Raw genomic sequence first — 72,089 nt, 5'->3', positions numbered from 1 at the left:
AGGCCAATGTCTCTTCAAACGGATGTTGCAGTTCAAAATCATAGCAGCCCTGGGGTCTGGCAGGGCTCCTCCTGCAGTTATTTCCAAGACATTTGATTGAACTGGGCCCATTTCCTCCCTAGCCTGGCGCTGAGACTGCCCAATGACAATGGACTGGGGTCTGATGCAAAAGAGGGAGCCCCTGAAGACCAAGAGAGACCCAGGAGTGGAGGAGAGGACGCTTTGGACGCCTTCTCTCTGGGCCTCAGTTTCCTCATCTGTAAACAAAGAATAATAGGACCCATCGCAGAGACTTGCTTTTGTTACCGCATTAAGTTGTATGGACCCTGCCAGGCCAAGGCTTTCTGCCTCAGGGCGGGACGGTTCTTTTTTTTTTCTGTTCGGGTTCCAGTAGGCGAATAACAAAACTGAAGCTGAGAGCAACTTGGCACAAGCAGTATTCAGTGGCCAAAGACTGGAGAAGCGGGAGCTAAGTTCAAGATCTTCTCGCCTACATCGGGAGAGGGATTTAATTTTAAAGACTAAAGGCAAAGGGAGGAGGGGTGAGGCTAATGATGGGAAGGCATATGCATTAGTCTACGGGGGAAGGGGCAGGGCTTTTTGGGGAGTGGGGTGCCACCTCCTTTTCATCCTCTTTTTGGTCCTTAATGTGTGGTCAGGGCCACTGGTAGGTATGTCATTTAATATGCTAATGTAATAAAATCAGTGTATAATGAGACTCAAGTTCTGCTGGAGGTCAGATGCGTCACCATCTTGATCCCAGCTGGTTCCATGTGGGTTTTTTGTTTGTTTGTTTCTCTGTTTGTTTGTAGTTTCCTTTCTTACCTCTGGACCCTTTAAGATTTATGTTCACTCTTGGTAAAGGGGCGGTGGGGGGGGGAGGTTGATGGGTTTTGCGCAGTGTGGGGGGGAGGTTGATGGGTTTTGCGCAGTGGGGGGGGAGGTTGACGGGTTTTGCGCAGTGGAGGGGGGAGGTTGACGGGTTTTGCGCAGTGTGGGGGGAGGTTGACGGGTTTTGCGCAGTGGGGGAGAGGTTGACGGGTTTTGCGCAGTGTGGGGGGAGGTTGACGGGTTTTGCGCAGTGGGGGGGGGCAGGTTGACGGGTTTTGCGCAGTGGGGGGGGGAGGTTGACGGGTTTTGCGCAAAGACCTGGAGCAGCTGTGGCACCACTTTGAAGATGAAATGAGTTAATACAATAGAGTGCTCAGAAAGGGCAGGCACTCACCAGGGGCTTGATAAGTGCTATTATTATTGCTGTTGCTGCTGTTGTTGTTTTGCTGTAGTTGTCGCCAACTTTTCTATTTCCTCTCCTTGCTATTAATGCTCTCAAGCCTGTGGAGGGTGGTCAGTGGCCTTCATCTGAGCAGGTCCAGCCCTGGAAGGCCAGGTCAGGTGGGGAGGATCCTATAGACTCAGCCCTCTCTGGACCTCTAATGACAACACCACATAGCCTCCAAATCCCTCCGAGCCCAGAACAGAAGCCAGAACCTGTGCGCCCTTGAAGCACATCCCAGAACTCAGCACTCGGGGTGTGTCTGCAGCACCAGGGACCGTCCATCCTCAGGGCGGCAGAGCCAGGGGAGCCCAGGAAACGAGGCCCTTGATGTTGGAGGAGACAGGAGATGAGCTGAATTTACACTTGTGCGTTTCTAAATTTCTGACGGCAAATTCTGTTTTGATGTATGCACCGGTGCTCTTAGCATCAGATTTAGCTCTCCTACCTAACCCAGGACATTGGTGATTTACCAATCGGAAAATGGATGGGTTTGCATGCTGAGACAGTCTTACAGCCTCTTCAATAAATTCTTCATCAGTGGCTCTAAGCTCTTAGCCACTTCCCTTGCATTTGGCTGCTCTGTGAATTATAGGTGAGTAAATCATATTTTATAGAGCTCCATTCCTGCGGATACAGTCTGCTCATTTGTCTCTCTGGAAAATACGGGCTTGTGCATTTTGTGAAAATTAGCAGAGGAGTGTGTCATCTCCTTGGCAGGTCAGACTTTCTTGCTGGAATTCCTCCTTCCCCAGGATGCTGGTGCCTCCCCCCACCCAGCCCCTGCCCCATCACTCTGCATCTTGTCCCCTTGAGGCTCCTTCCAGATGGCCTTCCTCTTGCAATAGGTTGCCCTCCTAGCTCCAGCAGAAGCCTGCTTTGCAGCATTTCCTGGGAAGTGAATCCTAGCTTGAAGGGACTTTGCCTTCTGCCTTTGAGATCAGCTGGCTCAGTGGGTAGCCACCTGGGTGCAGAGAGAACTCCCTCTCCTAAATATCTCCCAAGACCCGAACTTCCCAATACACACGAAGGGTAACTCACGCAGGATGTATCAGCTTCCAAGTAGAGGGCAAGAGCCATGCAATCTAGGTACCCCCTGTTCACTGCCTCTGCAAGCTTCCAATAAATAAAGTGCTTTCCCCCCAAGATTTGAAGGCTCCTGTGATTCATCTCCTCAGGCTTGCCAAACAAGATGGGGTGGGGGTGGGTGGCAATGTGGGGAGCCAGGGTCACCAACCTGGCAGGGTGAGATGGGGGTTGCATCTAGAAGTGCCGTTATGGCTACCTCTGCATATAATCACTTCGACCGCTCTTTATTCTGTCTTCTGCCAGAAGTAGTTGTTTAAAGAGTCTCACGTAGGTGCAGTCACTCTAAATGCTGCATTGCTGTAAACAGCTCTGGAATCCTCTGAAAGCCTTAACCTTTCCCTAGACACCAAAATTGCTGTACAGGGAAATGCGTTTGTACTGCACTTAATAACTATAAAGTGTATTGATACGCATTCTCATGTGAGGTAGACAGGGAAGGAACTACTTTTTTTTTTTCCTCATTTCTTCAATGAATTTGTGTTACTTTAATTACTCTCACCCCCTGTGTAATGTACAGATCTCAAGTGCACAGTTAGATGACTTTGGACAAATGCATACAATAGTGTATCCCATACTCCTATCAAGTTCGGGAACACTCATCTCACCCCAGAAAGTCGCCCCAGAAAGCCAGGCAAATGCTCATCTCCCCACCCACAGGAAGCAACATGTATCACTGTAGATTGGTTTTGGCTGTTCCAGAGCTTAATAAAAATGGAATCATACAGGATGTACCGTTTCGTGCCTGGCTTCTTTTGTTCAGGATCATGTTTTTGAGATTCACGCTTGTTGTTAGGTGTATTAGTTCTTTTTATTGCTGAGTTGTATTCTTTCCTATGGAGATTCTATAATCTGTTTACCCCTTAGATGGCTATTTCTAGTTCTTGGCTATCATGAATAAGCTGTTATAAACATTCTGTGCAGGTGTTTTTTGGTGCACATATGGTTTTTGTTTCTCTTGGTATAATACCAAGGAACGGAATGCTGGGTTATAAGAGAGACAGAGGTTTAATTTTCATAAGAAACGGCCAAAGAGCTTTCCAAAGCAACTTCATCATTTTACGCTTCCACTGCTTTCGAATGAAAATTCTCATTGCTCTACATTCTCATCATATTCTCTCAATATTTGGTGTTGTCAGACTTTTAAAATTACGCCCATTTATAGTGGGTAAGTAGTGCCATCTCACTGTGGTTTAATTTTGCATTTCTCTGATTACTAATGATGTTGAACAGTTTTTCATGTGATTATTGACCATTTGTATGTCTTTGTTAAGTATCTGTCCGAATCTGGTTTTTAAAAAAGTCTGAGTTTTTTAAAAATATTGAGTCATAAAAGATTTTTAGTAGATACTATATATGGTTCATTGTCAGATATATGTGTTGAGAATATTTTCTCCAATCTATGGTACTTTTTTAGGACAAGTATTTGATTTTGATGTAATTCAATTTTAAAATATCTTTGCTTATTCCCGTGGTCATGATGGTAATCTTCCATGTTTTAGTCTAGAAGTTTTATAGCTTTAGTATTTATACTTGGATCTGCAATCAACTTTGAATTAATTTTTATAAATGTTGTGGGGTAGGGATCAAGGTTCATTTGTGTTTCCTGCATGAATATCCAATTTAGCTCCATTTACTGAAAAAAAGGTCTTTCCCCATTGAGTTGCTTTGGTTCTTTTGTTAAAAAATAAGTTGACCATATGTGTATCTGTCTATTCTTTTGTTGTTGTTGTTGTTTTTAGGCCGCACCGTGCGGCATGCAGGATCTTAGTTCCCCCGACCAGGTATCGAACCTGTGCCCCCTGCATTGAGAGTCCAGAGTCTTAACTACTGGACTTCCAGGGAAGTCCCTGTATCTGTCTATTCTGTTTCATTGATCTATTTGTTGATTTGTATGTAGATATCATACCATTATGATTCTGTAGCTTTATAGTATGTCATGAAATCAGGCAATATGCATCCTCCAACTTGTTCTTTCTAAAAATGGTTTTGGCTATTCTAGGTCCTTTATATTTCCACATAAATTATAGAATAATTTTCTCTTATATTTTCTAGAATAATATCTTATTGATTTCTACAATAAAAGCTCTGCTGGATTAGGGAGAATTGATATCTCAGTAATTTTGAGTCTTCCCACCCATGAGCCTGTTATTTCATTCTGTTTATTTAGGTCTACTCTGTCTCAGTAATGTTTGAAGATTTTAGTGTATAGGTCTTGTGCATCTTTTGTTAAGTTTATGTTGAAGTATTTTTATTTCAACAACTATTGTTAATGAAATTGTTTTTCTTAAATTTCGTTTTCAATTGTTTAATGTTAATATATAAAAATAGATTTTTATATACTGGCCTTTTATCCTGTGACCTCACTATTGATTTATTCTGGTAGCTTTTCTGAAGATTCCTTTGTATTTTCTATGTACATACTCCTGCTGTCTGCGAAATGAAGACAGTTTAAGTTCCTCCTTTTCAATTTGTATGTCTTTTTTTTTTTTTTCTGGCTTTATTCCATTAGCTAAGAGATCTCATTCAATACAAGGCTGAATAGAAAAGCAGAGAGCAGATTTCTGTTGTTTTTTTTTTTTTTTTTTTTTTACCTGTTTCCAATCTTAGGAGAAGTGTTCAATCTTTCACCAGTAAGTCTGAGGTTAAGCAGAGGTTTTCCACAGATGCCTTGTATCAGGCTAAGGAAGTCCCCTTCTATTCCTAGTTTGCTGAAAGTTTTCTTTTTTCTTTTTTTTCCACCATGAATGGATGTTGAATATTGTCAAATGTTTTTTCTGCAATTATTTAATGAGTGTAGGATTTTTCTTTTATGCTGCTAACATGGTGAATTACATTCTTGATTACGCTAAATTATCATTGAATTTCTATGATAAACCCCACTTGGTCATGAGGTCTTATCATTTTCTATTTGCTAATGTTTTTGTAAAGATCTTGGTCTCTCTGTTCACATGGAATATTTGACTGATATTTTTCTTTTATGTAGCACATTTTTCAGGCTTCAGTAGCCACATAAGTTGAGTCAGGAAGTGTTTACTTCTTTATTTTCTGAAAAAGTTTGTGTAATCTTGGTATTATTGCATTCTTAGATGCTTGATATAATTCATCAGTGAAATCACACGAGCATGAACGTTTCTTTGAGGGGAAGTTTTTAGCTACAAGTTCAATTTCTTTAGCAAATAAGGGAAAATTCAGATCTTCTATTTCTTCTTATTTCTGTTTAATATTTGTATCTTTCAAGGTCTTTCATATAAGAAGTTAAATTTATTGGTATAAAATTTCTATAATTTTTTTTTTTTTTTTTGCGTTACACGGGCCTCTCACTGTTGCGGCCTCTCCCGTTGCGGAGCACAGGCTCTGGACGCACAGGCCCAGTGGCCATGGCTCACGGGCCCAGCCGCTCCGCAGCATGTGGGACCCTCCCGGACCGGGGCACGAACCCGTGTCCCCTGCGTCGGCAGGCGGACTCTCAACCACTGTGCCACCAGGGAAGCCCCCATAATATTCTTTTATTATTATTTTACTGGCTGTGAGGTTTGTAGTGATGACTCTTCTTATATTCATGGGATTGACAATTTCCTTCTCTCTCATTAGTATAGCAATGGAGTCAGCAATTTTATTAATATTTTTAGAAAATCAACTAATTGATTTCCTCTATTTGTTTTCGCTTTCATTATTTTTGTTTCTTATCTTCCTTATCTTTTTCTTTCTACTTTCTTTCTGTTTAATTTGCTCTTCTCCCTAATGCCTTAAGGTGGTATATTATATCATTGGTCTTAAATCTTTCTTCTTTTGTCACATAATCACTTCATGCTGTATATTAGTATCTCTCTCTAAGAACTTCTTTGGTTGCATTCCACAAATTTTAATATGTAGTATTTTTATTGTCATTCATTTAAAATATTTCTAATTTCCCTTGTGATTTCTTCTTTGGCTCATAGAATATTTAGAAATATGTAGCTTCATTTCTAAATATTTGGAGATTTCTAAATTTATTGTTACTGATTTCTAATTTAATTCTATTGTGGTCAGAGAAGATGCTCCTTATGATTTCATTATTTTATCATCTATCTTGGTAAATGTCCCATGTATTCTTTAAATGAATGTGTATGGTGTTGGGTATTGTGTCTTTTAAATACCAGTTAAGTTGGTTGATATCCTTTTGCCTACTATTTCTATTACACGTCTAACTATGATCATGGATTTTTCTATTCCTTTCTTTTTTTCTGAATGTATTTTGAAGCTCTCTTACTAACAACACATACATTGTCAGGTCTTCTTGATGAATTGACCCTTTTATTATTATGAAATATATATTCCTCATTATCTCTGGTAATATTCCTTAAAGCCTATCTGGACATTTTAATATAGCTACTTAAACTTTCTTATAGTTAGTGTTTCCCTGGTATATCTTTCCCTTTCTTTTGCTTTTAACTTCTCTGTATCTTTATTGTTAAAGTGTTTGTCTTATAAACAGCCTATAGTTGAATTTTGTATTTTTATCCTGTCTGACAAGCTCTGCTTTTTAATTGAAATGTTTAGCCAGCTCTGCTATTTGCTTTCTATTTGTCCCATCTGTTCTTTGGTCGTTTGCTCTCCTTTATTCCTTTCTTTTGAATTAATTGAATAATTTTTAGTATTCCAATATAACTGCTCTATTGATTTTGAGTTTTGTAGTGGTTGCTCTAGAGATTAAAATATGTATTCTTAAGTTATTATTTTTAGATGAAATTATACCACGTCGTGTAAAATACAAAAATCCTACAATAATATTCCATTTATTTCCATTCCATCCTTATGCTATTTTTAACTACATCTTAATTCCAGATACATTGGGTTGGCCAAAATGTTTGTTGGGGTTTTTCTGTAACGTAACCCCAACGAACTTTTTGGCCAACCCAGTATTATAGGCCCTATAATATATTCTTAATATTTTTGTTTTAAAGAGTCAATTGTCTTTAAAGAAATTAAGAAACAAAAAAGTTTACCATTACTTCTCTCTTTGTTCCTTTGTGTAGATTTTGTGATTCCATCTGATTTTATTTACCTTCACCAGATGGACCTCCTTTAATATTTCTGGTAATGCAGTATATTGATGAATTCTTTCAGTCTTTATTTAGTTTGAAAATGTTATAGTTTCACTTTATAAAAAGCATATATTAACAGAAAATAGAATTCTAAGTTGATAGGTTTTTTTCATCAGCATTTTAGAGATAGCATTCTATTTCCCATTATCCTTATTGTTCTCTATCAATGTATCTTTTATATCTTCCTGGTTAAAAAATTTTCTACCATTGGTGTTTAGAAATTTTACTTACCCCAAAATGTAGTCTTCTTTTTGTTTATAATACTCAGGATTTGTTTACCTTGTTGGATTTGAACTTGGGTTGATATATTTCATCAAATTTGGAAAATTTTCCACCATTATATTTTCAGTATTTTTTTGCTCTAATATCTCTTGCCTCTCTTTCTGAGATTACAGTTACCCATGTGTTAGAAATGTGTGTCAGTTTCTTTTCTGAACATCCCATCTGTTTACTTATGTCCACATTTTTCTTATAAATCCTTGAACAAATATGCTACAGTTGTTTTAAATTGCTTGTCTGCTAATCCCGTTACTTGTGTCATCTATGTGTCTGTTTCTATGGACTGTTTTTCTCCTGGTATTAGGTCATGTTTCCTGCTTAGGTCATTTTTCCGGCTTTATTTGTCTAGTGATTTTTGAGTGTATGCTGTACATTGTGAATGTGATATTGTTGAGGGCCTGAATTATATTTCCTTCCTTTAAAGAAGGTTGCATATTTTTTTGGCTGACAGTTAATTTACTGACAGTGCAGCTTGATTTTAGGTTTTGGTATGATGGGCAAAGAGTAGATAGGATAAGAAAGAGTAGCCCTTAATAATTTAGGACATAGCTTTTCTGGGGTCTTAACTGAATGCTTAGGGTGTTCAGTGAAGTTTCTCCCCTTTGGAAACTTGGACCTCCAACATTTCCCAGCACTGTGCCATCTCTGGAGTCTCCGTTCAGTTCCCAGCTCCCAGTAGTTGTTCTCTGCCAGGTCTTTCAGTCTCACCTGTGCATGTGTAGCTTAGCATTTGTCCATAGACTTAAGAGGTCCTTTATGCAGATTTCTGGTACTTTTTTTCCTGCACAGCTTCCTCTTCTTTGGTATTCTGCCTCTAAAATTCCAGCTGCCTCACCAAGAACAGACTCTAATCTTTTTCCTCCACCCAACGAGAACACTGCTGTCTATTTCAGTTCCACTTCCACACCATGACTTAGAAAGTGTTCCCAGGCAGAAAGCTGGCAAAAATGTGAAGTTATTCCATGTGTTCTTCTTCTCACAGGGTCATAACCCTGCATTGTTTGTTGTGGCTGAAAACATTTATTTAAAAAATCTTTCCAGTTTCATAGTTGCTTATGGTGGAAGATAAATCCAATACCCAATATTGTGTTAAGGCCTGGACCGGAAGCCTCCACGAGCCCCCATTTTACAGATGGGAGTGTGGAGGCTTATAAACTCTATATGTTTTTGCCCCATTAAGGTTGCTCAGGCTATGAGTGTCAGAATCCTGAGCAGAGCCCTGATTTCTATGTCTACTTTCAGATCTCTCTGTATCACACCTCACCTTGTGTGAGAACATGGCAGTTCAGGCCATGGGAGCCTCCTGTTCTCACCCCTGGTGTGTTCTGTATTAGTGCTTCAATCTTTTGGAGACTCTGGATAGCAAAGTGTGCCAGGTGGGCTTTGGGTCTGGCAGGCCTGTGGCGGAATCAGAATCTTCACTTACCAAGGGGTTGACTTTAAACAAGTTTCTTCACATACGTACCTTCATTTCCTTATCTGTTAAAAGAGGATAAAAATACTCACCTTGCGAGAGATTTATGACGATCAAATGTTTAGAGCTCAGCATTGTGCCTGGCGAAGACACATGCTCCGTAAAGGTGAGCCAGGCCCACTCAGACTCTGTGGACTGGGGTTGATCACTAACAAATGCTGCTCTGTCTCTTTCCATGCACATGGCAAGCCCGAGTTGTTTTGTTTATTCAAGCATTTTGAGGCAAAAGCGCTTGGCAAGTCCCAGGTGTTACTAATATCTCTGAATCACTATGGAGTTCTATAAATACCTTTCCTAGATGTTATTGTTTCCCCTTATCTCACTAAAATGTAAGTCAGCAGTGAAGTTATGAATTACCAGCTCCCTTATTCTCTGCTCTGTAATTAAGGAAGTGCTAGGTGAGAGCCCTCGCTGAGGAAAGGGGGGTGGGTTAGTGCAAGCAGGCAGCGTGAATGCAGGAGGCTGCCTGCAACTTAGGCGCTACCTGGAGAGAGAGCGCTGGGGAAACCACTCGACTCAGAGTAGCGGAGCTTGGTACCCAAAGGCTGAAGGGTATACTCAGTCTCAGTCCACGAGCATTCTCCTTGTTGGGCATTAGCCTTGTAAAACCCAGTTTCCCAGCCTGGCAAGCACTTTGTTTTAGGCCTTAGCATTTCATCAGCATCTCTTTTTGTTTACGCATGCCTACCAGAATCAAACAACCCATTTCAGTTGTACCCCGTGTTCTTTATTTTAAGTTGGAGAAGGAATATCTTCAGTGGAATTTGATCTTTTACAAAAGTCTAATTTCTTAGGACCCAGGGCAGGCAATCTTGTAAAGCTACTCTGCCTCTGATCCCATGGATTTTGAAAGACCTTAAAACATGAAAAATGCTCTTAGGAAGGGGCAAAAACACATAATTTCTGGGGGGAAAAAACATTGCATTTGTTTTCTTTGACCAACAAGATTACTTCTCCCTTAATTACTCCCAGTTCTTAGAAAGAGAGAGAAGTATAACCAGTCAGAATGGCATCATCAAAAAGCCCACAAATAATAAATGCTGGAGAGGGTGCGGAGAAAAGGGAACCCTCCTACACCATTGGTGGGAGTGTGAATTGGTGCAGCCACTATGGAGAACAGTATGCGGGTTCCTTAAAAAACTACAAATAGAGCTACCATATGATCCAGCCATCCCACTCCTGGGCATATATCCAAAAAAGATGAAAACTCTAATTCAAAAAGATACATGTACCCCAGTGTTCATAGCAGCACTATTTACAATATAGCCAAGACATAGAAACAAACTAAATGTCCAATGACAGATGAATGGATGAAGAAGATGTGGTACATATGTACAATGGAATATTACTCAGCCATAAAGAAAGAATGAAATAATGCCATTTGCAGCAACATGGATGGACCTAGAGATGATCATACTAGGTGAAGTGAGTGACACAAAGACAAATAACCTGTGATATCACTTATATGTGGAATCTAAAATTAATACAAACGAACTTATTTAGAAAACAGAAATAGACTCACAGACATAGAAAACAAACTCATGGTTACCAAAGGGGAAGGGGTGCCAGCTCCAGAATATGCCTTCATAGGGCCTGTGCATAGGAGTTACCTGACTCATCCCATCCTTGACGCTAGTGAGGACCCTTTCTTTACGTGGGAACAGGGTTGTGTTCCAACTTTCGGGAGATTGTCTGAATAAGAAAATAACGCAAAAGGCATGAGCTGGGAACTTCCAAAATGGCAGAGCGAGGAGCTCAGTGGGTCCTCTTCCCAACAAAACCACGTTTAACTGGAGAAAATGGAAAAACAGCAACAGGTATCCAAAAGTGTCTGCAAACCTCCATAAGGACATACAGAAAATGAAAAGGTATTAATTCAAGAAATCCATGAATAGTGGGTCCACTGTTCATGGATTTCTTGAACAGTGGGTGCTTCTTCCTACACCCAGCCTCATCATGCCTCGGGGCCTTCGATTCCAGGGTTCAGACCCTGAACCTCAGCTCCCACGAGTATGATCACACCCTGGACCTTCTGCTCATCTGGAGCTACTCCTCTGTTACCACCGCCACTGAGCCTTCCTCCTACCAGCCCCACTGAACCTGTCCATCTTGCCACCTTTATCCCTCCTCAACACTGTTAAAGCAAGCACCTTAGAAGAGGAAGCCCTGAGAGGCTGAGGTCCACCTTACAAATCTGGGTTCTGCTTCCCTGGTCAGACATTGCTGCTCACCCACTGCTTCATCCTAGTGTCCACTTGGCCCCTGACCTCAGGCTTGGCCACCCCTCCCCCTTGAATAAGACCACAGATTCCACCTTTTGGCTTGACTGTGATTGGCCTCTCTGTAGAGTTTTTGCATTTACCCCCAGGCTCCATTTTTCCCCACATCCCACTGCTTAACCAGACCCCCCTACTTGGCCCCAGTTCAGCCCTGTGAGTCTGTACAGCTGGCCTCTCTCCACGGCGGGATCAGGCAAATTCTACTCTTTTGTGTCCTGAGACCTTGATCCCCCGACCCCCCCATCTATCAGCGCCCTTAGCGGGTCCTCATTACCTCCCACACCATCCCTAATTATCTTGCTTCCCTGTCCCTTCCAGCTGCCGCTCCACCCTTGACACTTCCTCCCTAACAAGAGATACCTCCCCACTTAACGCAGGGGGAAGTGCGTAGCTGCCTCATGATGTGTATTGTGAGAGTGGGGATGCGTGTGTGTCAGAGACTTCTGAGCAGGTCAAAGCATCGTTGTGGAAGGAAGAAGAAGCCCCGCGATGCTCATTTCCGGCAGAAGTTCCATTTCCAGGCCAGGGGCTGAAGAGATGCTACCCTTTCACAGTCCCTGCCACAGGAAGGGGAGCATAGAAGCCTGGAGCTTAAACTCAGCCTAAGACCTTGAAAGCTTCACAAGAGGAATAGAGACCATGGAACCTGGCGAGCAGGGGAGAGGTAGGCTCAGAGGCCAGCAATGTGGCATCTCGTGGACCATGATTTCTCTTGGTGGACGGATGGGCTCCTGCTGTCAGCATCTTTGGGAAGTGTGCACGGGCTCCTCTGTTAGCACTGCTCACTACAGGTTTCAGGATTGTTTTCAGGTCAGGTGAGGTACGGATTGGAGGAGAGGGCCGTTCCATTTTCTTGTGCTGAACCTCAGGTCTTCCCGGCACCCGGAGACAGGAGGCTCTGGGAGCATCAGGGAACGTTATTGTCATCCCTGAGGCTGGTGTTCCCGTGCAGGGCAGCAGCAGGGCTCACCCAAGCGGCTGGAGAGATGTAAACTCACCCGAAGGGCAGGAGAATCCAAGAGGAAGAGGTGGCTGCCGTCGTGGGATGGGCTTCATCATTTGTTTTCTCCAGCCTCACTTTACTCCTTCCATGTTGAACCCTTCCATCCACACACCCATGTAGCCACACACACACACACACACACACACACACACGCCACTCACACACGCCGTCCTCAGGGCCCTGCTCCAGTTGTCACCCTCCTCTGGCACCTCCAGACTTTCCCACCCCTCAGCTCCGTTGCCTCCCCGCTACAATATAGTCCAGCCTCCCCCATCCAGGGACAACCGCCTGTCAGTATTTTCTTTCCAATGGACCATTGGCCATCCCTCTCCTTCCCTCATCAACACATGTCCTGTAAGAGCTGTCTTCTCTCCTCGTCCTCAACCACGGCAGCCTGAACTTTGACCCTCAGCAAAATCACGCCCAACTCCGAGCTCCCGGATCCAGGGCTCTCTCCTGGGTTTCTGTCATTTCCACATCCTCGGCAGCATTTGACTGACCGCTTCTTGCAGCTCCAGACACCTCCCCCTGGTTCTCTGTTTCCTAACTGCCTTTTCCTTGTCCTCCACCTGGTCTGCACAGGACGCTCCCCTCCTGACATCCCATAAAGGCCTCTCACCTCTCTTTACAACCTTGACCAGAGAGCTTCCTCCCTCTTGCAGCTTGAAGTCCAATCAGAATCTCCCTTCTCACAAGCAGCTGAGCTCCAGACACCAGATTCCTAACAGCCCTCTGCACACTTCTTCCTGGAGGTTGGGAACCATTCAGGCACCTTCAGCTCAACTTGTTCAAATGGAACTTTTCTGTATGACCCTCCCTTGAAACGATGAGGCAGAGAAGAAGGAACCCCACACCCTCCTCTCTCGCATCTCCAAAACCAGTGTGCCGTGTGGGGCTATAGGTGCATCGAGTGACAACGTCACCCATACCGTTTTCTAAGCACAGGTGAGCCACGGTGCAGACCAGCCAAAATGAGACCAAAATTCTGACTGTAACTTTTATGGAAAACAATTGACCATGGTGAAAGGCTTTCAAACTAGTCTATTCTCTAGGTAATTACACGTTATGTTACTGCTAAATGTTGTCCCAATCATAAAAACAATGCACTGGTTGGGTGAAATGTTGTCTCTGTTGTATGCCAGCCCCGTTGTACAGCCCTCTTCTCCTCCTCCACAAGCATCAGCAACTTGGCCATCCAAAACCTTCTGGCACCCTTGCCTCTCCGTCCGATTCTGTTTCTGTGCAGCACCTGGGAGCACCCAGTTATTCCACTTTTTACTTTACTGTCCAGGGTGTCAGTCACAGACAGATTACAGGCGAGCCTTCAGCATGGGCGACATTTCTGTTCCGCATCCTCACGGCGAAAGGCATGATTTGACTTTTGCTCTAGTTTTCTTATTGATGTCAGTGCGGGAAGGAGCATAGAAATATATCCATGTTATAAGTCACAGTGCTTCCAGCAAAACACCACTGCAACAACAAAGGAAATTCATTTTCTCACCCTGCTCATTGGCGCCTGATTTGTTTACTCATGGAGAGACAAGCACACAGCAGAAAGTGAACGCCTGCAAGCCTGCAAAAGGATTTAAATGGCGTGTATGTTCCCATTAAAATTCAGTCTTAATGTCACAGCAGGAAGGCAAAATCATAGAAGTAAATGATGTTGTTTAGAGATAATAGAGCTGCTGTGGGATGAAAGAAGGATGGACCAGGAAGGGGGAGAAGGAGGGCTTGGGGAGGCGAGAGAAAGATGCTGGAGGGGATGGGGGTTAGTGGACAGATGAGACCTGTGATGCTTACCCAGGCAAGCTTAGCCCCTCTGTGCTGTGTGAGTGCATTCCTGAAAGCCTTACCTTTTCTTTCAGAGAATTGTAAACCTTATGACTATGAAGAGAGAATTGAAAATTGGGGCAGAGATGAATTCTCTAGATCTGCAGCCCCCTTGAGGTTCTCACAGGATTTCCTAGTGACTCTCTTTCCTGTTCTCTGATACCGTTGTAATGAAAAAAAATGTTTCCTAACCCTCTAGAACACCTTTCCTTATGTATTTCATCTGTGAGTGGATGCGGAGGTGCCTCCGGTACCTTCAAGTATGTGAACGAGTCCAATGTTGGACGCACAGCTGGCTGACCTGCTGGAGGGGTGCCCAGGGCTCGTGTCAGGGTGGAATCGAAGGTGGTTTGTCCAATTCATAAACTGCTAGGTGTCGACACCACAGTCAGTGCTCCTCTGGAGGCTCTGAAATGAGGGAGCATCATTTAAGTCAAAAGAGTAAGAAAGAGGTAGTGGTCAGCCACGTTGCCACGGGTGGCCAGGGGAGGAGGGAAGCCGCGTGGTCAGACGGTCCTGGAGGCTGAGCTGTTCTGTCACCTTGATTCCGGCATCGACTGGTCCTGAGTTCAGTTCCCAGCTCCACCAATGACTGGTTAGCACCTCCCCAGGCCTCTCTCCCCCAGTCTAGGGAATGAGAGTGACAAGGGACACATCTTGTGAGAGCGTTGATAGGACTTTAAAGTGTTGTGTGTATAAAGTGCTTATCTCAGCGTGCCTGATGATGGACACGTGCTCAGAACAGCGGTGGCTGTTTCCGTGGTCTTTCTGGTCTCCAGTAGATGCCACTGCTCCTTAGTCTCTGCTTCTTTTCCTTTGCGCATCTTTCCCTCCGTGAGTGGCTCCGCTTTGCTCACCCCGGAGGTGGACACCCGACTAGCCTGGCCAATCAGCACATCCTCCCACTTCGACACAGACATAGGTCAGGTGGGCTCGGGACCCTCAGGGGCCAACGAGAGCCTTCTTCAGCCATGCCCCTGTCTCTGGACTTATTCTCTGCAGGGTGATGGTCATCTCTGCCTTCCCTCTAGAGAGAGTCGGTCTGACGGGGGACAGTCAGAGCTGAGAGATGGAGAGAGAGGATCCACAAGGCCCACGGGGTCCCGCCGAGCCAGCTGGAACAGCCAGCCACTGAAACTTCCCCAGCAGGAGCCAATAGACCCTCCTTTCAGCTTGAGCTACTTTAAGTTGGATTCCTCTCTCTCAATGCTAAAAAGCCCTGGCTACTGCATCCTGTCCTCCTATGTAGGGCGAAGAATGTAAGCGTGCCCACCTGCACCATGGTGGTTGTCAATCCTGGTTATGCACCAGGATCACCTGTAGGGCTCTGGAAGCAATGCAGAGTCTAAGTCCCAGCCCTGGAGATCCTGATCCGACTGGAGGGCGTCTGGGCATCCTTCTGTCTTAGTAAAGAAAGAAAGAGAAACCAGGCACCTCAAGGAAAATCCAGGGCATCTCAGTTCCTGTGGGGAGAAGGAGGCTGGGCTGTCAACTGAAGTTAGGATACGGGAATCAAAATAGAAAACCCAAAAGTTTTCTTGTAAAGAAGTCAGAGGAGGGCCATCCCGTCGTCGTCTTTGTTTTACCTGGTGACACTCGGGCTCTTTTTGATAAGAATCGTGATCTTCCATTTGATGCGAACAGAGATCTAATTATAGCATCTTAAAAGTAAGAAACCATTTCTACCAACCCTTAATTGAGGGTCATGCTGAGTCTTAGCAGTGGTTACTTTCTCCCACTGGTGTCACCAAATGTCATTTGTGTGCGGGCACTTCCTGTTCGCAAGCCCCTCCCCCAGCCCCTGGAAGAGACCTGCCAACCCTTGCTGAGCCGGTGTGTGTTGTCGTTCTCCATCCGGTGGGGATTCTCCCCACCGCCTCCCCTCTCCTCTCCAAAGGGCACTGGTACTCCTGACAGCATCTTTGTTCAGCCAAACCCTTCTCATGTTTGAAGGAGAAAACAGGAAAGTCTTCTTTGCTGTCATCCTGTCAGATGAGGAAGGAGCAAGGATTTTGTTTCAGTTCAGGCCTGATTTGATTAGCCAGTGCTTGGAATGAATATCTTAAGGTTCGTTTTCCTTAAAACCAGCCCCAGCCATCCAGCACGTGGGACTCAGCTTCTAAGCTGAAACCCGGGGTCCACTGTTATCATTCTACACCCAGTTCCAGTGTGTGTGGTTTTTCCCCCTGCACCAAGTAATTCTCTGACACCAACTGGGTGTTGTACAATTCTACTCAGTTCTGACACTATGTACCAGAAGATGACGTCAGATCCTATAGATCAGGGGTCCCCAACCCCCAGGTCGCAGACTGGTAGCGGTCCTCGGCCTGTTAGGAACCGGGCCGCACAGCAGGAGGTGAGCGGCGGACAAGTGAGCAAAGCTTCTTCTGTATTTACAGCCGCTCCCCATCTCTCGCATTCCCCATCCCGCCAACCCATCCATGGAAAAATTGTCTTCCACGAAACCGGTCGCTGGTGCCAAAAAGTTTGGGGACCGCTGCTGTAGATGAAGAGCTCAGTCCTACAAGACCACCCCCCAACCCCTTCAGATGCCAGTTGCAAATCCAGGTCGTCACCTGTGCTTCTGACTATAGATTGGAGGTTCCAACCACCCCCTCCTTGGGTTCAATTAATTTGCTGGAGCTGCTCACAGAGCTCAGAGAAACATTTTACTAACCAGGTTACTGGCGTGATATAAAGGGTACAACTTCTACCTGGAACAGACAGAGGGAAGCATTTATGCACAGGGCAAGGTTTGGGGAAGAGACTCTCCAGTGCCTTCCTCTCCCCAAATCTCCATGTGTTCACCAAGCCAGAAGCTCTCCACACCCCGACCTTTTGGGTTTTTCTGGAGGCTTCCTTACAGAGACTTGATTGATTCAATCATTGGCCATTGGTGACTGAACTCCAGCCCTTCCCCAGAGGTAGGGAGTTGGGACTGAAACTTCCAACCCTCTAACTACATGGTTGGTTCCAGTGACAACCAGCTTCTCTCCTTGGGTGCTTCCAAAAGTCACCTCATTAACATAACAAAAGACACCTTTAGCACTTAGGAAATTTCCAGGGTTTTAGGAGCTCTGTGCTAGGAAGGGGACAAAGACCAAATGTATATAATCACCATGTCACAGGGGTCTCGCCCTCACCCCTTCAGCCGTATCCAATCCTATGGTCAGCACCTTCTTGCTCCAAACTCCCAGATTCCTCCACGATTGTGAACTCATGAGTGTAATTTCTAGTCACTGGCTTCAAGGGGAAGTTTCTCAAAATGAGGTCCAGGGACTGTCCACACCCAATCCCTGGAGATGCTTGGTTTGAAAAAAAAAGAAGAAAAAGCCAGATCTGTATTCCTAGACCTCTCCCAGAGCAGTGGAATCAGACCCTCTGTGGAGCAGGGGCTGGGAATCTGCATTCTCTGCAGCCCCCAAGGCATTCCAAGGTGCAAAGTTTGAGCATCTCCGTGGTAGCGGGGCCCCTGCCGCTCCTCCTTTCTCCTCTCCTGTGTTAAATACTGGAAATCAGACAGCTGGGCCCTGAGCCGGGCACCGGGAGGAAGCCGGGACCACTGCTGGTCTCCTGGGTGAGTGTCATGTGTTAGGAGACCAGGGCTGAAAGGCAAGAGGGGAAAATGGTTCTTCCACTGGACTTGACATTTTAGAAAACCCTGTTTCAAACACCATGAATTTCGAGGCCTGAAAATAGTGATTATTTTTGCCCTCATTACCTTCTTTCCCTATTTAAAGTGGAATCATTGTCAAAAGAAAACTGCAGCTCTGCACACCCGTGCCATAGCCTCACACAATAGACGCTAAAAATAGGGCTCTGCCTCCGAGCTCGGCGAAACTCTGCAAAATGAAATATATATACACAGGCGTATTACCGGAGGCCCGTCCTGTCTTGTCTACTGACATCCATTTTGCCTTCTCTGTCCCCAAAATAGCTTCTCCTTCTTGTCCGGATGACCTCCTTTTCCTGATGTGCACTGGCCAGCGGGCAGTACGGGCCTGGACTGGCCCCCTTGGCCACTCTTCTTGGGTTTTCTATTTGGATTCCTGATCTAGTTAACTGGGGACAGAGCCCATCCATCTGGAACCTTCTTGGCAAACATCAGCCTTGCCCACAGCTGTGATGACACCATCCCATCCTGCCCACCCTCACAAGAGCCCGGGAGGTGAAAAGCGCTTGGAGATTGGCTTGAACTTGGGCCTGGCCGGTGGCTGCCCAGGGTCAGAGCAGGAGCCAGGTGCTGAGAGGAGGGTGGAAGGGAGTGGGCCGCACAGCGGAGCACCCGGAAAGGCGGATTACTACCTGGGAGCCCCAGATCAAGCCGGTGTCTGGAGAGCGGGAATTTCACTCGGGCAGACATATTGCTGCCTTGGCGTTCCGGCAGATCCTAACACCCGAAATAGCACGACTTCTTTTCGATTCCTCCTGGCATCTGCCCACAGCACCCACACCCAGGAGATGGGGGGTGGGGTCTGTTTGGACCCACTGCAGTGAGCTAGAACCACTTCACTCGCTTGGGCAATGAATGCGGTGCAGCCCAGGGCAGGGCTTTCACGGAATGCGTTCGTTCTCTCAGGCTTTTCCTTCTGTGACTGGGGCCCTGCTGTCGGTGTCCCGTGTGCTGTCACACACACCCTGGTGGGGCTCTCCATCCCCCACTAATGTGAACCCGTCCCCATCAGCTCCACAGCTCCTGACCCGGCGTCTAGAAGCTGACGTGTCCCTCTCCCGCTCCCGGGCCAGGGGTCCCGTCACCTCCGCAGCCTCCCCTGCATCTGGACCGGGTTTTCTTTTTTTTTTTTTTTTAACATCTTTATTGGGGTATAATTGCTTTACAATGGTGTGTTAGTTTCTGCTTTATAACAAAGTGAATCAGTTACACATATACATATGTTCCCATATCTCTTCCCTCTTGCGTCTCCCTCCCTCCCACCCCTCCAGGCGGTCACAAAGCACCGAGCCGATATCCCTGTGCCATGCGGCTGCTTCCCACTAGCTATCTACCTTACGTTTGTTTTCTTGTCTCTGCAGTACCACCCTAAGCGGCTCTCGTTTGCTCTGTGAAGCGGGCTGAGCAGCCCAGGGCTGACTCCCCTGCGGTGTCTTATTCTGCTGAGAAGCCGAGGTCAGTCATGTTAACCTCAGACTTTTCCAGTATCACCTTCTCTGGGCCCCTCTGGGTGCGCTGTCTCTTGGGCACCAACAGCTGTGTTCCAGAAAAGTGACGTGTGAGAGGGATTTTCTAAATCTGACCTTGTGCTGAAAGCAAATAATGATCTTAATAGTTGCAGAAGTTCCGTTGTCGGGCCTAATTCTCTTAAGCTGCAGCTCACCTGCAAATTTTTAGTGGCTTTCCAGAGACCCGCACAGTCACATATACGCGGATTCTCTCAGTTACCCCTGCTGTATGGGAAGCCACTCAGATCTACTGGCTGAAAGTAACCATTTTATTATTTCTCGTGACTCAGTGGGTTGACTGGGGCTCCGCTGGAAGTTTCCTCTGCTCGTCTTGCGTGGGGCCTCTCATGGGCTTGCAGTCAGATGGCTGGGACGTCCAGTGTGCCTCTGCTCTGGTGCTTTGCCGGGCCGGCTGGAAGGCTGTGGCCTCTCGTTTAACTCACGTGGTCTTTCCACGTTCCTGGCTTGAGTGTCTTCACAGCATGGCGGCTGGTTCCCCACTTTGCAAGCCTCTGCTTTCATCCCTCTTGCTGACGACCCTTTGCCCAAAGCAAGTCACATGGCCAAGCCCAGGGACGTCGTGGACAGTCCCAGCGGGCAGCGATCCCTTGGAGCCAGAAATGTAAACCGTCCACCCCACCAGTTATTCCACTGAGGCAGCCCCCTCAGGGATAACCAACTCTGACATACATGCAACACCATAAGCAAATCGTGGTGTCCGCTTTTCACAGAGAGGAAACGAACAAATAGAGAGCCATTCAGTGTAGAAGGAGGAGCTGACCAGCTCTCCCTAACAGGCAAATTCTCATTAACGCCAAAGGAAATTGGAGCACTTTTTTGGTCTGTTTCTTTTGGTCATTTTGGTTTTCCTAACTTTTTAAATTACACTTTAATAAAAAAAAATGCACAGACATCATGGTTCATTGTTTATAATTCTTCCAGTCACTGGATTTCATTGATAGTAACTACATCACCTCTAGCCCACAATCTTCCCTCACACTTCCTTCCCCTGAGAAACAAGACCACCACGTCGGCTGGCGAATCCCCCGCTTCTCCTGCACATATGTCTCCCCTCAGAGGGATGTGTCTGTCATCAGATGCCGGTCTTGCCCTCTGTGTCCCCAAGACAGAAAACATCTAGTTGTTCCACACGTGCCCTGCCTCGGCCATGAGTATCCGTGATGTCTAGAAACCAGCACTTTAAACACTTAAATCAGGAGGAGGATTTGTTTTGTTTCGTTTTGTTTTGAAGAGACGTGATCCACTGTTTTGGAGACCAGCAGATAATAAGTTTGAACTTCAAAATCTCAGAAAGTAGATTCAAGGGACATTACTTTGAATGATAGTAACAGACAAGAATTCAAGACATGGAGTGTAACATGAAGTAGCAACCGGTTTGCAAGGCAGAAATAGACACAGATGTAGAGAACAAATGTATGGACACCAAGGGGGGAAAGCAGGGGGGTTGGTGGTGGGATGAATTGGGAGATTGGGATTGACATATATACACTGATATGTGTAAAATAGATAACTAATAAGAACCTGCTGTATAGCATGGGAAACTCCACTTCGCTGTACAGTAGAAACTAACACAACATTGTAAAACAACCATAACCCGATTAAAAAGCAAAAAACAAAAACACGAAATAGCACAAGAGCAAGATGGAGCTGAAGAAGTAATTTTTTTAAAAACTTTTTCCTAAGGAAAATTTGAAATATTTATATAAGTAGCCAGAATAGCGTGATGAACTGTCAGGTGCTCGTGATCCAGCTTCAATAATTACCAGTTTGTAGCCAATCTTTGTTCACCTTCACCTCCACCTGCTGTCTCCAGTCAGGGAAGTTTGAGGCACATCCCAGACATCACATCATTACATCTGTAACTAGTTCAGTGAATCTCAAAATAATTATGCTGAGGGAAGGGAGCTAGACAAAAAGAATATATACTTTATGATTCTATTTATTTAAGATTCTAGAATGTACAAACAAATTTATATTGACAGAAATTAGATCGGTTATTGGGGACAGGAATGGAGAGAAAAGAGGGGGATGATTACAAAAGAACCTCAGAAACTTCTGGGGGTGACGGATGTGCTCATTATCTTGTTTGTGGTGATGGTTTCACAGGTGGCTACCTACGTCACAACTCGCCAAATTTCACATTTTAAATATGTGCTGTTTATTGTACATTAATTGTACCTTCATAAATCTATCTTATCACATTAGGGTTGAAGGTTGGGTTTAAAAATAAGCAGAGTTTAAAAATTGAGTTAGATGTTTAAAATCATTTGTTTTCTTCTTTCTATTTTTATTAACATAAATATTTAAGGATATACATTTTCCTTTGAGGCTTGCTTCAGCTATAACTCACAGGTTCTGTTGTATAGTTTTTTAAAAATTGTCATTGACCTAAAAGATGTTTAGGAGAGAGTTGTTTATCTTTTTTAAAATTTCAGGTAGAAGAATCTCTTCTATTGCTCTATTTTGTAATCGATGTCTAGGGTGAGCAGATGATCAGAGGATTTTGCCCAGTGCTGTTCCTACTTTTGGGAATTAGCTAAGATTTTCAGTATGGCCTATTATGTTACCAGTTTTCACTGACCCTTGAAGAGAAGATAAATTCTCCATTTTCAGGAGATAGATTCTGACATGTATCAGTCAGATCAACTTTCTTAATTTTTACTTATTTTTGCTACCTGATATAAATTCTGACATGAATTAATAGAATTGAAAAGTTTCCCGCCACAGCGTGTTTCTGTTCCTCCTTACCTCTCTTCTAACTTCTGCCTCATGGATATTGCTGCTACGTGAGTTTACACGTAGATCTTCATTAACTCCTCTGTCTCCATTGTGTGACGTACCCCTTAGTGTCCTCCGCCCCATATAATGATTTTTATCATGAGTTTCCCTTTCTTTGAAGGCAGTCTGACAACACGTGCTTTCTTTTGGTTTGTGCTTGCCCAGTACACCGTGTCCATCCTCTTCATTTTGAAACGTTATGTTCACTGTTTTAGATATGTTGTGTTTAAACAGCATAGAATTGGATTGTGCTTTATGACGTAAGCCCATTTATATGAGTTAATCCCATTTATGTCTGTTGATGTGATAGATGAGGTTGGTTATCTTTTTGGCTGCGTTGGGTCTTCATTGCTGTGCGCAGACTTTCTTCAGTCGCGGCGAGCTGGGGCTACTCTTTGTTGCGGTGCGCAGGCTTCTCATTGCGGTGCCTTCTCTAGCTGCGGAGCACAGGCTCCAGGAGCGTGGGCTTCAGTAGTTGCAGCATGCAGGCTCAGTAGTTATGGCTCGCAGGCTCTAGAGCACAGGATCAGTAGTTGTGGCGCACGGGCTTAGTTGCTCTGCAGCATGTGGAATCTTCCCGGACCAGGGCTCGAACCCGTGTCCCCTGCATTGGCAGGCGGATTCTTAACCACTGCGCCACCAGGGAAGTCTTGTGATAGATGAGTTTTATCGTATATCTGTCATATTATTTTGTTCCCTGAATATATTGTTTTAAAATATTTCCATATAAGGTCTATTTGTTTCCTGAGGGGTAGGGGGTCAGGGTGAGGAAAAAGAGAGGAGAAGGGGGTGGAGGAGAAAAGGCCTCAAAAGAAGAGAAGTTCTGGTATTTAGAAAGATTTGTAATGTCGTTCTATTGATTATCTTTATAATCACATCATCATATAACCCCCTCGGACATTTGCTTTTTAAACAGTATTGAGAAATGATAAAATTAGTATGTACTTTCTTCCCTTTCTCTTGCCATTCCTCCACTTCCTGACTTTACTCAATAACATTATCTATCAGTTTTTACTTTGGACTCTGTGGGATAGGGAGGGTGGGAGGGAGACGCAAGAGGGAGGAGATATGGGGATATATGTACATGTGTAGCTGACTCACTTTGTTATACAGCAGAAACTAACACAACATTGTAAAGCAATTATACTCCAATAAAGATGTTAAAAAAATTTATGTGTCTACTATTTGATTCTTTAGTTTTAAATTCTCTCCTTTGTCTCCCTAGTTTTGTAGGTATGGCAGTTATCAACTTCCTGTCATCTTTACTCGTTTCCCACCCCAGTTTTTATGATTTGTACTATTTCTGCATTGTCAGAGCACATAACCTTTACATTCTGTGTTGTTACTCTAATCGTCACATTACATTTGCTCTTGGATCTAAATTCAATATAATCAATGCTTACAGTGAGACTTCAGGCTAAAGTTTCTGTAGTTGACTCTCAGTGGGCCGAAGTTCATTTTCTGGTCTTTTCCTCAAGAAGGGCTCATGGGAACCATGTTTTCTGAGTTCTTGAATGTTCAAGTGGTTTGCTCTAGCCTTTAGAATTGTCTAACAGCTTGGATGATATAAACTTTTTGGTTTACACTTTCCTTAAATATCTTCTAAATGTTGCTCTATTCCCTTCTAATGTGAAATGCTGTTTTTGTGAGGTCTGAGTTCCACCTGATGTTTTCACTCCTTGTAAGCGACTTGATTTTTTATGCTTTACTGCCCAAAAGATACCTTCTTTAAGTCCAGTAACTTGAGTAGGCATGTCTTATGGGGTAACTGTCCTGAATCAGGTTTCCCTAGTAAGTGTTGTGAACATTCAATAAGTAGATTCAAGTCTTGTTTTATTTTAGGAAATGTTTTGAGTTATATTTAAAAATATTTGTTACATTGCATTGCTTTGATCTCTTCAGGGACTCCAGTTTTGCATATGTTGGTTTTCCTTAGACTTCCTGCCATCATTGTCATTTTCTCTCTAATCCTTTTAAACTCCTTAACTCTGTTTCATTTAGTTTGCATTTCACATTTCTGTCCTTTATGTCCCTTACAGTGTTTTCTGCAGTGACTCTGCTCCCTTTTTCTCCTTCCAGTTTTGTCTTCATCTGTGTGACGGCTTTATTTTTTTCTGCTTCTTTTCTGAGTCTTCTAGCCCTACTTTATCACCTCGCATTGCCTTGTCATCTTTTGAGTTCCTGCTTTTGTGCTTTGTGGTTTTCCTTCAGAGAGAAAATTGTTTTGTTAAGGTTTTTTTTTTGTTCTGTTTTGCTTCTAATTCATGGTGGAATGTTTGATCGTAATTTTCTGTCTTCCGGGGTGTATTTTTCTGGTGCGTGTTCTTCTGTTGACATGATTTGCTGCTCTTTGTGTCTTATGTTTTATCAAAAGTATTCTGTTTCCTTTTTCATTACATATAGAGCATATGGGTTGAACCTCCCTAAATACAGCTTGTTTTGCAAGAAGTTCTAACCAGAGGTGGGGCAAGAACAGCTTTCTAGAATTCTTAAACCCAAAGGATCTCTCTTTCTCTGTTTCCACAGAGGTGGACTGCTTTCTGAAAATATTGTGTGACTCTCTGTAGGGTTCTGCCTCTTCAGCTTCTCTGAATCAAACCTGGTCCACAAGGGCTCCTGCTGCCCGTCTTAGGACTTCCAGGTCCTTCACCAGCCAGCGCAAACAAGGGAAGATGAGCACCCCACCTTCAGGAAGTGTAGCTGTGCTCGCACTTTCTAAGCCCCACTGCCACGAGCCCCTAGACACTCCTGCACCTCTTCCTGTGAGGTTTCTGCTCTTGGCAGCCCTTACACATGTTGTAGAGGCTACAGATCGTATCCATCTCTAAATTTCAGTGCAAATTAAACTCCTTGAAGCTGCGTATGATTTCCACGAGGAGGAGTAAGCACCACCACCGTGCTCATTTCCAAATCTGATAATTTGGGGGAGTCAACGCTAAGCTTCCACGCTGTCCTTCTCGAGGCATTTAGCCAGGTGCTGCTTGAGGCATGATGGGGGTCCAGGCTTCCTCCATCACTCTCCTTCCCCATCGCTGACTCTGGTAGCCCTGTTCCAGCAGGTAATGTGGTAATGTACATTAGTGAGAAGGACGGTCAGTGGGGACAACCAGAAGTGGTGGGAGCTTTAGCAAAGTGGAGAACACACGTGTCATCCAAAAGCCATCCATATCAGCTGAGGGGAAACATGCACACACACACACAGAACACACACACACAGAACACACAGAACACATCGGCAGGCCCCTGGTGTGCCACCTGGTCTGGACTGTCTCTAGGGTCCTGCTCTGCTCTCCTGCATTAAGAATCCTCACCATGACCGCATACTGTCTTGGTGGCTTCTCTGCCCCGCACCAACCCCAAGGCCATCCTTCATGCTTACTTTCTCTGGTCACAATGAGTTTGTGAAGACACCTTGTTTTTTCCACCTACCCTACCACCCTACCTTTTGCCCTGCTCCAGTCCCATCTCATTCCCTTTAACAGGTACCTTCCTATCACGCAAGGCCTTAACCCAAGCAGCTCTGTGCAGGCTGGAGTTGTCCTGGGTGCACACACCACCCCAGGGGCTCTGGTTGATTCCAGAGTTAGACTGTGGCCACCCCGACCTTCCAGTGCCCAGGCCCACATGTGGAGTGAGGAGACATTGGCGTGGGCCAGCCCTGTGCAGAGAGAGAAGGCTGGGTGAGCTTCCAGAAGGGGACAGGGATGCTAACATGACAGAGCGGCCTGGGTGGGCCCGAAGGAGAGCTGAGGACAGGCCCGGGAGAGGAGGCCGGTGCCCCTGCATGTCATCTGGGGCCCTGCACGGGGATTTCCAGGCTGCTGTGAAGCTCCAACAGCTCTGGAACAAAGTTGGAATGTTGTTGGAGAACAGCCTTGTCAGGACTAGGGGCCAAGTGTTCTTGGACACTTACCAGCAATAAACAGACTGCCATGAAATAGATCAAGAATGCTTTCCAATTAGGACAGTTGTGTGGGTTTAAAAAAATTTTTTTTTCCTGAAGTTAAGAAAGGGAACAAAATGCAAAAATCTGTTCTTTTCTTCCAAAACTCTTTAAGTAGCAAATAAGCAAGGTGTCAGGACTGGGAAAACCTTCTGTCTAGGCTCCGAGTAAATGAACTTGCCTTTTGATAAAGAGCTTGAGTTAAAATTAAACAGATACATATGCATTACTTGCAATAGAATGATCCTGCATGTGGCGCCTTAAAAAGAAATCTGAACATTTTTCTGAGTAGGGCAAGCACAGAGACTCAGACAACAGTCCCTCCTCCAGAAATCCATAAACAGCCCTCTCCATCCACAGCAGAGGAAGTTTCTGAGAGTGCCCACCAAATGTCCTCCTGATCTTAACCAGATGGCCCAGGCCTTTCCCTGGGCGCTTCCAGACAAAGCCACTTCGGCTGCTCCTAGAGACAAAGCCGACCTCCAAGACAAAGTCAAGTATCTAGGACTGCTGTGCCTACCCCAGGTCCACCCCCATCCCTGGCGGTGTCTTCAAAGTCTGCAGAAACGTCTCCAGTCCTTATACCAATTACCTGTGTTGGGCCCATTTTAATGTAAATTTGAATCCAGTTTCAAATTCCAATTTAGATCCTGTGTTCTCAAGACACAGAATGGTGCCAGGCTCATGGTTCACGCTCAGCATACATCTAGAGATGATAGAGGATGTCGTTATACTTCACGTAGTAGATTCAGGAGAACTATGGAAACTTTGAAAGCATTTCTAACACACATTGCTTGGCTGTGGGAGATGGGTAAAGTAAAGACAATGAACCATCATTTAGGCCAGTAGCTCTCATTGCTTTTTGGTCTTAGGAGTCGTTGATACCGCTAAAAGTTATTAGCAGAAACTAACACACCATTGTAAAGCAATTATACTCCAGTAAAGATGTTAAAAAAAAAAAAAAGGTTATTGAGGACTCCAAAGAGCTTTCGCTTATAAGGGTTACATATATTGCTAATACAGAAAATAAAACTAAGAAGACTCTAAACTAGTCTTAGTTTATTTAAAAACGATAATGATAAACTCATTGCATATTAACAGAACATTTTTCCTTAGGAGAAATAAAACCAAAAATAGTGGGAAAAGTGGCATTGTTTTACATTTATCAAAAACAAAAAAGAGGGCTTCCCTGGTGGCGCAGTGGTTGAGAGTCCGCCTGCCGATGCAGGGGACACGGGTTCGTGCCTTGGTCCGGGAAGATCCCACATGCCGCGGAGCGGCTGGGCCTGTGAGCCATGGCCGCTGAGCCTGCGCGTCCGGAGTCTGTACCCTGCAAAGGGAGAGGCCACAACAGTGAGAGGCCCACGTACCGCAAAAAAAAAAAAAGAATGAAACTCATGCCTTGCTGTTGCGTCCTGTCTTCTAACTTCCTTTCCTTTCCTCTTTCCAACCGTAGTTGACTCTGAAAACCTGATATCAGGGAGATCAGCTTTCTCAACATGGCCACAGGTATTGCCCAGCAGAAGACCATCAACAACCTTAGGGAGGGCTCTTGGGGCGCTTGGGTGACACCCCAGCCCTTCACTCTGTAGAAGAAAGGGCCCTGTCAGGTTGACTCAAGGGATACTGGCAGATACTAGAAACAGTCTGAGCAACGCAGACTCAGGAGGATAAATCACTTTTGCAGTGAACCCCTCACCGAGGGCAAGCTGTCTAGAAGTACGGTGGCAGGAGGTTGTCCACCTCTGACCCCTGGATGAGTCACAGGGAGCGGACCACCCCGTGCATTTTTCTTTCACACACTTGCCTGTGTCATGACCCCCGCATTATTATTCATTGCTTGTCTAAGTAGACAGACCACTTGAACCTCACTGTAGGGTCTGGACTGACTGGGCCCAGGGAAGGGAGGTGTCCTGTAGCATCACACACAGAGGTGAGGAAGAAACCAAGCGCCCCAGGGCCACTGGTGCAGAGCACAACTTCTTTGTCCCTGAGCAGTGCCATGGAACTGGATTTTCCCCCCGAAACCGCAATGCAGTCAGGCCCCAAAGATAAGACCATCTGCTTGACACATGGACCCCCAGTTCCATATTGTGTGCCTTCTGCCCTTCAGGGGCCCCACCCTGTCCCCAACCCCCTCCCTCCACCTGGCAGCTTCGCCCTTTAGCATCTGGGTCTTTTGGTTTTTTTGTGTTTTTTTGCGGTACGCGGGCCTCTCACTGTTGTGGCCTCTCCCGTTGCGGAGCACAGGCTCCGGACGCGCAGGCTCAGCGGCCATGGCTCACGGGCCCAGCCGCTCCGTGGCATGTGGGATCTTCCCAGACCGGGGCACGAACCCGTGTCCCCTGCATCGGCAGGCAGATTCTCAACCACTGCGCCACCAGGGAAGCCCGCATCTGGCATTTTTGCCAGTAGAAACGCCCACCAGGTGTCACAGGCACTGGCTATCTTCTCCTACTGGTCCCCCTTCTCAGAAGCACAGTTTGGCTCATTTATACTTTTCCTCTGTGTGCCTCGTGATGACTCCGCGCTCCCCTGACACCATGCTCATCCCTTCCTTGCTACTCGTGCAGGAGTGGCCCATGGGATGGATCTCAACTAAAACCTCTGGTCAACCGTGTGAAAGTCTTCAAACATAGGGAGGTGCTTCCCGACTAGCTGTGGGAAAGCCAGAGGCCCTTTTTCAACTGCCCGAGCCTCTCCAAACATCGGTGCAGCTCCCTAGGAAGCAACATTAACTCTTGTTCCTGGAGTACCGCGTGGGAGCTGGGTGGGATGCTGGGAGATGATAGAAAATATATATTTGTCTCTGCCCCCGGTTCCTGGCACAGAGCTCCTAAAACTCTTGTAATTTCCTAAGTGATAAAAACACTAGCATCTTTTGTTCTAATGAGGCAACTCTGAGTGGGCTCCTAGAAGGGGGCTGGTCCTGGAAAGACCAAGGCATGATTAGAAGCTTGGAGTTTTCAGCCCCACCCCATCCACCAGAGAGGGGGTGGAAATGGAGTTAATGATGATCATGCCCGCGTGAGGAAGCCTCCATACAATCCCAACAGTAGGGGGTTCAGAGAGCTTCCAGGTTGGCAAATACATCCACACTGGGAGGGTGATACACCCCCATTTTCCCCCAGACCTCGCCCTGTGTATCTCTTCATCTGGCTGGTCACCTGTATCCTTTATCATATCCTTTAATAGACTGGTAAACATAAGTAGACGTTTCCCTGAGTTCTGTGAGCCACTCTAGCAAATTATTTGAACCTGAGGAGGAGGTCATGGGACTCTCCGATTTGTAGCCAAATTGGACAGAAACTGTGAGGAACCTGGAGGGCTGTGACTTGCATCTGAAGTGGGTGGGAACAGTCTCGGGGGCGCTGAGCCCATACCTATGGGATCTGACATTCTCTCCAGGTATTGTGTCAGAACTAAGTTAAATTGTAGGACACCCAGTTGCTGTCACAGAGGATTGTTCAATGTGGGGAAACCCTGCCACCCGCTGCTCTCAGAAGTGTCGTGAGTGTCCTGTGTGAGCAGTAAAGGAGACTCACCGAAAGAGAAACACAGAAGGACGTGGAAAACTGGGATATGCACTACAGAGGAGACTTTTTCCTTTCTAGATGCATTTGTGATTTGCGTGATGTGTCCATTTCAGAGAGATCTGCCAGGAATGTTCAGGGGACTTGATTAATTTTGACCAAGTTTGGTATTTGCTTTAAGTTCCATTAAATCTACCACCTCGAAATGTAATTTTCTTAATTAGGAATCTGCAAAAGGGTTTTTTTGAATGGGTTTTAGTGCATTTCCAGGATGTTAATAAGGCAAGAGCTCCGAGTGACAGCAGCTGCGGGCTCTTTGTGACGCAGTTATTATTTCCATAGTTAAAACCCCACTCGTTGTTGTCATAGGGAGACCATTCAAACCTTGCTGTGAAGGGGACACAGGGTACCACACAGTCCTCCAAGACAGAGCTTCTAAACTTTTATAACGCAGGCCCCTTCTTGTGAATGTACAAATCTCACCCTGTTCCCACCCCACCCTCAAATCCTGAAAGGTCCCCAGCTGAAAATCACTATACATTTGCTACTTCCTTCACCCAAAACACTTCTCCTGAGCTTTCCTTTGGGTTGTTTACACTGCAAGGACTAATAGCTTTTAAAACCTACTTTGTAATAATAAATGTTTCTGTAATGTTGACTAGGCTTTTTTCACACCAGCATACATGGCTCCTTCCATGTCCCTGACTGGGATGAAATCTGCGGGTGGACACCCTCCTCCTAGACAATCTCTGCTCTAAGAAACAACTTCCTGAGAGCAGAGAGTTAGGGCTTTTCGTGTTGGTTTTGCAGATGTTTAAGCCTGGACCACCACCGCTTTCTGCAGGGACGCAGGAGGGTAAGGGAACATCGGGGCTTGACGTGGGGAAGTAGCCGTTGACAACACCATCGAATTTCCTGGAACAGTTGACTTGGGAAAATCATCAGCAAATTAGATACGTTAGAATGGGGGCGAGTTACCCAGGGCCGCTGGACCACTCCAGCCCACCCCACTTCTCCGCGCTGCCTGGGTGTTAGTTTCAGAATGAAAGGTTAGAAACATGCTCAGATATTGTGTCATCAGCAACCTTTTCGTTGTCAATGTTCTCATCCGTATTTGCAGGGATCAGCTGTTGCCGCATCACCAACTACCTCAACACTCAGTGGCTTAAAGAAATACTGACTTACTGTTACTCACAGCTGAGCAGTCCATACCTTTTATTTACTGATGCTTTGATGTCTGGGGCCTACTCGCTGACCCAGCAGGGACTGCCCCCCCCAGGTTGGCTAATTCCTAGAGACAGTAGGTGACTCACCTGCACGTGTACCTTTCACATGCAAACCAGCCAATCCAGAGCCCACATCCTAACCACCACCTTTATGGGGCTCCCACACTCTGGGCCACTGTCCTCTGCCCTAACCACCACGGGGCCAGGTACCAGACAACTAGGGACAGCCCTAATGCCCCAGAGCCTGCTGAAATTACTGGAACTAGCAAATCCTAAGCTGGATTACCCCGCCTCGATCATTCCTTCCATGGAAACCACAGTACAGCCTCTTGCTCACGTCCCCCCAACTCCTGACTGACCCTGGTGCTTTCCCATGTGACCCCACCATAGTGTGGTGGGCCCCCTTCTCTTGGGATCTGTAAGTGTAACAAACTTTCTTTTCAATGGCAGTCATCTCCCGCTCTGTTTGCCTCACCATACCTGAACCATAGTACAACCTATATTTTAAATCTACAGTTTACAAGTCAGTGAGGCAGCCCTTCTGGACCCAGTAGAGCACCTGCAGTCAGCCATGGGTCCAGCAGACAGCTCTGCCGGTCTTGACCACACTGCCATGTTTGTTTGGGGATTAGCTGCCTTCTGGCTGTAAACTTCTAGAATGTCCATGGCTGGGCCAGCTGGGCTCTCCCTCCTAAGGTCTCCCTCCCTCCAGCAGGCCAGCCTGGGCCTGGTCACGGGGCAGTGGCAGGGAGTCAAGGGAGTAGACCGGGCAGGACCTCTTCCAGCCTCAGCTTGGAATGGGCACACAGCACTTTCCCTGCATCCTGTTGGCCAAAGCAATCACAAAGCAGCCTAGATTCCAGGGGGAAAGAAATAGACTCTACCATTTGATGAAGGGGCAGCAGTGTCACATTGAAAATGGCCTGGACACGGTGGAGACATTTGCCAATCACTCCACCACCACGTTCCTCTGCTCAAAAGAACAAAATCTCTAAATACAATTTTCCCTTGTGGACTCAAATAAAGCTATTGACATTTTAAATTAAAAAAGAAAAAAGGAGGAGGCGGCCTGTGTGTGAACAGCTCTTCACTGTTCCATTAGAACTAGAAATCGTCTCAGTGGGTGGAATCACATAAACATGAATGATTGGGACAAAATGTGGGAACCACTTGGAACACTTGTTAAAAATGCAGGTTCCTGGCCTCAAAACATCTAATTCAGTAAAACTCAGGATGAGGTCGAGGAGTCTGTATGCTAACACACACTTCAGGGAACTCAAGGCAGCTGATCCTAAATACATTTGAAAAATGCTGGTGCCAAAACGTGTGTGTGTGTGTGTGTGTGTGTGTGTGTGTGTGTGTGTGTGTGTGATAATATCTCCATTTTACAAAAAGGAGACTAAAGGCTCTAAGGCCTAGACCTATTTAGTGACCTGTCCAGGTTCACTTAGAAGATTAACTGCAGAGCTGGGATTAGTACCCAAGTCTCTTGGCCCTTGACCTGTGACGTGTGGTTTGAAGGATGCAGAGAGCCCTCATTCCCCTTAAAAGCATTTCCTCTTAGGTCTCGCCACAGTGCCTGAGGGTCTCCCATCAGCTCTCCCTGGGCTCCTTTTCAGTGTGAGCAGGGTTATACCCACCCATTTCCAGACCTTGCAGGGGGTCTAAATGACTCGGGCACTGGGAAGGTGGGGTAACAGGGACGGCAGACATGTTAAAACCTGCTGCCCTAAAAGTCTCACACCTTAGCTTAAACTGATGCCTTGTATTAGTTGCTAGCTACCAGCTTAGTCCTGGGGGAGCCTTTTTCATCCCTTGAAAGCAAGCAGTGAAAAGAGAGCAGGAGGGAGAAAGGAGGAGGAAGGAGGACATTTCTCTGATTGGTCCTCTCTCTACACAAGTGATCCTTGTACTCCCATGATGACGGGGCCAGCGCTGTGCCCATTTTACAGATGGAGAAACAAGGATGCACAGAAGCCTACCCATGCTTCCAGATAGAGACTGGACCCCGCCTCTCCTGCCCGCCTCCTGGAAAATGACGATTTGACAAATAGAAATCCCCAAAAGGCTTCGATTTGGTGTTGTTCCTCAGGACCCTGGAAGAGGTATTGATGGGTTTCTCTGGAAAGAAAGTGAGGAATCAGCTCAGTTTTAAGATGAACTAGGTCTTCAAGCTTGATGTGGAAAATGACACCCAGGACACACCCCCAGCTGGGAATTTGTGATAATACAGTTCTACCCCGACTGCCCTTAGACGTAGCGCAATGTTGTCAGGAAGACAAAAATGCAGCCCTGCGCCCAGTCTGCTCAGAACTGTAAGCAACAGTGTCTGATCACTCCTCCGACTGTTGAAGGAAAACAGTCTTCATCAATTTGGCACTGGCCTCCTCTCTGAGTTGTTCCCCTGGGGCTCTGTGGCCACTTCAGACGGTGTATTAGTCAGGTTCTCAAAGAGGGTATCTGTGGATGTTACATTATTACCTCTCAATAGATAGATAGATAGATACATAGGTAGGTAGATAGACAGGTGGATACGTAGGTAGATAGACGGATACATAGGTAGACAGATGGATACATAGGTAGATAGATGGATACATGGGTAGATAGATGGATGCATGGGTAGATAGATAGATAGAGAGAGAGAGAGAGAGAGATTTATCTTAAGAAATTGGCTCATGCCACTGTGGGGCTGACAAGTCCAAAATCTGCAGGGCAGGCTGGCTGGAGACCAAGGGAAGAGCTGACGTCGCAGTTCAAGCCTGAAGAGCATCAGCTGGCAGAATTCCTTGTCCCCCAGGTACCTCAATATTTTTTCTATTAAGACCTTCAACTGATCGGATGAGGTCCACGCCCATTATGGAGGGTAATGTGGTTTACTCACAGTCTCCCGATATGAATGTGAACCTCATCTAGAAATACCTTCACAGCCACGTCTAGACTGGTGTTTGTCCAAGACCTGGGTCCCATAGCCTAGCCAGGTTGACACATGAAATTAGCTCACAGCTGGACGGGGAGTATCGAGATGAGGGTGGGGATCTGTGCTGAGAAACAGGCTTAATGCTGAGCTGGATGTGATGGGAGGAAAACAGCACAGCGGTGCAGCCCCGGCACCTGCACCTCGGCGGACAGGGTCAAGAGCTGGTGTGGCCTCCCACGCAGCGAGCTGATTCCTTCCGACTGTGTTTTGAGCACACTGGAATCTTGCCGCCGGGATGAGATGGCCTGGCTCCCTTACCCCTCCGCCTCCTTGTCTGTGCTGGACACCCCGTCCTCCCAAAGGTACCCCCAGCACACAGGCGGGAGCACACACACAAACCAGCTCCCAGAGGGACCCACGGAGGGCCTCGGAGTGACAAAAGCCCTGGATTGCTCTGCATGGCGGCTCCTTGATGGTTGTGCATTCGGCCAACCTGGTCCCTTGGAGCCGCGGTCCTAGGAGTGCGACAGAAGAGCTGGGGCAAGTCCAAAGGGGATGCTTTCAAGCAGCGTGAAACCCAGAGAAATGTCAGAGCGTCGGACACAGTAGGAAAGCGCCTCTTTGTTCTCTCTAATGAGCTTCTGCCTCAAAGATGGGAGTGGGTGGGGACACCGTTGGGGGAGGTATAGGGGTTGGGCGGGGCTGCCAGCGACTCAGGGGAGGTGGAGGGACGGGGCAGGGGGAGGGGGGAAGAGCTGGAGAGGAGAAGCGGGGGAGGGCGATGACCCTCCGCAGCAGAGAGTTCCGGCTCTGGTCTCTATACAAGACAGAGTGAGCTGGAGACACGTCCGTCACCCGGAGCCCCGCGGGCTCAGGGCTTAACTGGGGCCGCGCTGGATGTCATTACCCGGCTATTCCTGGTGACAGTCGGATATGCTTAGCCTCAGTTATCTGAATAACTTACTTGAATATCTCTAACCGGAGGTAAAATTTGATTGGAAAAGTAGAGAAATGTAAAGACCTGGGGAGGGAATTCCGGAAGCAGGGCTGGCCTGAGGCAAAATCGGAGCTTGGCGCTTTGTGTCTTTCCCTGGACCCCTGTCTGCAGGTGACCTTCCCACTCTGTGCCCCGTCCCCACTCCTCAAGGACCTCCGTGCACCGGGGTCGCTCACCTGTGACTCCACTTGACCTGCACCAGGGTCACCTGCAAGGTGGTAATGATGCTAACAGTCACTGTGCTCTGACCATGTGCCCCTAACAATATAGCATCTCATTGAGGAATTAAAAGTCCCATTTTACAGGTCTGTGACACACATGCTAGTGATTCAGACCTCCCTCCACCTCAGAAGTCCATGTCAGGGCCCCTCTGCAGTTCCCCTCGTGCTGTTTCTGATAAAATACTGAGCTGTCAAAGCCCAGAAGACCTCAGTGCTCACCCGGTTGACCCCCTTCATTGTACACGAGAGGAAGCTGAGGCCCAGGGAAGTTGAGGGACCTCTGTAAGGCTGCACAGCTGGTTGGCGGCACGGTCAGGACTAGAACGCAGGCGACCGGACTCCTAGGGTTGCCAAGATTCCTGTTTGTGGAGAAGAGCTGATAGACTCATTCACACCGTGATGTTCAGTGATGTTCGTGACTGAGAACAGCTTAATCCCGCCACCCTGCATTTTAATCCCATTCTCTGCACTTTTACTGAGAAAGGAAACTGTCAAACACTGGCCAAGTAGGGCCTAAGAGGCTGGGTTAGAGGAGGTTAAAGTTAGGGGCCGAGGAAACACATTTCGGCTCCTCGGATCGTAACACATGGGCATCGGCTCTGATGCTTACTTAGTGGGCTAGAGCTGCAGAATAATTTACCCACCATCCTGCCTTAGGGTCTGGCTGGAGTGACTGATAAACTCTTAGAAGCTTTGACATGGGAGGGAACTCGGAGACTGTCCGATTGTGGAGTGGCAAACAGAGCACCCGACCCGTGGACGGCATACCAATCAATCCCAGATCCCCGGTGAGAAGGGGCTGAGAAGGGGCTGGTTCTGAATCCCTTTCACCCAAGAGCTCTAGCAGTTAATGACAGTAGATTCAGGCATTGTAATCAAACTGTGACTTGTGGACCAGCAGCCGTGGCATCACCCCAGAGCTGGTTAGCAATACAGAATCTCGACCTCGCTTCATATCTACCGAATCAGAATCTACCTTTCACAAGCTTCTGGGGGGTCTACATGCACAGTGAGTGTTCAGAAACACTGGGTTGGGATTCCTGCTCTGCTGAAACACAGAGAATATTCTTAGAGTGATGGCACAAATGCACTTTAGAAGTGGTAGCGCAGGGAATGGGAGGGTCAGGAGACTGAAGCCAACCCAGCTGGGGTAACCCATGTCCCTAAGTAGCTGTGTGACCTGGAGGAAGGGGAGGAGGAGGAAAAAAATAGATCTAAAAAAGAGACAAAGGCACCTGAGCTATTTGGGGATCTTGCCTGATCCCGTACCTGACGTCTCCCCACGCTGCCCGCCTCTTCGAGAGATCGTCACTGGGTCTCCCCAGGGCTGGAACCCAGCACCACTATCATCCCACCAGGATGAATTCCCCCTAATGTTTTGGTAAAATACAACTGGCCTCTTGGAATCCCCAGGCAAACCAGCCATGGCTCAGTTTGACAGAAGGTTACTTTACCTGACACAGGAGTGAGGTTCTTAAACCAATATTTGAAAAGTGGCCTCGTACTCTTGTTGAATTCATAGCATAATTTATTGGGAAGATCACAGGAAAAATGAGACCTATAAGAATGGACACCCCAAATGCATGCTTGCAAAGCTATCTCCCAAGGAGCCTGTTAAACTCAAAACATTTAACAAATAAACCAGCCAATCAGAATGGATTCCTGGCCATAAATTCTTGGGACTGGGAAGGCAGCCCTCCAGGCTGGGTTTCTATCAGCCCTGCTTAGGGCCCTGAGGTGTGCCTGACATGCTAGTTTCTTGACCACTGGTTCTCCCTTCCTCTGCGAGTCTGTTGATTAAACGTAGCAAAACCAGGATTTTCAGGACCCCTGAAAGTAAAATGACCAAGAATTCTGAGCTGACATGTGTGGTTACAGGGTAGACAAGCACCCATCTCCGGGACCGTATCCTCTCCCCGGCAGTCTAGGGAGTGGGCTGTTCCCATGGTAACTGGATGGTTTATGAGACATTAATTCAATCTTGTTCTTACTATCAGTGCCAGTAGAGTTGTTTTTTCCTTTGCCAGGCCTCTGAGTCCTGGAGAAATGTGATGCCCTGGCCAAAGGAGAGAAGGATCCAGCCTTTGATTTCTAAGTCTTACGGGGCTCTTTATCTGAAAAGGGAAAGTTTCTGATGAATGAGTGACACAGGGCAGAAGGTATGGCTCAATCTTGGGGGGTGGGATTAATAAACAGTTTGGTGAGGGGGGCGGTCCGCATGTGCTGGAGACCTGAGCCCCAAATATTCAGAGCGCCCATAGGGAAGAATGGCTTCTTGGAGGGCCGAGGGAGCCTGGACTCTAGGGTCTTTTTACCAAAGCGTGGTCCATGAACAGCAATGACCATCACCTGAGGACTCATCAGAAATGCAGAATCTGGGGCCCCTACCAGACCCATTGGATCAAATCTTGTTTAGCTAGATGGCCATGTGTCTCATGTACACATTAGAGGGTGAGAACTTCTGTAGGTCCCACTGTTGGGGCCTTGGCAGTGATGCCAAGACAAACTCAGAGCAAAGGAAGAAAATGGGGCTGCATCATCAGAATGCTCCCCACTGGCCTTGGACAGGATACCTTAGAGCAGCAGTCAGAAGCCATCCTCCAGTTTCCCGGGCTGTGAAAGCACTAGTGTCTCCTTACCACCAAAGTGGAGGGGTCCTCCAAGACATGACTGAGATGGAATTTCCCATCAACCCTAAAGGTGATTTAGTGAATTTACACAATGTAAAGACACCTGATGTGCCATCCACCTGGGTGCTGTGGAGTCAGTTTAAAGCCTTTACATGGTTAAATGGATTTCCCGACGAGTTGTGTGCGTGAAATACCTCTTCCCGACTATCAACACATTCAATAGGTTTTCATTCTTTTTGTTGAAAATTCACCAAGATACGTGTAAGTAGTTTTGCCGCATAACAATCTCAAGATCTTCGTGGCTTAAAATAAATGTTCCTTTCGTTGCTCAGGGGCCTCAGGCTCCCTGGCTCTGCTGGGATCAGCTGGGCTTGACCCTGAGCCACAGGTGGAGTTCAGGTCTACTCCATGTGTCTCCACATGGCCACAGCCATCCAAGGCATGTTCTTTTTATTGCAGATGGCAGAAACCAGGCATCCAAGCAAAACCATAACGCATCTGCTAGCATCACACTTGTTCACATTTCATTGGCTGAATCAAGTCACATGGCCACGCCCAGGTTAAGTGAGAAAGTCTGCTCCACCCAGTCTATTGAGAAGCAGTGCAACCGCATGGCAAGAGAGGAGAGAAATGGGAACAGAAATCCCATCTTGCACAATATCTTAGCCCGTTTCCTGCCTTGGTAAACCTAATGCACCCAAGCAAGGCCGTCTGGAATGCTGAAGGCTCTGAGCAGCCAGGGTCAACCCAGGACCAAGAATGTGGGCAGGAAGAGAAGGCTGCTTTCTCCATAGAATGCTGAGGGTGTCCTTTTAAATACGCCCTGCTCGTTTCTTATTAACCTGATTTGAAAGTAGCAAAAAACAAAAAAAAGAAAAACAAAAACCAGTTAACTTTGGGATTAATTTGTGTAGTTCTGGTTAGTCAAGATTTTCCTGATTGAAAGCAAATGGCTTTATTTTCTTTAATATTCAATAATCATGAATTTTAAGGAAAATTTAGTACAAGTTCAGAACATGCTTTCTTGTTTTTTCTTTGCGGTACACGGGCCTCTCACTGCTGTGGCCTCTCCCATTGCAGAGCACAGGCTCTGGATGCACAGGCTCAGCGGCCATGGCTCACGGGCCCAGCCGCTCCGCGGCATGTGGGATCTTCCCGGACCGGGGCACGAACCCGTGTCCCCTGCATCGGCAGGCAGACTCTCAACCACTGCGCCACCAGGGAAGCCCAGAACATGCTTCCTTATAGAAAAGTTTCAAATAAATAATATATGGTATAATTATAGCAACAAGGATGATGGCAAATTTTATTGAATGCTTACTATGTGCTAGACGTATTTAATCCTCAACCAACCCTATAAGTTAAGTTATATTATTATCTTCATTTTACAAATGAGGAAACTGAGACTTAATTACTAATTAAGTCATTTTCTCAGGGTCAGACAGCCAGCCAGAAGCATGAAAAGGCCTTGAAGTGAACATCTCTTAGCCTCATTGTTCTTGTCCATGAAATGAAGATAAGAATCCCCACCCTGATATTATTAGCTATAAAGGTAAAATCTGTAACAGCCAGGTATATTGTAGGCTTTCTATTAATGATGCCTGCTTTAAAGGAACACAGCTGCTTGACCTGTAACAGGAAGGCAATCCCTGCACCCCTTCCTCCCTGTAGGAAACAGGTTTAACTATTCTGATAATCAACTCCCTAGAAGGATTAACAACAGATAACAAAATTATTATTTGCTTCCAAGCTTCTCTCCAAAATGCTAAATAAGGACTTGCAAACAATATTAAGGTAAGATGGAGGGGTTTCTAAGAGAGAAGTACTGTGCATTCATCTCTTTCCTCTGGTAGGAGGGGGAGGTTCAAGACAAGGGTGGAAGAACTGAAAAGAAGTGGTTAAACTCGTATCAGTCTTTTCCTAGGAGCTAGCTGGTGGGATCTCTCCCAGACTGGGGAATGGGGGCCTGACAGCAGCAAAAAGCCCACATACCAGAGAAATCAGCCACCTCCTATGTTTGGTATCTAGACTAAAGATGCCGTTCCTGCTGCAAATCCATTTATAATCCCTAAAGACGTATAAAATCCAAAGACCATAAGAGAATGTCACCAGCAAGTTGAGAAGTCATAAGAAGGAACTTAACATGCCTCTTTGTGGAGTGTGTTTAAAAGAGAATCAACCACAGACCCCATAGCCATTGAAAGGATAAGAAATACTATGAACAAGTCCACATGCATAAGTTCAACAACTTGGATGAAATGGACCACTTCCCTGAAAACCACAAATTATCCAAACTCAACCAAGATGAAATAGACAACCTGAATGGTTCTATAACTATAAAATCAATTAAATGTATAGTTAAAACCTCCCACAAAAGAAATCTCCAGGCCAAGATGGTTTCACTGGCAAATTCTACCAAACATATAAGAAATAACGTTCAACATACACAATCTATTCCAGGGCATAGAAGAGGAAGGAAATGTCCCAACTAATTTTATGAGGCCGGTTTTATCAAAACCAGACAAAGACAATACAAAAAATTAAAACTGTAGACCAATATCTCTCATGAATTTAGGTGCAGGACTACTCAACACAAGATTAGCAAATTGAATTAAGGATTATATAAAAGGGGCTGAGTCAGGAAGAGGGTGTGACTTGGGCAAGACAGAACAAGAGAGTCTTTGGGGTGATGGGATTGTTCTACATCCTGATTGTAGTGGAGGTTTGCAGATCAAAGGTGTGTTTAAATTCATGGAACTGTACATACAGAAAAAGTCAATTTTGATGTATCTTAATTTTTATTTTTTATGTATTTTTTCAAAATAAAAAGTTTAATTAAAAAATCAATTGGATATAAAATCCACAAAGAGATTTAGTTACATTGAAACACTTACCCAAAGCCCCACCCATCTATTGCACTTGTAAATACCACATTTCCCTGGTCTGGAGAGAAGGAAAGGTGAGAATCATCTGTGTCCTTTAAGCCAGTGCTCCAGTCATACACTTGCTCTCCTTGCTCAGAATTTGGATTCACTTGGGATTCAGTCTCTCTCTCTGCTCTTTCTTCTAGCACTTTAGAAGTAAAAAGAGTTCCTGTGAGTGCATTAATCTTTTGCATAATGTAGTGAAATGGCACTGGATTTCACAGTGATCCCTCGGACCTGTTCATCCTCTCTGCTGTCCATGGACCTTAACTTGCCTGCCAGGCGGCTGGAGGTGATGCCATTGTAGATACAAGACAGTCAGCCAGAGTAGCTTTTCCATGGTCAACATGAGCCAAAACACAGATATTCCCGATGTCAGCCGTGTTTTTCTGGAGTTGAATCATCTTATCCAAACTGTTGAGCACCACGGTCACTTATTTCCTGTGACGGCTGCCGCCGCCCAGCCAGCCCAGCTCGAATCACAGCGCCGATCGCACCACGCGCATCACAAGTGCCCTGACTTCCGCGTCCACCTTACGCCCGCGCGCCGGGGCTATCTTAATTTTTAAACACACTTAAAGTCCTATTTCTTGGGGGAATAGATTTCTTAATCAGAAAAAAATACACACCGTGGTAGGCATGGTTATTGTACCCAAATATCCATGCTCCCTGTCTTCTTTGTGATAACGAGTCCTCTGTGTGAGTGCTGGAAGGGCACACAGCTGCCCAGCCAGAGCCTGGTTCCCACCTCCCGTGCAGCTACGTGCAGCCCTGTAACTAACTAGGTTTTGGCTAGTGAGATATGAGTACCTCCTTGAAAAAGAAGGTAAGTACACCCTCCTTAACCTTCCCCGTCTTCTCCTGGAGGTGGTGCTGGTGAGCTACTCGCAGCCAGAGGATGAGGCCAAGAGGAGCAGGTGCCTTGGGTCAAAGGACAGCCATCTGTTGAGGAAGGCAGCCGTGCAGGGCTAGCTGGGAAACCGGATGACTTCACAGAGTGGAGCCCAACCTCCTGTGCTGGACCGGTAACCTGCGATAAAAAGAAACTTTGAACTTGTATAGATTAATGCGTCTTGCCGTCTCTTTGTTAGAGCTGCTTAATCCTTCCCATAATTAATATACATATTCATTGTTGAAAATTTTCAAGGGTAAAATAAAAGTCATCCAGAGTCCTGGACATGGGAGACGGGATATGGGGATAGATTTCCTTTTCAGCCCTTCGATTGAAGTAACCTGCGCAGGAAACACCACTGTCCGGAGATGCCACTGCTAACACACTAATATTTAGCACCAGAGTAAAACCAGGTTTGCAGCCAAGTCCTGTTCAGGCTCTGTTCCTGTACCATCCCTAGTGAAAGGAATTAGTACAATCAAATAGTTAAGAGCTTGGTGTTCGGAGCTGGAAAGCAGTGCGTTCAAGTTCTAGCTCCACTTCTTACTACCTCTGTGACCTTGGGCAGGTGTCTTAATGTCTCAGGATTTCAGTTTCCTCTGCCCTAAAATGGGACTAAACAATAGCACCTTCCTCGTGGAGTTGTCATGAGAATTAAATGTGATGACAGACAGAAAGGTCCTGGCACGTCGTAAGTTCTCAATAAGTGGGAACTATTGAATCATTTTTTCATACGCTGCATGTCAACTAAGTGCCTACTGTGTGCAAGGCACGTTTCTATGCATTGGGCTGCAGAGTGACACAAAAAAGATCCTTGCACCCCTGGAGCTTACCTTCCAGTGGAGGCGACAGACGCCAAACAACATTTTAAAACAATAGATCTGATGACATTAAGATGGATGGAGAGTGACGTTGTTAGTTGTAATGATAGCTCTGACTTGCATGGGGATGTTTGGATCCAGTATCCTCCCTCGGTCCTGTAGGTCATGCAGAAAGCTGTGCAGGTGGGTGTGGGCAGTGAGGACATTCAGGGACTCGTGCAGGAGAGCCCATGCAGAGCTCCACCCCGTGGCCTGTGCCAGGCGCCCTGCTCTGGGTGGTGTGTGCGCCCTCACTGAGTGTGGAGGATGAGCCTGGAATTCCAAGGACAATGGCAGGCGACAGAAGCCTCTGGTACCGCAGCAAGGCTTCAGATCTTCCAGCCCCTCTCCCGGCAGCATAGGTCGATCCCCTTTAGGGACCACTAGCAAACAAAGTTAACTTTTCCGACCTAATGGATGGCAGGCTGTTTTCTTTGAGATGAATTTCTCTATCGATGGATCAAGAACTGAACAGCAGTTCTCAACCCTGTAGTTCATCAGAATCACGTCTAGATCTTTAAAAAGCAGCAACACACAAGCCCTCACATTCCCAGACAGTGTGCTTCGGTGCAGCTCTGGGATGAAGACTGGGCGCGCTTGGCAATGTTCCGAAGTGGCTTAGATGTGCCCTCAAGGTTGGGAGCCACCCGCTCTAGATCTGATTTTCGTCCCTAAACCAATCACAGACCACCTGTTGCCCCCAGGCAAGAATGGTCCAGATGCTGTGACTCTGTAGGGCCGTCCTGTCACCCTCCCCACCGAAGTTTAGAGAAAGGTGACCATGATAGAGAAGGAACTAGGAACATTCCCATTGGAGAAGCAGGCTGCTTCCCCGTGGTGAGGAGTCCTTCAGTCATGCTCTCCCTATAGCCTGGGATGTTCTCTCCTCCATTTCTCCACGGCCTCTCCAAGGCCCAACCAAACTGCAGGCTCTCCCCTTCCAAACCTCCTCTCTGGCAAGAGCAGCCCCCAAGAGCCTCTGCTTTCTTTGGCCCCTCTCGGTAGTAACTGGGTTTTACAGTTTGTAAAGGATCACTGCCTATGTTACGTTATTTAACACTCTCAACACCCTATGAGACAAATGTTACAACCATTTTACAGAGGGAGAAGCCACACATTTAGATGGTTTTAAATGAGTTGCAAAGACCCCTTAACCTGCAACTGGCAGGTCTGGAGCCCAGGTCTTCTGCCTTCAACTGCTCTTAATTTCTACCCTACCTGGCAGATTCCTTTAGGCAGCATCCTACCACTTGACCTCTTAATTTCTGTGGGTGTCAAGGTTGTTAGCTTAACCTTCCCAAGTACTTGATTATAAACTTTGCATTTTGTTTTCCTCCTGTGTTGTCTGTTGTGATAGAATGGTTTATTCACGGTAGTACCAATTCGAATACATTTATTAAATTTATTTATTAAATATATTGTTCACCTAGTGCCTAATTGAAAATGATATTTACCAAAAAAAATTATTTTTCATTTTCTTGGAAATATTGACTACACAAAGTAAGGCACACTTTTCTAGCTTTAGTTCTAAGTTCCAGATTTTGAGAACTGACACAGACGTGGGCCAGGCTAAGCTGGTCTTCCTGATTGGTTTACTGTGAGCATAGGAGGCTCAGGGTAATGAGGGTTTGCGTGCTGTTGTATCTTTAACAAGGCTCTTCATGCAGTCACGTTTTCCCCCACATCAGCTTCTATGTGGGCATTCATTTAGTCTAGGTGCCAGAAGGTCTCAAGATAGCAATAAGTCACTTTTTCTGGAAGGCTGGTGGCCTCATCACTTTCACATTTTCTTGCAGGAAAATTGCAAATGATTAACTGAAGGTACAGAGTCATCTGGAAGGGACATTCAAACGATTTGCACATTGAGTAAAAAACATTACCTTCGCCTCATCCTCCGGATGAATTTTTTTTAGGACCCATCACTTTAACATGCATTGATAGAAACGATCAGGTTGCAAATCTTTAAGCAATTGTTAATTTCATTTGAATCCCAAGGATACCAGCACAGAAGGTTTGGCAAAGGGCATTTCCTATTGTCCTCTCACATAGCTCAGATTTCTTCATCTTTCACAGCAGTCAAGTGAAGCAGCGCTGTTGGATGTGGAGGGAACTGGTGGGCTGCCAGCTGTGGCATTGTGTGGACCTGGAGATATTTCCAATTAGACGAGAGTAGGAGGCTGCCTCTGAGAGAGATGACTACTCCGTTTGTGCTGTGAAAGGGAGGAGAATTTGACCCTCTGGGGAGAAAGTTCACCGTGGAGAAATAGCTACATTCCCATTAAGTCTCCCACAAGGGAACCATGCAGCAGACTAGACTGTAGACCTTCCCTCTCCACGGCTGAGCTGAAGCCGAGCGCGGCGAGACCACGCTGGGTCCCTGTAGCTAACAGAGTTCCCACGGGTGCTTCCCACCTCTGTACTTTTGCACAGTGTCTCCTCCTACCCCAGATGGGAATAGCAGTGGACTAGACACCGAAGAAGAAAATATATGAACCTGAAGATGAATGCATAGCAAAATAAACTCTCCAAAATGTATATCAGAGAGGGAAAAAAAACTTTTAAAAGTTAACTTTTAAAGCCATCAGTGACTTCTGGGACAAATCAGGAAGTCTAACGTACATGCAGTTGGAGTCCCCAAAAAGAGGGAAAGAGGAAAAAGAAAAAAAAATGAAGAAATAATGTTTTCAAATTTTATAAGAACTATAAACCCAGAAATCCATGAATAGCTACAAAACTGAAGGAGGATGAACACAAAGAAAACCATACGAAATCACACCACAATCAAATTCCTGAATCCCAATCGTGAAGAGATCATCTTAAAAGAATCCGGACAAAAAAAAGACATTTTAAATACAAAAAGAACAAAGATAGAGTGACTAGATTTTTAGGAAGAAACGGAAAAAACAGAAGAGAGTGGAACAAAATATTTAACATACTAAAACAAAGAAAAGGATCAACCTAGAATTATGTGCCCAGTAAATGTCTTTTAAATAAAGAAAAACGGAGACTTTTCAGACAAACAAAAGCTAAGATATCCTTTATCAGCAGACTTGTACCGTGAAAAGTGGTAAATACAGTTCTTCAAGATGAAGGAAAATGAAACCTTATGGAAACTTGTATTTATACAAAGAAATAAAGAGCAACAGAAAATTTAAACGTGTGTAAGTATGAAAATTTTTTTAGTTAAAAAATACTCCTTAAAAGATAACTGGCTGTTTAAAGCAAAAATAATAAGAATATATTGTGGGGTTTATAGTATAGAAATAAAATGCATGACAGTAGCACAAAAGATGGGAGGGGAAATGGAAGTATATTTGTAAGGTTCTTATATGTGAGAAATATCATTAAAGGTAGGCTTTTATTATTATTTTTTGCCACACCATGTGGCATGTGAGATCTTAGTATTCCAACCAGGGATTGAACCCATGCCCCCTGCAGTGGAAGCACGGAGTCTTAACCACTGGACTGCCAGGGAAGTCCCAAGTAGGCTTTTATTATTAAAGATGAATATGATAAACTCTAAAACACACAAACACACACACCCTAAAACAAAAGAGATCGCTAATAAGCCAATGGTGGAGATAAAAAAAAAAGAAAATATATTCAATACAAAATAAGGAGAAAAGGAGAAAAAAAGAAACAAAGAAGAGGTGGAAAATATTGTTTAAAAATAGAAAACAAATAAGATGATAAACTTAAACCCAACCATATCAATAATTACATTAAATGTGAATGACCTAAACCTAGGCCATCAATACACTAGCCACTAGCCACGTGGGACTCTTTAAATTAATTAAAATTTTAATAAAATGAACAATTTAGTTCTTCAGTCACACTATCAATATTTCAAGTACTTAACAGCCACCTAGTTAGTGGCTAGCCTATTGGACAGATCATTTATAACATTTCCATCATCACAGAAAGCTCTATCGGAAAAGGCTGGTCTAAATACTCCAGTTAAAAGCAAAGATTATGAGACTGAATTTTTTTTGAAAAGCCATCTTCCAGAAGAAAATATACACACACAAACACATATATATGAGGGTGGGGTAGGGTCAAAAGTTAAAAGATATAAGAAGATTTACCATGTAAATACTAACCGTGAGAAAGCTGGAATGGTTCTATTAATGTCAGACAAAGCAGATTTGTGAACAAGGCACATAACCAGAGATAAAGAGGACCCTTTCAAAATGATAAATGGATCATTTTACTTAAACTCTACGATATTACAGAAGACTTAAACATACTAAAGATGTTTGTACCTCATAACAGAGATTCAAAGCCCATGAAACACTGCACTGGACATACCCTCCTGCATGAAACATCATATGAACAAAATACGTGAAACAATGGCTTTCAAGCATTGGACATCAGACAACAGAGGATAGGGAGCCCTGAAGGACAGGAAATGAACGAGGTGAGCCCTGTAATTGCCTCATCTACAGGCCCTGCTGCAGGGATGGGAAACTCAGGTGGAGCCTGGTGGGCTCCCCGAGGGGAGGAGACAGAGCTAGTGGTCCAAGGAGATGAAAGTGGCTGCGGATTACAGGGCAGATGCCAGAGGAAAGAGAGAGACTCCAGAGATGGACAGCACTCCCCATCAGTTAGTAAGCAGTGCACCGATCAGCGAAAACGTGTAAGCCTGGGGAAAGAGCCACCCAAAAAGATTAGGGGAAACATTATCTGGGGCTGATACAAAACCAGGAATAGCGTCTGCTCACCAGACAGGAAAACCTCATAGTTGAGAGGGCTTTGGATAGAATACTCAAAGGGTCTTGCCTACATAGTGTGCAAAAGCTAACCCTAAATTGATTTCACAGGGCTATACATACACCAGAACTGATCAGATTGTACACTGATATGTGCACAGTTTACTTCATGTTAATTATAGCTCGAAAAGCCACTTTAAAAAAAAGATATATATGAGTGATTTTATGCCAGTAAATCCAACAATAAGGATAAAATGAACAAATTCCTTGAAAAACATCAAGTACTAAAACTGTCTCAAAAAGAAATAAACAACTGAAGAATTGGATATGTGTTTGAGAAATTGAATTCATAATTATAACATTCTCACAAAGAAAATTATAGACATAGATGACTTCCCTGACAAGTTTTCTGAAACATTTAAGGAAGGAATACACCAATCCTATTCAAATTCTTTCAGAAATTAGAGAAGGGAACACTTCCCAGCTTATTTCACGGGGCCAGCATTATCCTGATACCAAAACCAATAGGCAAATACATTACAAGAAAAGAAAATTACAGGCAAACATCACTCATGAACATAAATTCAAAAATCCTTAAAGAATTTTAGGAAATCAATTCCAACTATATGTAAAAATAATAACACATCATGACCAACTGGGTTTTATCCCAGGAATGCAAGTTTCACTTAACATTGGAAAATTCATCAATGTAACTCACCATACTAGCAAACTAAATAATAATGAAAAACCAGTAAGTTTAGGAAAATCATTTGACAAAATTTAAAGCCAACCTGTGAAAAAAACTCTCAGCAAACTAGGGATAGAAGAGAATGTCAACCTAATAAAAGGCATCTATGAGAAACCTACAACTAACATCATAGTAAGAGTAGTGATGAATAAAGAGTACGCTGCCCCCTAAGTTTAGGAATAAGGCAGCGTGTCCATGTTTACGGCTTTTATTCAACATCACACCGGAGATCAAAGCCGGTATAATAAGGCAAAGAAAAAAAGATATAAAAGGCACACAGATTGGAAAGGAAGAACTTCAGCTGTCGTTATTTGGAGACCGTATATTTGTATACAAAGAAAATCTTTAGAATCTGCAAAAAAGCTATTAGAACTGAATGAGTTTAGCAAGGTCACAGGATAAAATTCACAAATCAGTAAACAAAATTAACTGTACTTCCATATACTAGCAACAATTGGAAATTGACATTTAAAAATAATACTGTTTATAGTACCACCAAGACCCAGACATAGTTAGGGATAAATTTACACAAAATATTTCAAAGAAATATACAATGTATACCGTAAAGCACTGCTGACAGAAATGAAAGAACACCTAAATAAATGGATAGTTATATCACGTTCACGGGAAAAAAGACCCTATTATTAAGATGACAATTCTCCTCAAACTGATCTATAGACTTAATACAATCCCTAATTATCAACAGACTTCTTTTGTAAAGTTAGGTAATTCTGAAATTTATATAAAAATGCAAAGAATCTAGAGTATCCCAAGAATTTTGAAAAACAATAAGAAAGTTAGAGTACTATAAAATTTACAGTTATCAAGACAATGTGGTATCAGTGTAAGAACAGATACGTTAACCAATAGAGCCAGAAAAGTGTCTAAATATTATATGCCCACATATCAATTAATTGTTAACTAAGGGGCCAAGGTTATTTAATAGGAAAAAGAGAGTCTTTTCAACAGATGGTCTATAACAACTGGATATTCATAATGAGAAAAAAAATGAAGTTCAACCCCTTCCTCCCAGCATAAACAAATAAACTCATAATGAAACTCAAAATGGATCACAGACCTAAATGTAAAAGCTAAAATCATAAGGCTTTTAGAAGAAAATATTGGGGAATATGTTACTGACTTGGGAGCAGAGAATGGTTTCTTAGAAAAGACACAGAAAGCAATAACCATAAAAAGAAAAATTGAGACGTTACATAAAAAATTGAGACATTTAGGGGCTTCCCTGGTGGCACAGTGGTTAAAACTCCATGCTCCCAATGCAGAGGTCCCAGGTTCAATCCCTAGTCAGGGAACTAGACCCACTGGCATGCTGCAACTAAGAGTTCACATGCCACAACTAGGGAGCCCACGTGCCGCAACTAAGACCTGGTACAACCAAACAAATAAATATTTTTTAAATAAATAAATAAAATAAAAAAGATTGATGATACCAAGTGTTGGCAAGGACGTGGAGTGTGGCAGACAGACTTAAAGATGGTACCCAATGACCCCCTCTTCCTGGTGTTTCAGCCCCTGTGTACTCCCCTACCTTTGAGTGTGGATGGGACCTATGACTTGCTTACATCCAGTAGAATATGGCAAAGGTGATGGGGTGTCACTCTCGTGTTTACATTACAGAAAATTGTGATTTCCATCTTGATGGCCAGCTCTCCCTAATGACCATCTCCTTTGCTGGGTTTGATGAAGGAAGCCTCCATGGGAAGATGCTCATGGGGCAAATGACTGAGTGTGGCCACTAGCCATCATCCAGCAGGGAGCAGAAGCCTCACAGCCCACAGGGAAGTGAATCCTGCGCACAGCCACATGTGCCTGAAAGTGGATCCTTCCCCAGTCGAGCCTCAGATGAGCCCCAGCCTGCCAACACCTTAACTGCAGCCTCGTGAGAGATCCCCAAACAAAGGACACAGTAAACACTGCCAAAATTCCTGACTTGCACACACTGTGTGATAACAAATGAGTTGTTTTAAGCCTCTAAGTTTGTAGTAACTTGTTAGGCAGCAGTGGATGGAACAAATGGACCCATCATACATTTTGGCGAGAGTGTAAAACGTCACAACCGAGTTTGGAAGAGAGTTTGGCAATTCCTTATACATATGCATTTACTTGAAGACCCAGCAATTGCACTCTAGGTATCTATCCAAGAACATTTTTTTATGAACAGCCCCCTCAGGCAGGCTTATAAAAAGGGTACATAAAATAAACCCTTCACATTTTTCTCCAGCCCATGCTTTCCTGGGAAATCCAAGTGTGGCAAAATAAAGGCAATCTAGCTGCGTTTCCATCCCCACAGCTCCTTACCACTCACCTTGGCCAAGCGAGTGAGCAGCGCTTTGTCAAGCTTACCCCAGGTATTCCTGCAGGTAGGTAAGCAGGTGTGGGAGGCTGAATGTTCATTCGCCCACAGACCCTAACGTTATAGGTTTGTGGAGAAGCAAGAATTAACAATCTAACGCTTTGTTTCCAGTACAACATGAACGTTCAAAATTAGCTTTAAATATTGATCCCTCCTGTGTTTAAAACAGTTCAGTAAGATTTCCATCTACCCTGTTTTCTTGTGATCGTGGAGCAGCGGCCCCATGTAGCTGGTCTGGCCCCTTCCCCATTCTGGGGTGGAAAGCTACTCATCTTTGTATCAGAGACATTGCTCAGTTTTCTTCTTCGGTGTTTCTAGAGCACAGGAAGGAAGAGAAAGCTGCTTTGGGGGTGCTGTAGGTCTGTGTGGCTCAACCTGGGAGCAAAAAGACAGCTCAGTGGGGTTGTGAAGGCTGGGGGTAGGGTCGGGGGCCGGGAACAAACACTGCTGTCCTGCTAAAGCTTCCTCTTCCTTCCTTGGGTCATCAGTGGGGACAGACATGGTACAGCCAGGGGCCACACTGCATTCAGTCACGCCTCACACATTTTTTTTTCTTTTTTGCTAGCTGCAAGAAACTTACTTTATCTTTATTTTTTATTGAATTACAGTTGATTTACCATATTGTATTCGTTTCAGGTGTACAGCAAAGTGATTTGGATATATATATTTTTTTTTTCAGATTCTTTTCCATTAGAGGTTATCCCAAGATATTGAATATAGTTCCCTGTGCTATACAGTAGGTCCTTGTTGTTTATCTAACACATTTTTAATAATGCTGCGAATCTCTCCCAAAGCTCAATTCAAGTCAGAATGTGTGTATTCTCATCTACCATAAGGGGTCCTGGACACATCGAAGGGCACAGTGGGCTTTCTCCTGGCCCAAAATGTCTGCATCATATAATTTGTTTTTCTATCGACTTGCTGCTTCACTCCCTTGATCTCCAGCAAGACACATCACACCTTTCTATAACTCAGGACCAAGGAGGGTGTCCCTTGAGGTGCGCAGAGCCGCCGGAAACAGAGAAGCCCTTACTGGGGCCCACGGAGACCCAGCAAGCAGATGGTGAAGCAGCTGGCAAAATCAATGTCAACTGGCACTCAGCGGTCTCTTTCTCGTCTGGCCCTCACGTTTGCTGGGCAGCTCTCCTGGCCCTCACACAGTGCCATCACTGCTGAGACGGCATAGGACAGACAGACGCAGGCCTGCCCCCGGAGGCCGAACACTGGGATTTCAGTTTCAGAATCTGGCCCGCCCCGTTCAGTCCAATCTGACTGCCCCGAGACCAGCCCCTTTCTTCTTGGTTACAACTGCACCCACCCCGCCCCATGGGCCTCTGGAGCTGGCTGCTCTGTTCCCTGGTCCCCAAGTGGCTGCCCCACAAAAATAGCCCAGAACTGAGAGGTTTCCCAGGACGCAGGACTTTTAGTGCTAAATGCAGAGCATCCCGGGCAAACCAGGCTGAGTCAGTCACCCTACTTCAGAATGAAACATTACCTTACAAGGAAGGCAAGGAGGGGTGGAGAAGCTCGGAGCAGCTCCTCACCTGGACCACACGGTGGGTCCATGCACCCCGCACAACTGCACCTCCCTGCAGCGCCTGTGTTCACACACAGACATGGTGGAGTGGAATTTCACAGGCTGTAGCCCAGAAAAGCCAGGCCTCGGTGATGTCTGTAGCCCAAGTGCACAGCGGTCCAGTGGACCCAGACCACAGTGGGTCCCGGTGGCCTGGCCCACACCCGCCCCCCACTCCCTGATTCTGCCCTCAGAGTTACCACCATTCCACCCTCCACCCACATGTCAGTCCCAGAGCCTGCCGGGTCATCCTGGACCTCTGGACGTTTGTTTAGATGGCCCCCTCTGCCTGCCCTACCAGCTCCTCATGGATACCCACTTCTTCATTTCTGCCCCTGCCTTGGCCTTCACCCCTTTTCCCATCACTGTGCCCCCTGCCCTGGGAGGCACTAGGGGCAGTGGTTAAGAGCCCCTAGTGGGACTCAGACCCATTGGGGAAACTCAGGGTTTTCCCATATTGCTTCTTTCCAGGGGAAATTGGCCAAATTAGGCTCTTCAAGCCTCAGTTTGCTCATCTGGAAAATGGGAATAACAATGTCTACCTAAGCCCTCAACTGCCGTACACACTCATTTGTTTACAGGCCTTTATCCCTTGGTTCTTATATCCCGAGTGCCTGGCACGGAGATGTCTGTTGAACGAATAAAGTGGGCTGAAAAGATGAGGGTGTGACTTCTTCTAGAATTGGTTCCTGAGAGCGCACCCTCAGTAAACTTTGGAAGCTGTCGAAGTGACAGGTTTTGCCTTCTCAGCTCAGAGGGTGAGTGACCAGGACATTCTCGCACTCCCCGCGTTCAAGGATGGAATCCAGTTTGGCACACACACAGAGAAGAAGCTTTCCAAAGAGTCCATTCGACATTGCACTTCTAGGAATTTTTGCTAAGGGAATCATCGGAGAGTTATACCAACGTGTCTACACAGGTGGCTAAAATCAGTGCCGTGAATCAGAACAAGGATTATAAATAGCCTAACTAGCCACAGTGGTTGGTAGTTAAATCAATTAAACATGGCGGTGAAGAGGGGCTGCAGCCGGGAGACCGGGAACCCAGGTCCTGAAGCCGGACTTCCCAGCGTCTGTCCTCCTCCTGCCACGGACCAGCTGTGCCACCCTGGGCAAGTACTTCACATTTCTGTACCTCTGTAGCCTCACGGTAAAGTGGAATGCATCAGGCTTTTGCTGTGGCTTAGCTACTTTAATTGTCTTCCTACCATTGAAAGTCATATTGTAGGAGGTTAATGACATGAGAAAATTTTCACAAATATATTATTAATTTTTCTAAAACAGGATACAAAACTGAATATTTAGCACAAGCCTAATTTAAATGCTAAAGTGTAGCTTTTAGAACTAGAGGAATAGGTGTGATAACCATCAATGGTTATCTCTGGGCAGTAGAGTTACAAGCGACTTTTCTTTTGGTGCTTTTCTGTGTTTTTCGTTTTCTGCAATAAACAGTGTCTGGCCACATTCATGCTAAAATGATACGGTGGGTAGCACGGTGACCGCGGGGAACCTTGAGTGGGGAAGGGCGCCCAGGTGTGAGTCCCTGCTCCCCCCAGCATCTGTGGGTCCACATAGCCCTTCCCCTCCCTTGTGGAGTGAAAGGGGGCAGAGGCAGACCTCCCAAAGCCCCTCCAACCCCCGAGCTCCTCCGAAGGGCACAGTTCCTATGCAGAAGTGGGCCAGCTGCTTGTAGAGAGACAGCATAGAGAGCAAGCGGGGTGAAAAAGTTACCTTTAATTAAATGACGTGGAAGTCATCCTCCACACAAAGGCTGATTCTGACCTCTCTGCTAGTCCAACATGAAGGCCTGGGACGAGCCTCCCACCCTCACCTAAGGGAGTTTGTAATTGATTGTTGAAGCGTTTCATGAAGGCTGCTTTAAAATGCTTGTCAGATGATGCCGACATCTGATTCATCTCGAGGTTGGCGTTAGTTCGCCGTCTTTTCTCGCTCAAGTGGAGGTTCTTCTGCTTCTCGGGTGATGTCACAGTGAGTGGTATTCGATTGTGTTCTGGGCATGTTGTCTGCTTGGTTTGGAGATTCTGCTTTCTGCTTCCTCGTTAAATCTTTTTTTTTTTAATTTATTTATTTAATTTATTTATTTTTGGCTGCGTTGGGTCTTCGTTGCGGTGAGTGGGCTTCTCATTGTGGTGGCTTTTCTTGTTGCAGAGCACGGGCTCCAGGCATGTGGGCTTCAGTAGTTGTGGCTCACAGACTCAGCAGTTGTGGCTCGCTGGCTCGAGAGCACAGGCTCAGTAGTTGTGGCGCACGGGCTTAGTCGCTCCGCGGCATGTGGGATCTTCCCGGACCAGGGATCGAACCCGTGTCCCCTGCATCGGCAGGCAGATTCTCAACCGCTGCGCCACCAGGGGAGCCCTCGTTAAATCTTGTATTTCCGTAGGCGGTCACCTGTTTGCATTTAGCAAGAGGTCCCGGCCTACTTGTAAGGGATGTGCTTCCAATGACAGATTTTTCTGAGCATTTGGGGTGTTATTTTGATGCTTGATGTAGTAGGTGCTGCTACGGCCCCCTGGGCTGGGGGTGGTGTGGAGGTGGGTGGAGTGCCTCTGGGTGAAGGACGGAATCTTAGACCTGTGGGGACAGAGAGGCTTCCTGAGCCAGGCTGCTTGTTGTGGTGGGATCCCCCTTGCTGATGTCCCCCAGAGGTCCCCCCATCGCGCTGTGGGCAACTGGAGTCCCAGGTCTGATGGGGGTGAATGCCAAGGAGAGGAACTGGAGGTGAAGAAGGGGCGATTCTCAGGAGGACGCTGCAGGCAGACGTGGGCAGCCTGCAGGTGTGAGGTTCACAGCAGCTTCCCTCTGAGGACCACTCGCCTAAAAGTGTAGGCAGTGGACCTAGTAGGTGGCAGCTTCTGAAAATGTTGTCGGCTGAGACGGTTGGCAGGAGCTCCCAGCGTTTCTTGGGACTCCCACCAGGTCCCAGGTGAGCTCCTAGAAGCTCTGGCTGCAGAGCTGCAGGCTGAGATCCCCTGCTCTCTGTCCCTCCGGCTGTCCCAGTGACTGCAAAAGTCCCAATTCTGTGCTTCTTCATCTTGAAGCTGTGGCTTGCTTTCCTGAACTGTGTTTCCATTCACTGTATGTTTCTGGTTTGTTTTTTTCTTCTGGGCTCAAGGAAGGAATATATGGCCATGCAATTGGGGTTGACCACTCAAATGTGAGGGAAATTGACACATGACCCTTAGAGGAAGAAGCTGGAAGAGGCACTGCACCATTCACTACGTTCTCTTCCCTCTCCATGCTCTGATGGTGGCTCTGTCATCCAGACCATCACTGGGCACGTAGCTCGAGTGAGAAGTAAACGTGCCGTGTGCTTGAGTTTGTTACAGCAACATAACCTTACCTATCCTGACTGACACAGAAACAATAAATATGGAGATAGGCCAAGACCCTAGTGCAGACACTTCACATCACTGCATGGGTTATACAGTTTGAAGGTGACATATAATTTCAAATTACAGCCTGAATGAGAAATCTGAAGGGGAATCTGCCCATCTGCTAAGAACAGCAGTAACGTATAACTGAATCACTTTGCTGTACAGCAGAAACTAACACAACATTGTAAATTAACTATACTTCAAAAAATAAAAATAAAAACAACAGCAACAAAAACACAGTTCCTCAACTGTCTGCATTTGGAAGATTGGAAGTTTGGGATTCAGGAACCTTTTTTCCTCCAGTCATTCAAAAAGTATTTCTTGTGCAACACCTATGAATCAGGTACAGGGGTGGATGTGAAGAGTAGAAAGATGAATAAATACAGCTCCTGTTCTCCAAGAGCTTGTCATCTAGCTCTGCAGATCGTCTGTAGCCAAGTGGAAGACGTGTGATATGTGGGGAAGGAATCATATTCATCCATTTCTCCAGCATCTGCCGTGCACCAGCTCAGTGTGCGTTGAAGCCTCGCCACAGCCCCATTCATTGGGGATTATGGTCCCAGTATTAGATTTGAAGGAATCAAGGCTCAGAGTGGGTAAGTAACTCATCTAAGATGACCCAGCTGGAGTGGCAGAGCCAGAATTCAAGCACAGACTGGTTTACCTCCTAAGCCTAAGCTCTTTTAACACCCATGGCATGGTAAGTGTTAGAGACATGGCCCCGGTGCCAAGGGAACCGAGACTGGGCCCACTGCTCTTGTCCTATGGTTTGGGGAGTGTCAGATCAAAACACTCTGTCCTCAGACCAGCTACAGAAAGCCTTGGTGCAAGAGAAAAGCTTTGCTCCTCAGGATTCCCAGAGGTCCCCAACCCTTCAAAGGTGGGGACCTGGGACACCAGCCCTTCCTGTGGGTCTGTGTGTATCTCGCATGGAGGGAGGCTACAGAAAGTGGACATTCTCTGAGAGCTAATCTTCCACCAGGCTCTCTCCAGCAGCACGGATCTGCCTTCAGTTCACGGATTCCAAATGAAAGTGTCCTTCTAGCACCCAAGGAAGGAAGCATGAAGGCCCTTTGGTGGCCTCACACTAAGACACTAGGAAGCTTCCAGAAGCAAAAAAGAGAACTGGAGGTCAAGACTCTGATGGATCCTGAGCCAGTGGGGCTTGTTGAGTATGTGGGAGGAGCAGCCCTGAGGCTGAGAGCAGAGGCAGGCTCCCCCGCCGCTGCGAGGGTTAGGGAGCCAGCGACGCCAGGCACGTCATGCGGCCCACACTCCTGAGAAGGTTCAAGGGGCATCTTGTCTGCATGGTGCCTCCTAGTGTCCAAAGTGGTCAGGACGGGCTGGTCATCCTCATTTTGCAACCCAGGAAAGCTTGCCCGAACCAGTTAAGTGGCCTGCCCTGGTCCAAGCCAGTGTCCTTCCTCTGCACCCAGAGATGACCTCTCAGGCTTGAACTAGGGACCTGAACTTCAAAGTGAAGTTTCCATGATGGTTCAGACAAAGATGGGGTGTCCTGCGCTGGGCTTCTCGGCTCTCCCGGGTCCTTCAGGCATTATCAACTAACGCTTAGCTAAAGAATCAGAAACGAGTATCAATTTCCCCAGTGAGAGGGCTACAAGACCCGCAGCATCCCATTTTTCAAGGCCTTGGGATCAATTAGTGAGTTGCAATGCCCAGTTTTGCATGGCCCAGACTCTGAGACTCATTAAAGGCCAAAGGGGGAATTTTCATTGTGGAAAAACCCGCTTGTACCTAGCTTGCAAGCGACTTTCAGGGTCCTTGGCCCAGAAAAGCCAGCCTTTCAGATACTTGTATGATTCTTGCAGCGCGATTCCAATGTGGGTAGATTTGCTTAGCGATGCGGTTGCATTCGCTTTATTTTTTGTTTATCCAGAAGGTGAAGAGGAGAACTTTTCTCTACTGACCGTAGGGGTTTCTCCAGAGAGAGTTTGGCAGCCTCTTTTATTCAAACGTTATCCATTGATTTTAAAATAAAACAAAATAAACCAAAAACAAACCCGAGTTTGTTAACATTCAGTAGTCACCGATCACCAATCCAAGAGTAGCCTCCCTTTATTTTCCTTGTTCTGGTTTTATAATTTTTCTATTTTTGCTGTGTCCTGTGAAAATAAAACATGCTGGAGTTTTAACAAGACACGGTTTCCAGTAGATAATATTGGTGTGAAGTTAAACTTCATGTTTACTTGTATTTTATTTTTCAAATATTTCTTATAGCACCATAGGGGCTGCATTTATCACCTACTCTATCCTTTGTCTCTGACTGATTTTCTAATTCATAATCAGCAAGCTCTCCAAAAAAAAAAAAAAGAAAGAAATTGTCAAGTTATAAAGGTTTTTCTTTTCAAGTCTATTTTAATTTAGCTAAGTATCATCCTTTCCAGTTTTCTCAGATATTCTCATCTAGGAATTATAAGAAAGGACTAAATGGAGTACAATTTTATATTTGTAGAGTATGTATGTGTGCTTTCAACTGCAATAATAAACTCAACTGTAGATGGCCTAAACAATAAAGAAGATTTACACTCTCATATCATAGAAGTCCCAAGATAGGATAACTCCACGTTGGCGAATTCAGCAACTCACTGACATCAAAGCCATCCTCCCTCTTTGCCGTCCTCAGGTTCCCCATTGCCTTCATAATACGACTGACTCGTGCTCAAGATGACAACACCCAATAGAGGAAGAGATTGACTCTTCCTCTGCATCTCTTCCTATGAATGAGGAAACCTCTCCCAAAATATCCCAAGCAGATATTCTCTGATATCACATCAGCCAAAATTCATCTCCAAGCCTAGACCCACCACCAGCAAGAGGAAAGGGACAGGCCAATGAGCTTGGCAGTGATCCTGGTCTCCTAAAGTTGAAAGATTACCTGGGCTAAACCAGGAGGAAAAAGAAGGGATGTGGGTGCACACTCAGAGGGAACTGCCACACGTAACTTATTTCATTCAGTCCCCATAACACTCTTATGGGCTACCTATTGTTATCCCTATTTTAGAGATAGGAAACAAAAGCCTAGGAATTTCAAATCATTTACCTGATTACCCACACATAGAGAATATGATGGATCAGGAATTCAAGAATCGTTCTCCCAATGAATTCAAACTCAACTGGAACCATTTCACAACGTAGAGGTTACAGTGCTTCTCTGTTCTGGATCATTAATACAAAGTTAGGCATTCGACATATAAAAAGCTCACAGCACAAACCCCACAGAATTTTAGAGTTGAGAAGGATCTTTCATATCCCACCTCCTACAGCATTCATCCAAGGGGTTTTGAGCATCCACCCAGTTTGAAGCACCACACTGGGAACAGCTAGATGTGCCAGGATGAATAAGATATGGCCTCTGCCCCCAGGGCTCACAGACTAATAAGAAGAATGAGAAAGGCATACAAATAACAATACCATATGGCAGAATATGGTAAGTGCCAGGAGAGTTACCCAAAGGCATTAGGGTACTATTCGGGGGGGAAAAAACGTTGGCCATAAAAGTTATCATGGAAAAGACATGAAGTGGCAAGTTTCCTTGGAGATAACATTTCAACAAGCAAAGATAGGTGGGAGAGAAGTGGATCCCAGGATGGGAGCCATGCAGGAGCAGTAAACTGCAGGTCATGTGAACAAACATCAGGAAGTTAAATTTGACTGGAGGACGGGAAACAAATTACCTTGGAAAGCAAAGCTTGATCTTGAATTGAAGCGTTTAATTTTAGTGTGTGGGACTGAGGGGGGGAAATGAAGGTCTTTGACCAGGTGTGGCATGATCAAAATTGCCTTCTATAAAGATTAACCTGGGAATAGTATATATGGGAAGACGTTCTGTATATCTGTTGGGACGCTTGGTCTGCAAGCCAGAGAAAACCCAACGCAACAGAGCTTGAACAACAGGGACATTTATTATCTCGTTTAAAAGATGCCTGGAAAGTTGGCTGGTTATTTCAGCAGCAGCTTTCCATCTGTCCTTCTGCTCCCCCACTCTCAGCGTAGCTCCCCTTGAGAAAGACGTTGCTGCAGTTTCCAAGTCTCTCGGTTGTAATCAGTAGCGTTCAAGGGAACAAGAGACAATCCCTCCCTGTTGTCCCACTCAGGAAGGAGGGAATCGCTCCCAGAAGACTTCCCCTCTCACCTCATTGGCCAGAGTTGAGTCAGATGTCCTGACCTAAACCAATCACTGATAAGGAGAATGGGGCCGCCATGACAGGCTTCATCAATGAATGAACACCCCGAGGAACAGAGAAAAAGAGTAGACTCGTCAACCAAATTAGGAATCGGCGACTATGGAAGAAGAGAGGAATGGATGCTGGAGAGACAGTGACTAGGGCCTACTATGTGTTCCATAAGAGGAATCCGAAGCAAAAAGGCCAGCTAGAAGGCTAGGGCGCCAGTCCAACGAAGAAATAACGACTACTTAGACTGAGGTCGCGTCTACAGAAATGGGAAGCTGCTCTGGTTCGCGTATGACATAGAATCCCTTGATTCATCATATGCACTGTTTGGTTATCTTCAGTGATGGAGAACTCTCAACCTCCTGGGGCTACCATGTTCCGTTATTTAACAGCCATTGGTATTGAGCTGAAACCCTCACTCTTTTTTCCATAGGAACAGTTTCCAAACCAAGAATTCCCCATATTTATGCAATTGAGGTTTTTTTTTAAATCTGAAATGGTCTTTACTTTTATTACCATAAAATGTAGTTTTGCTGGTTCTAGTACAACATTCCGGCCTGACTTTTCAACAACCATTGGTTAACTCTCCATGGTGTGCAGGTATTGTCGTAGGCACTAGGGGTAGACAGAGAATAAGGAGCTCACAGCCTGGTGGGGAAGTGGACACACGGACAAGGAATTATAAATCTAGCGTGACGATGCTATAACATGAAGTGGGTTGTGCAAAGTGTGATTGTGACAATGACCGATGATGAATTATAAGATTATGACGGATGTTAGAGTAGTCTTGAGAGTGATGAAACAGCATCGTGGCCCCCTGACCCCCACCTCCCAGCCCTTAAATTCCCTTTGGAATTGTATCCCATCAGTGACTGTGACCACAATGTCCTAAGTTTAAGCAGACACAACTGTCAGTGGTTGATTTGATCAGGGTTGAGACGGGCTGAGTCAGGCCCAAATTGAGGAAATTACACTGAGCAACTTAATTTTCACTTTGCTCTGTGTGGAGCAGACAGCACTCAGCTCAAGTGGTTATTTCAACCTGGAGAAGAAAGAGATGGGTTGTGGTGGGGCTGCGGATGGGTTGAGAAAGGGGGTGAGGTGAAGGGGAGCTGAACAAGGGTTATCAAAGGGCCAGAGGACCCTGGAGGGAAGAGTGGTTTTCAAAAGCATGTTTTTCAAAGAAATGGTATTTCAAGCGGCTGCCCTCAAAATTTGTCCCAAGTCTCTGGTTTCTGTCCTTCTAAGTGTTTGTGCTTTATTGAACATTTATATGGGTGGGAACCTGTAAGTCTTCCAGGCAACGAGACTCGTTGTATAATATCTCCTTCAGTATATTATTGTTGATGCAGGTTTAATTGTCTGATCTCAGTTCATCTATTCACGGGAGGATGGAGTGGCTGGGTCAGCATCTTGTCAAACAAATGACTGAAAAATGGAAACACGGACCCGTGAGCCGGGGTTTGTTGTCGGTGGTGTTTGTTTATATGCGTGACTGAAATAATTGGCTGCTTTCTGAGTAAATGACTCATTGTCTTGGCGAGGAAGGCTAGGAAGGCTCCGAAGAGCTGTTGGAGCTTGGTTCCTCTCTCATTTTTAGGACAGAACGACGGCAGTGGACGGCCAACAGGTTAAAAAGAAAGTTAAGGAATCAGGAGAGGGGTGGAAATACATGGTGCTCAGAGTAAGTGGTGCAGAGGAGTCCTCTTGATAGAGCTAAAAGATTTATTGAATTTTTTTAATTGAAATATGGTCGATTTACAGTATTGTGTTGGTTTCGGGTGTACAGCAAAGTGATTTGGTTATACATATATACATGTGTATATGCTTTTTTTTGATTCTTTTCCATTATGGTTTATTACAAGATATTGAATATGGTAGTAGAAAGACGAGTGATGCTGGGAATATGAGAGGACACGACAGACCATGTTGCCCAAAGCCTCAGTTCAGGTCACTCAACTTCCCTTGACGCTAGAGGCTGCCTCCCCTGTAGCCCAGGAGTGAAATCACCACCTTCATATCATAGCATGGTTATAAGAATATGTGTGGGAGCTTTGTAAACTGGAAAGTTCTCTCCATGTGGGAAGGGATCTACTTCCTACGAGGCCTTCTGTGGCGTTGATACATTTCTGAGACTGCCAGAGACTACAGATGGTCCCCCTGAGTCTGCAATGGAAGCACAGACATGGAGGCTTTCCCTGGACCAACCGTTCGATGAAGTGTCCCTATGCTGGCTTGTGGCCTGGGTGGCTAAAGCTAGTTTTACCATCATGTAAGGGGGGCAAATACAACGTATTGTGCATTCATTCAATGCATTACTTGTGTATCTGTCATTGCCACACACGGTGCTCATGTACTTGATCATCTAGTCGGGAAGAGAGACATTATACTCATAATTACCTGTAAGTAGGGTGGCCCTATATCTCAGCCTGCTTGGGACAGTCCTGGTTTACTCCTGGGACTTGGTATAATTATAAAGAGATCTTCCTTTTAGTCTTGAGTATCTAGGCTTGAACAGGAAAATATATGGTCCTCCTACCTATACATCATCAGCGTGTCATCTGATTAACAAACTCTAAGAGTCTAACATGTCTCTAAAACACACATCATTCATTCAGCATACTTTCTTTTTTTTTTTTTTTTTGCGGTACGCGGGCCTCTCACTGTTGTGGCCTCTCCCGTTGCGGAGCACAGGCTCTGGACGCGCAGGCTCAGCGGCCATGGCTCACAGGCCCAGCCGCTCCGCGGCATGTGGGATCTTCCCGGACCAGGGCACGAACCCGCGTCCCCTGCATCGGCAGGCGGACTCCCAACCGCTGCGCCACCAGGGAAGCCCTCAGCGTACGTTTGGAGTATCTACTGTGTGCCAGGCATTTGGCACAAGGAGAATCTGGGAAGGCCACCTGGGGGGGGTGAGAGCTGAGCTGACGCTTACGTGGGAAGGAGGAGGAGACAAGCCCCGCAAAGAGCTGGGGGAGGGCCCTCCTGGGGAGGGGGGCGCGCGGTGAGGACAAAGGCCCTGAGATTAAAGGACAGAGAGGTCAGTGTGGCCAGAAACGAGGTCAGAGAGTGACCAGGGGCCAGATAAACCCTGAAGGCCATCTCAAAAGGTTTGGCTTTATTTCCTTTTTTTTATAGTTGATTTACAGGGTCGTGTTAATTTCTGCTATACAGCAAAGTGATTCAGTTATACATATATACATTCTTTTCTAAAATATTCTTTTATAAAATTTATTTATTTTTGCCTGCGTTGGGTCTTCGTTGCTGCGCACGGGCTTTCTCTAGTTGCGGCGAGTGGGGGCTACTCTTCGTTGTGGTGAGCAGGCTTCTCATTGCAGTGGCTTCTCTTGTGGCGGAGCACGGGCTCTAGGCACGCGGGCTTCAGTAGTTGTGGCTCGTGGGCTCTAGAGTGCAGGCTCAGTAGTTGTGGTGCGTGGGCTTAGTTGCTCCGTGACATGTGGGATCTTCCAGGACCAGGGCTCGAACCCGTGTCCGCTGCATTGGCAGGCGATTCTTAACCACTGCGCCACCAGGGGAGCCCTAAATATTCTTTCCCATTATGATTTATCACAGGATATTGAATCTAGTTCCCTGTGCTGTTATAAGAGTTTCCAGCTGCTAACCCCAACCTTCCACTCCATCCCTCTCCCACCCCCCTCCCCCCTTGGCAACCACAAGTCTGTCCTCTATATCCGTGATTCTGTTTCTCTTTCGTAGATAGGTTCATTTGTGTCGTATTTTAGATTCCACATATAAGTGATATCACGTGGTACCTGTCTTTCTCTTTCTGACTTAACTTCACTTAGTATGATCACCTCTAGTTGCACGTTTGGCTTTAATCACGCTTGCAGTGGAGAGCTATTGGAGTGCTGTGCACAGGCTCTCTGACCGCGGAGTGGAGAGTTGACCGCAGGGATGAGAGTGGCCACAGAGAGGCTGATGTGGTTTTCCAGGTGCCCGATGACACACGGACCAGGACACTAGTGCTGTTGCTTCTCTTTTGTTCAAATGGTAGAGTTCAAATACTTGCGTTTCATCTTTCCAGCCCTACCTCCAATGTAAAGGCCACAGAAGTTAGATTTCTGGTTACCAGTCTGAGCCTCTATGTAACTCAGAAGTGTCAAGGGGCAGGGCGGGGGCGGGGGTCAAGGAAAATCCAACAGAAGGTTCATTTCCATGGAATCAAAAGCAGAGTGTCTGAGGCTCAAAGAGCCGTGGAACGTCCTGGGTGTCATCAATCTTGGCTTCGGACATCTGACGCCGTTTCCCGTGGGTCCTTTTGCAATAAAAGGGTGCAATGTAGTCTGAATAACAGTACAGTGAGGTGGATTCATTACTGGTTGGACTTCTTTACTGGAGGGTATTGATTTATGGTTCTGAGAAGTCTTGGGGGTGGGCATTGCTACCAGTTCATCCTGGTCATCCTTCTCCTTAAGGACTTGAGAGGTGTGGGTGTTTGTTTATCCTTTTTGCAGATGCCTTAGGCCAGGAAGGATGAGTCATGTTTGGAAGACAGACTCACCATTCAAAGAGTGCCGGAAGTTCACGTCCTCCTTTGTACCAACCTGTTCCCTCCATCTCTTAGTAGGTATCCAACATAATGTGCATGAGAATCAACCAGAATGGGGTTTTAAACACAGGAGTCTGGATTCCGCTCCTAGAATGTCTCGGGAGGACAGGAACATGTGATTTTCACAAGTGCCAACAGGATGCTGAGGAAGGTGGTCTGGAGTCCACAGTCTCCTCATTACCTTTGAGCTCCTTGAAGGCAGAGATGGTCTTTTCCTTTAGCACGTGGTACACACAGTAAGTGAGCACTCTGCTTGGCAATGAATATCCTAACATCCCCTTCATCCTGAGAAGGGATGAGGCCTTCTGCCAGGGTTCTCCCAGGATCCTCTCCTTCTACCTCCAAAGGGATCATAACTTCACAGAAGACACTCATGTCATTCCCTCTTGTTTCAGAAGAAGAGTGTGGACTTTGGAAGCATACAGGTCTGGGATCAAATCTGAACTCTATTATTGATTATCCAGGCCAACAGTGCTCAAGCCGTGGTCCACACCAATCAGCGGGGGAGCTTGTTCAAACAGATTCTGATGCAGTAGGACTGGGCTCTGTGTCTACGAGCTCCCAGGTGACGCTGAAGCTGTCCAAGGCCACAATCTGAGGACATCTCAGAGTCTCAGGCTGTGAATGACCTTGCTCGAGTACCTTCAACTCTCTGAGCCCATTCCTTCTATTGGGGAAAAAGAGAAGGTCATGTTGGTCAAGGTTGCGTTGATTCCATGTGATAGGAAACAAACAGTGGAAACAATTCATGGGTCTATTTTTCTCACTTAAAAAGCAGTCGAGGGATAGAGAGGCCAGGGCTGGTGTCGGTGCTCATGGAACCAGGCTCCTTCACGCCCCCTGCTTCGGCAGCACACAAAGTTGGAGCCTCCAGGCCACGAGATGGCAGGCAAAGGGCAAAAGCCATGTGCCAGCTGACCCTGTTTTTAAAAAATCAGAATATGTAATAACTTACCCAGAACCCCACCTGGACAACACACTGGTGAGATCTGGGTCAAAGGGCACTCCTGGCAGCTCAGGAGTGTGACAAGGTGAGTATTCTAGCTGGGCACGTGGCGGCTCTGAGCAAGGTTGGGGGTTATCAGTAAGAAAGCAGGGAGGAGTGGACATTGGGTGGCCTCTAGCAGAGACCAACACAAGTATCTATTTTGTGCCATTGTAACGGGGTTCGATGGGGCTTAATGGGGCCCGGCCTAGCACCTGCCCCAGAGTAACACTCAGCAAACCTGGGTTTCCTTCCTCTCTCTCCTGCGGCCCTGAGTGCGTCTCCTCCAGGCATTGCTGCAGCCAGGATTGCTTCTCCCTGGTGTCCTGAAAAATCTAATGTGTTGGCTTTTTCCCTTCAGCCTTCTTGACTTACCCTTCCCTCCTAGACTGAAAACCCCTCTCTTCCTGGCTTCCACTCCCCACCATTTTGCACACTTCCCCATCTGTCACCCTGGCAACCACCTGCATTTAATGGGCTTAATTGCCCATCTCTCCCCTAAAACTGCATTCTCAAAAATCAGAAATATCATCCTACCAATGAATTCCAAGAGTCTCTGTTCACTGTTTTACCCAGTGAGCTTCCTGGCTGTATTCTAACATCACTGCACACACCTCCTGCTTGAAGCACCAACCTCTTGTCTCTGAGGCACTCTGCTCTCTGGTTCCCCTCCTTCCTCTGGAAATGCTTCTCTTTCCTTCTCCAGCTCTTTCTCTGCCTTTTCCTTGGAAATAAACATTTCCCAAGGTCTCTTTTGCATACCAGTCACCCTACATGCTCATTTCATTCATCGCCCATAGTCTAGAGCAGAGGTCAGCAAACTGCAGCCCACTGGACAAATTTCACCCTCCGCTCCCCTCCCCCCAACTCCCACTCCAACTCCAGTTGTTTAAATAAAGTTTTATTGGGGCATAACCACACCCAACTCATTTGCATATTGTCTGTGACTGCCTCTGCACGACAGTGACAGAGCTGCCACAGCGACCCTATGGTCCATAAGCCCAGAATATTCACGATCGCCCTTTACGGAAGAACCTTGCCAACGTGTGCTTCTGACTCTTAACAGTGTCCAAACACACTTTGCTCCCTGGTGTTGTTCGCGCATGCACTCCAGACTCTGGACAATGCAGCAGGATCTCCTCCAGCATAGCTAATCCAAGTCCCAACCTGTCTTCCTCCTCAAACCTGTTTCTGCTCTTCTTGGCCATCAATTTTTATCAGTTACCCCATCCGTGACCTACCTGTGGTGAAACTAAACCGTTGCAACCAATCAGTGGCATCAGGACCATGGAGGGATGAAGGGCCCCCAAGTTCAGTCTTCAATAGTATCCATCATGGACACTGAGCTGGTTTTGCCTGTAAAAATCAGTATGACATTAGCAAAAAAACAAAACAAAACAAAAAAAAGACACTTGAATTCAGCTCCTTTTTCCTTGAAATCTGTCTCTAAGTCACAGTGCTGACATACTCACTTAAATGAGGTCCCTTCATGACAAGAGGGGAGGCAAAATTCCATAAACACGATAGTCCTTTCTCTCCATTGACCTAAAGAGCAATCATTCAACATTTAAGTGCTTCCTTCCTAACTTCTAATTGTTTGATTTGCTGCAAGACTGAACTATATATCACTGTAGAAAATGTAAGGACCAACACATAAACAATACCACAGTCCAGTTTGCTGAATAATTTACTTTTTCTGCTTCCCCCAAAGAATGCCCTTCTCAATGTATTCCTTCTCAAGTTATTGGAATGAAATAGAAATTATTCGGCCTATTAAATGCTGCAAAAGTATCGAGTGAACATACCAAGATCGCGGGCAATGGTGGGAGTCCCCTGTGAAAGCTCTTTGAACTTTGCTGGCTTTTTAGCAAAACGGATTCAGAAGACTTTAAAAGCATTAGCAAAGACAAAGAGCAACTGCTGGCCCTTTGATTTGTCCTTTCATCTGCCAGATTCCCGTGTCTCTGCTATTTGTTAGACACGCGTGGTAGCTGCTGGAGATGCCAGATGACTGACACGGCAGAGCCTCCCTAGAAGACTTACAAGGGCTCAGTGAGCCCTGCTCACTTTGTAAAATCAAATCCACGGGGCCACAGAGCAAGTGATTCATGATATTTATAGAATAAATGAATGTAGGAATGACACTCCCTGGTTATGACTTGCCATCAATTACAGAAGGAAGGAGCTGACCATTTTAGTGCCTGTTACGTGACAAGTGCTGTATTATTTCCTCAGTCTGCAGTATAGGCTGGATAAAATCCTGAGCCTTGTCGGAGACTGATGGCAAGTCAAGAAATGGGTTGTAATAATCAGATTTCTGCACACAGGGACTATATCATCCTTTGTTATACGGTGGAAACAGTCTTCGGCGCCAATGAGCTCTTGTTTATATTTGAATGATTGTTTGCAGTTTCAAAGCACTTTAAAATATGCTGTATCTGTATTCCACGCCATAAAGCTGTGGCCTATGTATTTTCATCCCCATTTGGTAACTAAAGAAACTAAGCGTCGGAAAGTTGCCATGGGTTGCCCGCGCACAGCTAGTGAGTAGTGGGTCAGGCGCTGAAGCTAAGCCCCCTGCCGCTGTGTCTGTAAACCTTGTCACCTGAATTCTCCAAAGAGACACACAGCTCATGAGTGAGCAGGGGAATCACCACCCTCACCTTGGGCCCAAGCTACTTGCCACATTGGACTTGGCACTTTCGCTCTTACTTTTTTTTTTTGCGGTACGCGGGCCTCTCACTGTTGTGGCCTCTCCCGTTGCGGAGCACAGGCTCCGGACGCGCAGGCGCAGCGGCCATGGCTCACGGGCCCAGCCGCTCCGCGGCATGTGGGATCTTCCCGGACCGGGGCACGAACCCGTGTCCCCTGCATTGGCAGGTGGATTCTTAACCACTGCGCCACCAGGGAAGCCCCCTCTCTTACTTTTAAAGTTTAAATGTAACGTTTGAAAACGAGACCTGTGATCTCATAGTAAATCCCTTCTTCATTGCTAGTGAGTAATAATGAAAAGGAAATAATAAAACAGTTAAGTAACAACCAAAGCTCCAACACTGGGTCCCTTTAGGAGAGAGCTTCCCAAGGGACTGTCGTTTGGGCCCCAGCACATCCCAGCCACAGAGCAAAGAGCAGGGGTCTTTCAGCTTGTACCTCAGGTACCACAGGCCCTAGGGACAATGCAGGCAGCTCCCCCAGCAAAGCAGCCACAGGCCAGGCAGGAGGCCAACGACCTCACACCTGGCTTCCTTTCCCTCTCTCCTCGGAAGCAGTCCATTCTTGGCCAGATTTAATATGCTGTCCTGGAATCCAATCTCTGACTTCCTTGCACGAATAATCAGCGCTCCCTTCCCCACAAAGCGCAGCGAGGACCCTGGGGCCCTGCGCACCTGACGCAGCTACAATCCCCCAAGGTCGGAGATGCTAATGTCAGCTGCCCGGCCGGCCTTCCTGGCTAAAGGTGACTGATCCTCACATAAACTGAGACGCGTTCCTGAAAATGGAAAACAACTTCATCAAAGATAAATAACAAGGAACCTGGTCTTCGTGTCACATCCCCCACTGGAGAGAGGCGAGCAAGCAGTGATGCCCGTCTCCCGTGGGCAGCCTCCTGGATCTTCCACGCGTACAAATAAGAAGTCTGCTCAATGAACTGGTCACTTAAATAGGCTTTTTCACCTGCCGAGTTTCCATTTAAAACACCGACAAAGCCATCTTTGCAAAATATTCTCTGGTATTTATCTTTCCAATTCACTTAAATTAATTACTCTGCAATTGTTCTCAAAGCTCTGTGATGGCGAGAGTTTCTAAGAATTGAGTTTCTTCTAAGAACATGAGCTCTCTGGCTTGTTTGATTTGCCAAACACAGCAAAGGAGCATTTTCTCGACACTTTCCCAAGATTTATTATGGGGCCACTAATTTATTCTCTGTTCAATTGGGCATCTCTAACCTGAGAAAGTTGTTAGAAAATGAATAGAAGAGAGGGACATGTGATCATCCTCTGTGAACAGGGTTCACTTGAATCGATGGAAACTCTTAACAAAGTTTCCCCAGAATTTTAGGAATAACAATGAACGGGTGACGGAGATGGAGCGTGAGATGATACTGCTCCCAAAAGAGTGGTTTCCTCATCTTTACAGACGTGCAATCAGCAAGCTCATTCCACCTTATTACACCCCACCAGGCAGACAGAGAGTCAAGTTCACCAACTCACATGTAAGGAGAAAAGAGAAGGCAAGGTTCTGGCTGCATTGACGCCAGCCACACTGTCAGTGGTTTATAAGAAGAGCAGAGTTGTTGGCTCAAGCCCCCTCCATGGTGGAAAGTGGTTAAGAGAAGGAGCTTGGGAGCCAGATGGACAGGGTTCAAATCTCAGCTCCAGTTTCTCAAAAAGCTAAAAATAGACCTACCATATGACCCAGCAATCCCACTCCTGAGTATATATCCATAAAAACCAAAAACACTAATTTGGAAAGATACACGCACCCCACTGTTCATAGCAGCATTATTTACAATTGCCAAGCTATGGAAGCAACCTAAGTGTCCATCAACAGATGAATGGATAAAGAAGATGTGATCCATATATATCCGGTGTGTATACACACACACAGACATATATGACATTGAAATACTACTCAGCCATAAAAAAGAAACAAAATTTTGCCATTTGCAGCAACATGGATGGACTTGGAGGACATTATGCTAAGTGAGATAAGTCAGACAGAGAAAGACAAATACTGTATGATATCACTTATATGTGGAATCTAAAAAATACAACAAACTAGTGAAGAAAACCAAAAGAAGCAGACACAAACATAGAGAACAAACTAGTGCTTTCAAGTGAGGGCAGGGAGCAGCAATGTAGGGGTGGACGAGTGGGAGGTACAAACTACTGGGTGTAAGACAGGCTCCAGGATGTATAGTACAACACAGGGAATATAGCCAATATTTTGTAATAACCATAAATGGAAAGTAACCTTAAAAATTTTTTTTTAATTAACACCTGAAATACAAAGACTTCATCACTTAAAAAAATAATCCAAGCTACTACTTACTGGGCGGCCCTGAACAAGTTACTCACCTCTTTCTGCTTCAGCTTCCTCCATGGAAAATGAGAATAATAACAGTCCCTGACAGGATAATTGTGAGCACTCCTTGATTAATATGTGTGAAGCTGTTAGAACAGTGGCATAAACCACCATGAGTTTGCTAGTATTCTATGCACGTAGCAACAGAACAAAGATACACAAGTATTGCTAAGAAGGGGTGCTCTGAGACCCCCTTTGATGCATACATCAGGGAGAGGTCATTTTTCACATGCAGACATGACACTGCTATGGTGGAATTCTGGTGTTTTTTCTTTAAACATTTAGAAACTCTTTGGAGTTTTTTTGGAATGTATAAAAGTATTTATCACATATTTCTTTGTTTCTTAGCTTTGATGTTTCTCTTTCTTGTTTAATTTTTATTTTATATTGGAGTATAGTTGATTTACAATGTTGTGTTAGTTTCAGGTGTACAGCAAGGTGATTCAGTTATACATATACAATATATCTATTCTTTTTCAGATTCTTTTCCCATATAGGTTATTACAGAGTATTGAATACGGTTCCCTGTGCTATACAGTAGGTCCTTGTTGTTTATCTATTTTATATATAGTAGTGTGTATATGTTAATCCCAACCTCCTAATTTATCCCTCCCCCCTACCTTTCCCCTTTGGTAACCATAAGTTTGTTTTCTAAGTCTGTGAGTCTGTTTCTGTTTTGTAAGTAAGTTCATTTGTATCATTTTTTAGATTTCACATATTAATCATATTATATATTTGTCTTTCTCTGTCTGACTTACTTCCCTTGCCTAGTATGATCATCTCTAGGTCCATCCATGTTGCTGCAAATGGCATTATTTCATTCTCTTTTATGGCTGAGTAATATTCCATTGTGTGTATACACACATCTTCTTTATCCATTCATCTGTTGATGCATATTAAGGTTGCTTCCATGTCTTGGCTATTGTAAACAGAGCTGCCATACACACTGGGGTGCCTGTATCTTTTCGAATTATGGCTTTCTCCAGATATATGCCCAGGAGCTGGATCTATTTTTAGTTTTTAAGGAAACTTCATACTGTTTTCCATAGTGGCTGCACCAATTTACATTCCCACCAACAGTGCAAGACGGTTCCCTTTTTTCCACACCCTCTTCAGCATTTATTGTTTGTAGACTTTGATGATGGCCTTTCTGACCGGTGTGAGGTGAAACCTCACTGTAGAAACTATTTGATATTTAAAGTAGACTAGTATGGAACTGGTTTGGGTGTAAATTTACTTTGGTTTTTTTTGTTTGTTTGTGTTTTGCGGTACACGGGCCTCTCACTGTTGTGGCCCCTCCCGTTGCGGAGCACAGGCTCCCGACACGCAGGCTCAGCGGCCATGGCTCACAGGCCCAGCTGCTCCGCGGCACGTGGGATCTTCCCGGACCGGGGCATGAACTCATGTCCCCTGCATCGGCAGGCGGACTCTCAACCACTGCGCCACCAGGGAAGCCCTAAATTTACTTTGTTAACCCCGTCTCTTCATAGAAAGTGTGAAGAGTCATCACAAGGTTCAAATCACCCAGTTCTGAATAATGAAAATTTTTTTAGATTCCTATTTTACCTGGTTTACATGTAAGAGACAATTTTGAAGCAGGGAAGGGACAGCCTCACTGGACAGCCAGAAATTACCATCTATCCCAGGATATTTTAAAGACACATTAATTTTATTTTCATTAGAACAATAAATATGCCCACTATAGAAAATGTGGGGAACTCAGAAAAGCAGACAGAAAAGAAGAAAAAATTTCTAGTACCAGCTTCCAGAACAATTACCACAAATGTTGTGATGTGCTTCCTTCCATTCTTTTTTCCATACATGGAATGTACAACTTCTGTTGTTTTTACACTGGAACTATGTTAAATAGAAGACTTGTCCTCTTCCCTTTTACCATAAGCATTTTTCCATGTTAGGACCATGCTTCAGATCCCGTCTCACAGCTCAGGATCCCATCTCTGTTTCTACACCAAGACCTCATTGTTCCATTAGAAATAAACAGGCAGCCCAGCTCCATCCTT

At 45.6% G+C, this 72,089-nt stretch overlaps 1 long non-coding RNA gene across 1 annotated transcript; it reads left to right on the top strand.

Annotated features, from left to right (window-relative positions):
* The first annotated feature begins 32,953 nt into the window (after positions 1-32,953).
* On the top strand, positions 32,954-41,584 carry LOC132435190 (uncharacterized). The gene is made up of 3 exons (XR_009521497.1): positions 32,954-33,098; positions 33,705-33,790; positions 41,550-41,584. It is a non-coding gene; the product is annotated as an uncharacterized lncRNA (long non-coding RNA).
* Positions 41,585-72,089: the final 30,505 nt, after the last annotated feature.

The sequence above is a fragment of the Delphinus delphis genome, chromosome 12 (assembly GCF_949987515.2).
Source record: "Delphinus delphis chromosome 12, mDelDel1.2, whole genome shotgun sequence".
NCBI lineage: Eukaryota > Metazoa > Chordata > Mammalia > Artiodactyla > Delphinidae > Delphinus > Delphinus delphis.
The sequence above is the reverse complement of the archived record's forward strand: the minus strand, read 5'-3'. Positions and strand labels throughout refer to the sequence as shown.